At 50.1% G+C, this 68,217-nt stretch overlaps 4 protein-coding genes across 8 annotated transcripts; 1 reads left to right on the top strand and 3 right to left on the bottom strand.

Moving 5' to 3' along the window:
- The first annotated feature begins 18,784 nt into the window (after positions 1–18,784).
- Positions 18,785–33,399, top strand: RUSF1 (RUS family member 1). Of its 3 annotated transcripts, none has more exons than XM_046667167.1 (13): positions 18,787–19,188; positions 19,403–19,517; positions 23,970–24,015; positions 25,664–25,696; positions 25,786–25,891; positions 28,177–28,278; positions 30,550–30,620; positions 30,698–30,882; positions 30,964–31,021; positions 31,437–31,507; positions 32,173–32,316; positions 32,426–32,503; positions 32,934–33,398. In XM_046667167.1, exons 1-13 carry the CDS (start codon positions 18,889–18,891, stop codon positions 33,032–33,034), a joined length of 1,410 nt encoding a protein of 469 aa, XP_046523123.1. In that variant the 5' UTR covers positions 18,787–18,888; the 3' UTR covers positions 33,035–33,398. The 3 variants fall into 3 exon arrangements, with proteins under 3 accessions (XP_046523125.1, XP_046523123.1, XP_046523124.1); XM_046667168.1 differs by having other exon boundaries at positions 18,793–19,188; positions 32,993–33,396; XM_046667169.1 differs by lacking the exon at positions 25,664–25,696 and having other exon boundaries at positions 18,785–19,188; positions 32,934–33,399.
- A 9-nt stretch (positions 33,400–33,408) lies between these two features.
- On the bottom strand, positions 33,409–39,910 carry SLC5A2 (solute carrier family 5 member 2). The gene is made up of 14 exons (XM_046667166.1): positions 39,785–39,910; positions 39,151–39,222; positions 38,970–39,074; positions 37,910–38,074; positions 37,493–37,598; positions 36,711–36,791; positions 36,326–36,555; positions 35,878–36,013; positions 35,525–35,632; positions 35,229–35,379; positions 34,937–35,105; positions 34,647–34,862; positions 33,724–33,853; positions 33,409–33,637 (listed from the first exon to the last, which is right to left on the bottom strand). The coding sequence occupies exons 1-14, from the start codon at positions 39,908–39,910 to the stop codon at positions 33,411–33,413; spliced, it is 2,022 nt and encodes a 673-aa protein (XP_046523122.1). The 3' UTR covers positions 33,409–33,410.
- Positions 39,911–43,376: 3,466 nt separating this feature from the next.
- TGFB1I1 (transforming growth factor beta 1 induced transcript 1) lies at positions 43,377–49,059 on the bottom strand. 3 transcript variants are annotated; one of them, XM_046668716.1, is made up of 11 exons: positions 48,923–49,011; positions 47,608–47,723; positions 47,429–47,481; positions 47,188–47,330; positions 46,936–47,023; positions 46,713–46,818; positions 46,401–46,595; positions 45,325–45,498; positions 44,729–44,810; positions 44,278–44,426; positions 43,377–44,055 (listed from the first exon to the last, which is right to left on the bottom strand). In XM_046668716.1, exons 1-11 carry the CDS (start codon positions 48,933–48,935, stop codon positions 43,789–43,791), a joined length of 1,386 nt encoding a protein of 461 aa, XP_046524672.1. In that variant the 5' UTR covers positions 48,936–49,011; the 3' UTR covers positions 43,377–43,788. The 3 variants fall into 3 exon arrangements, with proteins under 3 accessions (XP_046524672.1, XP_046524674.1, XP_046524673.1); XM_046668718.1 differs by lacking the exon at positions 47,188–47,330 and having other exon boundaries at positions 48,923–48,989; XM_046668717.1 differs by lacking the exons at positions 47,188–47,330; positions 47,608–47,723 and having other exon boundaries at positions 48,923–49,059.
- Positions 49,060–50,823: 1,764 nt separating this feature from the next.
- Positions 50,824–58,714, bottom strand: ARMC5 (armadillo repeat containing 5). The gene is made up of 6 exons (XM_046668684.1): positions 56,780–58,714; positions 55,304–55,411; positions 54,413–55,199; positions 52,846–53,351; positions 52,007–52,139; positions 50,824–51,904 (listed from the first exon to the last, which is right to left on the bottom strand). The coding sequence occupies exons 1-6, from the start codon at positions 57,255–57,257 to the stop codon at positions 51,094–51,096; spliced, it is 2,823 nt and encodes a 940-aa protein (XP_046524640.1). The 5' UTR covers positions 57,258–58,714; the 3' UTR covers positions 50,824–51,093.
- Positions 58,715–68,217: the final 9,503 nt, after the last annotated feature.

Genomic DNA, 68,217 nt, shown 5'->3' with positions numbered 1-68,217 from the left:
TGGATCATTCTAACCTTTCCTCCTTGCTTATCTCTAAATTCACACTCCAACATTGAGAAACCCAACTCCCACCATCCACCATCTATTTACTTCAGTTCCAACATGCATGTGTAGCAGTATCAGAATCATTAACTCATACCTCTATGGGAAATAGTTTTATCCACTAGAGTATAGTGCTTATGTACGGTTACTTCTGCTGTAGTCTAAATAGACTCCATCATTTCCAGTCACTGAGGTTAGCACATTTCATTCCCCCATCTCCTTCAATGAGGTTCTTTTGTACATTTGTAATACAGTTTGATTCTCTTGTCACATTCTGCATTTCTTCTTAGGATCCCTCAAACTTATCCAAATGATTTTCTTTAATTTGCATACATTAAGTTTCACTCTTTGTGCTGTAAAGTTCTATGGGTTTTGAAAAATGCATAATGTCATGAATCTACTATAACAGTATCCCACAGAATATTTCCATCACCCTTAAAAAGTCCCCTGTGCTTCACCTAGTTAACTCTCTCTGCCTCCCGCTTCCTCCCTGACAACCACTGATCTTTTGACTCTCTCTGTAGTTTTACCTTCTCCAGAATGTCACATAATTAGAATCATGCAGTATGTAGCCTTTTCAGATTGGCTTCTTTCACTTAGCAATATATATTTTAGGTTCTGCCATGTATTTTCATGGCTTGACAGCTCCTCTCTTTTCATCACTAAATAATATTTCATTGTATGGATGTAACACAGCTTATTTATCCATTCACCTATTGAAGGATATCTTGGTTGCTTCCAGGTTTGGCAACTGTGAATGATGTGCTTGTTGCTATTGGGTGTCTTTGCTTTTAGGCCCTCTCAGTTAATAGAACAAGGAAATCTATGTTTGCATACCAACCCACGTGTATACACATATCTACAAATATTTCCATAAGTATCCACTTGTATGCAGTGCTGCGAGTTCCTGTTGTTCCACATCCTCACCAGCATCTAGCGCTGTCCGTGTTTTATATTTTAGCCACTCTAATAGGTGTGCAGTGGTATTAAATTGTTGTTTTAATATGCACTTCTGTGATGATAAATGATGTGAGGCATCTTTTTGTATGCTTATTTGCCATCTGAATACCTTCTTCAGTGAAGTGTCAGTTCATGTCTCTGCCTATTTTTTTAAATTGAGTTATTTGTTTTCTTGTTGAATTTTAAGAATTCTTCATATATCTTGGATACAACTCATTTATCAGATGTGTTTTACAAATATTTTCTTCCAAAAATTATAATAAAATCCAATTTCTCGTATTTTTCTTTCATGGATTATGTCTTTGGCATATATCTACAAACTCATCACCAGACCTGAGGTCACCTAGATTTTCTCCTATATTTGCTTGTAAAGTTTTATAGTTTCTTGTTTTACATTTATATATGTGATACATTTTGAATCAATTTTATTAAAAGTGTAAGATCTTGCATGTAAGAGAATGAGATGAGAAGCCACAAACTCAGAGAAAGTATTTGCAAAAGATATATCTGATAAAAAAATTGTTATCCAAAATGTACAAAGAACTCTTGAAACTCAACGATAACAAATCAGACAACCATATATATATGTATATGAGGAATATTGTCACTGAGCTAACATCTGTGTCAATCTTCTTTTACTTTATGTGGGATGCTGCCACAGCATGGCTTGATGAGTGGTGCTAGGTCCATGCCCAGGATCTGAACCCATGAACCCAAACCCTGGACTGCCAAAGCAGAGCACGTGAACTTAACCACTACGCCACCTGGCCAGTCCCATCAAACAACCCAATTTTTTTCTTTGAATGGGCCAAAGACTTTAACAAACACCTCACCAAAGAAGATGGCAAATAAGCATATGAAAAGATGCTTCACATCATATATCATCAAAGAAATGGAAATTAAAACAATTATATACCCCTACACACCTATTAGAATGGCCAAAATCCAGAACACTGACCACACCAAATGTTGATGAGGGTGTGGAGTAACAGGAAGTCTCATCCGTTGCTGGTGGGAATACAAAATGGAACAACCACTTGGTAAGATAGCTTGACAGTTTCCTACAAAACTAAACATATTCTTATCATAAGACTCAACAATCATGCTCCTTGGTGTTTACCCAAATGAGCTGAAAACTTACGTCCCCTCAAAAACCTATACATGGATGTTTATGGCAGCTTTATTCATAATTGCCAAAACTTGGAAACAACCAAAATGTCCTTAAGTAGGTGAATGGAAAAATAAACTGTAGCATATCCAAACAGTGGAATATTATTCAGCCCTAAAAAGAAATGAGTTATCAAACCATGAAAAGACATGGAGGAAACTTAAATGGATATTCCTAAGTGAAAGGAGCCAATCTGTGAAAAGGCTACATACTATATGACTCCAATTATATCACATTCTGGAAAAAGCAAAACTATAGAGATAGTAAAAGGATTCGTGGTTGCCAGGGATTGGGGAGATGGGGGACAAATAGATGGAGCACAGAGGATTTTTAGGACAGTGAAAATACTCTGGATGATACTATAATGATAGATACATGTTATTATACATTTGTCAAAACCTACAGAATATACAACACCAAGAGAGACCCCTAATGTAAACTGTGTACATATGTCCATGTAGGTTCATAGATTGTAACAAATGTACCAGTCTGATGCAGGATTTTGATAGTGGGGGAGGCTGTGCATATGTGGGTGAGGGGGTACGTGGGAAATCTCTGTACATTCCACTCAATTTTTCTGTGAACCTAAAACTGCACTAAAAAATAAAGTCTGGGGCTTTTTTAATGTAAGATGTGTCTTGATTCAGGTTGGGTTTTTTTTTTTTTAGCCTTTTGACATCCAATTTTTCCAGCAGATTGTTGAGAAGAATATCCTTTCTCCATTGAATTGTCTTTTTTCCTCTGTCAAAGATGAATTGACTACATTTGTGTAGTTTCTAGGCTCTGTATTCTGTTCCATTGTTCTATATATCTACTTCAACAATACCACACTATCTTGATTACTGTAGCTTTACACCAAGTCTTGAAGTCAAATAGTATGAATCATCCAACTTTTTTCTTTTTTAGTATTATATTGGCTATTCTAGGTCTTTTGCATTTCCACGTAAACTTTAGAATCAGTTTGTCAATATCAATAAAATAGCTTACTGGGATTTTGATTGGAATTGCAGTACATTTTTCAGAATCAGGGTCAGGGCTAGAGTCAGACTGAAGAACATGGTGAGAGTCAGAGCCAGTGTCAGCATGAGGATGAGAGTTAGAGTCAGCGTAGGGCACTTGCCTACATCATAGTGAGAGTGAGAGTGAGGGTTAGTGTTAGGGTCAGGCTGAAGGCCTGGTTTAGTTTCAGGGTAATTTTTAGATTCACAGTGAAGTTCAGAGTTGCAAGGATCAGGGTAAAGGTCATCACATGGTGAGGGCCAGGGTAAGGTAAGGTTTAGGGTAATGGTCAAGTCAGTAAATATGAGAGTGAGGGTCAGGATCATGGTTAGGTGAGGATCACATTGTAGTTGAGATTTAGAGTCAGCGTAAGGGGTCAATTTGATGTCACTACCAGAGTCAGCTTCAACATTAGAATCTGGGTAAGGGTGATAGTGAAGTTGAAGATAAATGTGAGGGTGAAGGTCATGGCCAAGCACAGACTCTGCATGATAGTCAGGGTCAGAGTGAACATGAGAATTAGTGTGTCTAAGTGAGGATCAACGTCAATGTCAGAATGAGCATCATGGTCAAAATCAGGCTGAAGGTCACGGTGAGGGTCAGAGACAGGTTAGGGGTCAGTGTCAGCAAAAGGGTGAAAATTGGAGTCAAGATGAGGATGAGTATATATTTCAAGATCAAAGACAGGGTGGTGATCATTGTGAGAGTCAGGTTGAGGGTTAAGGTCAGGGTCATGACAAAAGTGAGAATGAGGATCAGAGTTAGATGGAGCATCAAGTAAGGGTCAGGGTGAGGATGAGGCTCAGTGTCATGTTTACGTGAAAGTCTGGTCAAGGTAAAATCAGGTTCAGGATCTGTGTGGGTTCAATGTCCAGTAAATGGTTTGGGTAAAGTAAGTGTCACAGTGAGGATCAGGGTCATGGTCAGGTTCAGGGTCACAGTCAGTATCATAGTGAGTGTGAGGGTCAGGGACAGAGTAAGAGATAGCATCAAGTAAGGGTGAGGGTGAGAATGAGTTTCAGTGTCTGTTTCAGGGTCATGGGTGATGATTAGGGACAAGAGGAGTGTGAACATGAGGCTCAAATCGGGTTCAGGGGAGGGCTGGGGCAAGTGTCAGGGTCTTGATGAGGATCAGGGTCTGGTTAGCGTTAAGATAAAGGTCAGAGTAAGGGTCACGGTCAAGGTTAGGGTGAATGTGTCAGGGTCAGAGTAAGTATTAAGTAAAGGTCAAGATAAAGATGAGATTCATTGTAGAGTGAAGGTCACAGTCAGGGTGGTTGATTGTCAGCACCATAGTAAGGGCCAGGGTCAGTGTGGTGATCATGGTCAGGGTCAAGGACAGTGTGTGGGACCAGTTCAGGGTCATGTTGAGGGTGAGAATCAGAGTCAGTGTTTGTGTGAGCATCAGGGTCAGAGTCAGGCTGAACATCAGAATCACAGTCATGGTCAGTGTTAGAGTGAGGTTCAAGGTCATATTCTGTGTAAGGGTCAAGGTCGCCTTGAAGGTCAGAGTCAGGATAGGAGTTAAGGTGAGAGTCACAGGGAGATGGTGAAAGTAAGGTCAGAGTCAGGGTGATGATCAGAATTAGATTAAGGTGGAGGATCAGGGTCAGGATCATGGTAAGTTGACTGTGAGGATCAAGGTCAGAATGAGCATCAAGTAAAGGTCAAAATGAGCATAAGATTCAGCAACAGTTACAGTGTCAGGGTCAGGGTCAAGGTGAGAGTTAGAGTCAAGATGGATGTGAAAGTGAGGTTCAGGGTCAGGGTCAGTGTTCAGGGGAATGTTGAGGTGAGATCAGGGTCAGGGTCAGGGTTTGGGGGAGATAAGAGCCAAGTTAGGGAGCCGGCCCCATGGCTGAGTGGTAAGTTCCCGCACTCCGCTTCGGCGGCCGAGGGTTTTGTCGGTTCAGATCCTGGGGGCGAAAACGGCACCGCTCATCAGGCCATGTTGAGGTGGCGTCCCACATGCCACAACTAGAAGGACCCACAACTAAAATACACAACTATGTACTGGGGGGATTTGGGGAGAAAAAGCAGGAAAATAAAAAAAGATTGGCAACAGCTGGTAGCTCAGCGGCTGATCTTTAAAAAAAAAGAGTCAAGTTAAATGTCAGTGTGAAGGTTAGCATCATGGTGAGAGCAAGAGTCACAATGAAGATTACTATCAGCATAGGTTGTAGGTCAAGGTGAAGTCACAACTGATATCAGGGTCAGGTTGAGTGTCAGCATCAGGGTAATGCTCAAGGTCAGTGTACGGGACAGGTTCTAAGTTAGGGTGATGGTGAAAATCAAAATTTGTGATTGGGTTGCATCAGTGTCAGAGTGAGGGGGAGCTTTAGAGTAAGAGTCTTGCTCAGTGTCAGGGACAAAATTAGGTCTGTATCATGTTTGGTGTCAGGGTGAGAGTCAGGGTCAAAAGTCATCCTCGGGTCAGGGTCGGCATGAGGGTAACTAAGTCAAATTTAGGGTCAGGATGAGGGTGAGGATCGATATTAAGTTCAAGGTCAGGATAAGTGTCGAGTTCATGGTCAGCCTTAGAGTGAGGGTCATATCAAGGACTAGATAAGGCTAAGGGCAGGGTAAGGACCAGGATCAGGTTAAGTGTGAGAGTGAGGATCAGGTTCATGGTGAAAGTAAAGGCTAGGGTCAGGGTCAGGGTCAGTAAAGGTTCAGAGTTAATACGACTATAGTATCTGGGTCAGGGTCAGCTTCAGAAACAGGGTCAAGGTCAGGTTATTTTCAGTGTAGGGTGGTCATCAGGATCAGGTTCAGGGTAGGGTCAGGTTCAAGTTGAAGGTCAATTTCAGGTAAGGCTCAGGGGACAGAGGAGGTCAGAGTCAGTGTCAGGTGACATCCAAGTCACTTTTGAGAGATGGTCATGGACAGGATGAGGATGAGTGTGTTTTAAAATGTAGGTTTTCTTATTATTATTCAAGTATGATGAGGCCAACAGATCAGGAGATGATTACTATTGAAAATATAGTTTGTTACAGTTTCCAAGAGGAGGGTGGCATGCCATGCCACACAGGGCCACATGGGGAAACACCGGGGTTGGTCAGGAAGCAGAGGGAGTAAGGGGAAATCATAGGCTTTATTGTGGCTTTCGTGGTAAGGAATGGGCCAGGCAGGGTAAACAATCTAAGCACTGGCTAGTTTAAATAATTTCAGTAAGTTCTGGAGTATAAGAGCTGTCCCAAGTTGTCTGGGACCTGGCCTTGGGATGATTAGGGCAGAGGAATATTGGCCAAGAGTGTAAGAGCCTTGTGAAAGCCCAGTAAAGAAGGTAGCGGGGAGCTTTGGGCTTTGGATTGGTTGGTTTACATATGAAAGGTATGCTACAAAGGAAGTCACTTGCTATTTCTAGGAATTAGCTAGCCCGGGGAAGGGCAGTGCCCCACAGGTCAGCAAGGTTCCAAGATGTCAAAGTATCATAAAGTAGAGAAAATAAAAACCATGATGGTGAGGATTAGGTTCAGGACAAGGTTCTCAGGGTGATGGTCAAGGTCATGGTCAGGTTGAAGGTTGAACTTGAAACTGTTCAAGTTGAAGATGAGAATCAGAGTGTCTATGTGAGGACCACGTTTCAGAGCCAGTGTGGGCATTATGGTCAGAAGCAAGGTGGAGTGATAATCAGGGTCAGGATAGTGGTTATTGTCAGGGTCAGTATGAGGTATAGTTTCAAGGTCAGGGTGAGGATGAGAATTAGAATCAATGTCAGGATGAGCTTCAGGGTCAGGGTCAGAGTCAGGATGATGATGACACTGAGGGTCGAATTTGGATCATACTTAGGAGAGTGTGAGGGTCAAAGTGATTGTCAAGTACTAAAGGTTAGGGCAAGGAGGAAGGTCAGAATCAGGATCAGGGTCAGAGCCAGACAGATTGTCATTGGAAGGGTCAGTGTGAGGGTCACCATCAAGGTCATGGTCAGTGTGTGGGACATCCACATAAGCGAGGGTGAGCACCTGAGTTAGTGTCAGGGTGAGCATCAGGGTCCAGTCATGGTAAGTGTCAGTGTTAGAGACATGATGAGTGTCAGAGTCAGCTTGAGAGTCTAGGTGAAGGTAAGTGTCAGAATTGGGTGAGGGTGAGGGTCAGTTCAAGGTCAGGTTCATGATGAAGATCAGATCAGTGTCAGGATGACAGTGAAGATGAGGGTCAGGTTTACGGTGTGGTGAAAGTAAGCCTAAAGTTCATGGTTAAGATCAGGGTCAGAGTCAGGGTAAGGGTCAATGTTAATTGCAGGGTCTTGGTGAGGGTGAGGTTCACAATCAGGGTCAGAGTTATGTTCATGGACAAAGTGAGGATCAAGGTCAGTTTGAGTGTCAAAGTGAGGTTTTGGTTAGGTTGACAGTCAGGTTAGGTAAAGTTCAGAGTATGGGTCAGGGTCAAGGTAAGTGTGAGGGGGAGGATTATCTCAGGTCTAAGAACATGGTAAGGATTAGAGACAGTTATTTTTAGGGTAAGGGTCAGGGTGTGATTCAGAGTATGATGTCAGGTTCACTGTCAGGAGAAGGGTTAGAATCAGGATCAGTGTCAGGTTCAGGGTAAGGGCCAATGTGAATTGCTGGGTCTGGATGAAGCAAGAGTCATGCTCAAGGTCAGGTTGAGAGTCACTGTGAGGGTCAGAATGGGAGTCAGTGTCAGAGTCAGGATGGGGAGTCAGGAGTGTAAAGCAAATGTTCAGAGTCATACTCGGGATGAGGGTCAGGCTCAGTTTCAGCATGAGGATCAGGTTCAGGATCAAGGTAGGGTACCAACCTGGGCCAGGATAAGGGAGGGTTAGTGTCAGGGTCAGGGTGAGAATCTGGTTCCGGTTCAGCACAAGTCTCAGATTCAAGGCAGTTTCAAGGACGTAGTGAAGGTACATGTGAGGGTTATTGTAGAGTTAAAGTGAAGTCAGGGTCAGGGAGAAGGTAATGGTCAAGTCAGGGTAAGTGGAGAGTGAGCATCAGGGTCAGGATCAAGTAAGGGTCAAGTTTATATTCATGATGAAGGTTATGGTAAGGTTCAGATTCAGAGCCAGGGTGAGTGTCAAGTTGAGAGCTGGTATAGCATTCACTTCAACATTAGGGTCAGGGTCAAGGTAAGGATGCAACTGAAGATAAATAAAGGTGAAAGAGAGGGTCAGGGTCAGGTACAGAATGAGAGTCAGGGTGAGAATGAGAGTGTCTAACTGAGAATCAGGATCAGAGTCAAGGTTAGTGTCGTGGTCGGACACAAGGTGAGAGTGAGCATCAGGGTAATGTTCAGGTATAGAATAGAGGTAGTGTCAGAATGAGAGAGTCAGAGTCAAGGTAAGAGTGAGTATCTGCTTCAGGTTCAGAGTCATGGTCATGATCATGTCTAATCAAGCTGAGGGTCAAGGCTAGAGTCATGGAAAGGGTGAGTGTGAGAGTCAAGGTCAGTGTAAGTGAGCATCAGGCAAGAGTCAGAATAACATAGTGGTTCAGTGTCAGAGTGAAAGTCAGGGACACGATGAATGTCAGGGTAGGATCAGCATCAGAGTAGGGTGCAGGTCATAATGAAGTCACAATCAGGGTCAGTATCAGGTTGAGTGTCATGTAATAGTCAGGGTCAGTTTGAGGGTAAGGATCAGGGTCAGTGTGAGGAAGCAATTCAGGGTCAGGGTGAGGTTAAGAATCAGTCAGTGTCAGGATTAGCATCAAGGGGAGAGTCAGGGTGAGGATTAGGGTCAGAGTCCTTATAAGTTTCAGGGTCGGGGTGAGGTTCAGAGTCATGTGAGGTTAAGGGTAAGAATCTAAGTCAGACACAACATCAGGCATGAGGGTCAGAGTCAGGTTTAGGGTCAGGGTGCTTATGCACAGCAGGGTCAAGTCAACTTTGGAGTCACTGTCTAGGTCAGGATATCAGTCAGGGTCAAAGTAATGATCAGAATCAGGGTCAGGTTGAAGATCAAGTTCAGTTTAAATTTTGAGAGGTAGGAAGTTTAGAGTTACTGTTGGGGTCATTTCATGGTCAGAATCAGTTTGAGGGTCAGGGTCATTAAGAGGGTGAAGGTGAGGTTCAGGGACATAGTAAGGGTCAGATTCAGAGTCCAATTCAGGGTCAGGATCAGGTTGGTCACGTGCACCATAAGGTTCAGAGTAATGATCAGCTTGAGGGTCAGTATTAGGGTGAGCATGAAGGTCTTGGTCAGAGTAAACTTGAATATCAGTGTTGGGTTAGATTCAGGTTGAAGGTCATATAAGGGTCAGGGTATGGATCAGGTGTACAGTGAAGTTCAAGGTGAGGGTCTGAGACAGGTAAGCTTCAGGGTTGAGGCTAGGGTATGCGTGAGGGTCAGTTTATAAATGTCACATTCTTGGTAAGAGTCAGGGTTAGGTTGAGAATGAGTGTCATGGTCAAGATTAGAGCCGGAATTAGGGATAGAGTGGGGTTCAGAGTCTTCTTCATGTTCATAGTCAGTGTCTTGGTGAGAGGCAGGTTCAGGGTAAGGGTAAGGATCAGGTTGAAGGACAGGGTCACTGTTAGAGTGAAAGTCATTGTCAAGAAAGCTTGAGAGTTAAAGTTAGGATCAGCATGCCAGTGATAGTAGCGTCAGGAATAGCTGCAGGGTCAAAATCAGGGTGTTCGTCAGCGTCAGATTGATAATCCAGGTCAAGGTGAGGGTCAGGTTAAGTGTCGAATTCAGAATCAGAGTCAGTGTGAATGCCAGGGCCTGAGTGAGGGTCTTGATCGTGGTCAGTATGACGGTGAAGGTATACGTCATGGTCACAGTCAGAGTCAGGGACACGCTGAGAGTCAGAATCAATGTCATGGGTAGGGTAGGGTCAGAGTGAGGGTCAATTTCGGGGTAAGAGTCAAAACAAGATTCAGGCTGGGGGTCAGGGTCAGAATCCGGGTGAAAGTTAGGGTCAGGTAAGGTTCAAGGTTTGGTTCAGCATCAGGGTCAGTGGGAGGGTGAGAATGAGAGACAATGTCAGCATCAGGGTCAGGTCAAGGGTGTCTATCATGGACAAGATCAAGGTCAAGTGGGACTGGGTAGGTGGCAGGGTCAGAATGAGGTTAAAAGTGAGGTTCAAGTTCAGAGTCAGCCCTAGAGTCTGAGTCTCTGTCAGAGTGAGGATAAGGGCAGGGTTATGGCTGTAATACTTCACCGTTTGTTTACAATCTTATTTCTTAGAATTAATTCAGGTACTGCTGTCGAAGCAAAAGGAGCATTATTCTTCCTGATAGTTCTGGTTAATTTTTCTGCAGGAACAGTAATGGATTTGGGGTGCTCACTGTCCCAGTAATTTTAATTTTATTATTCAGACGATCAGATCCTGATGGTTCACACTACCAATCTCCAAAAAATCAAAATATTCCAAATTTTACTTCTTTGTAGATTTATGACCAGATGCTTGGGTGATAGGAACATACAGTGCAGTTTAACAGGTTTCTGTCCTAAAAAAATGTTTTGCAACTTCTCAGTTTCATACAGCTTATGGAATGGTTGGAATGCAATCTAGATGTTGAGGTTCCCATTCCACTGCAACGTATCTGATAACTGGCCGTCTTCCATCGTCTGAGCATTTGAGAAACGGTTAGCTCGCAGCTCCAGGGCTGGAGCGTTCCCAATTTATAGAAAGTTTATCTTTGCTAACTGAGTGAAAGTGGCTTCTGACCATTCTTTTCAGCCACACTTCATAGAGCAACAGAAGAAATCTAATACTTTCCTCTATGATTCCTCAGTCTCTCTGCTCCACCCACGCACAGCAGTCCGGGCCTTTTCGCAAATGTAAGGCTGTTTACTACTGTCCCACCTAAGCAAGCACTGGGTCCCCATTAACGGGCTAAGATTTCCTGAGGAGGCCCTAGCTTCTGCCTGGGCCACCAACCACACCTCAGAGGACCTTGGTGGCTGGTTCCTTGGGAGGCTGACACTCTCTTGCTGGTCTGGGGCCTCCTCAAGTTTGGAAGGATGGTCCGGGGCACTGAGTTCGTTCCCTTTGGACCCTGAACCAGACTACAGAGGCCCCAAAACCAAAAGTCGGAGGTGCGAGTGCACAGATCGGAAATGAAGGCTTGGTGGAGGTTGGAACGAGAAAACAACTTCTCTCAGCCCCAAACCTTTCCGGCTTAAGATGTAACAGAAAGTGACCAGAAGAGCGCCCTGCCACCTCCCTTCACGTGCTCCACCACCATTCACAGCATCCGATTGGCGCGCCCTGCCTCCTAGACCTGCCCCTCCAGCCCCGCCTGCGCCCACTTTCCGCCTCGAGGCTGTCCGTGGAGATAGCACAGCCAGAGGGCCTCTCCTGATTCTCCCTAACACCTTCATTTCATTTTTCATAAAGCTCATGAGCCTGACCTGGCCCTGGTTTCACCCTAGAGCCCTAAAATAAGGAGGCTTAGGGTCTAGAGGTCGAAGAGAAAGGAGGTCTCATCTGGGAATGACAGGAAAATGTTGGGGCAGCAGGGAAGGTGGGCAGGAGTCTCTGCTTCCCAATCCTGGGATCTGTGGATGAGGGATGATGGGGCCAAAGGTTTTCCCGTCTGAAAAATAAGGGATGTGCTGAGTGGTTCCAAAGATCCCTTCCAAGTCTAAATCACAGCGCTATTCCAGGGCGGGTATTCTGTGGTCGTCTTTAGAGTCAGAAGATGCTATAACTTTGTCCAAGCTGGGGCTAAGCGCAGGGGATTGTAAAATTGAGGTCAGTGGGCTCTTGATTCACCTAGTGTGGTATGAAGAAGACTGGGAGATTTGCATCAACTTTCTACAGACAAGCATGTCACAGGACCACAGTTTCAGAAGAGCCTCTATCTCCCTCTTTTTTCCTACCATCCCTCCCCCTAGCACTTTTTCTTTAGTCTCTGCCTGCTTGGCCCCTCCTTCAGCCTATTTTAGTACTGCTCAGTGTTACTGCTACCTCTTAAAGCTGCTAACCTCTGCTCTAAAGAATGAAATCTCCAAGATCACATCTAGGAAGCAGGGCTGAAGGAAAAGGGACCAACTGCCTCCACAAGTCAGGGACTGACAAGCAAAGAAGAGCCCAAGAGCCAGGAAGACCAGCAAAACCAATAGTCCTCTTTATTGAGTGTCAAGGTAGAGTAACACTATGAAAGGCAAAGCGCCCAAGGACTTGAAGAATCCAGAGGCAGGATTGAAGGTTTCTTGGAGATGCAAGCCTGGGTCTCTGAGCTAGGAGAAAGGCCGTGGGTGATCTGAGTGCTCACAAGGACTTCAGGAAGGCCCTATATTTGTCCAGGAAAGGGGCAGACAGGATATTCAGCTCTTGCCGAAGTTCCTGCAGAGCCCTGTCCTTCTCTTGCTGCTCCCCCACCACCTGCCGCCTGTAATAGTTGATGTAGAAGTTCACCCAGTCATTCACCACAGTCACCATGGCCTCTTCAGAGACAGGAGGATCAGAGAAGACCTGGGGGTAGGGGAGATTTGCCCAGGGAGAACGTGGTCAGCAATGTGATTCAGGAATAACCCATAAACTCTGACATCCTCTTTTCTCTGGTTTGTATTCCCTGTCTCTAATTATTTCCCTCAACTCCACCATTACTCTCCCAGCTCCAAATTTTTCTCCCTTCTCTGCCCTCACCCACCCCCAGTACTCCAGACTTGTCCTTTGAAATGGAGTACCTGGGCTTACCTGCTGATTTAGCAGAACATTAAATTCCTTAATTGCTGTGGAAATGAGATCCCTGTTAGCCTGAAGAAGGGCCATCTGCCTGGTTAAAGAAAGAGACAGAATTTAAGTATCCTTTTCCCTCATCCCTGGGTATTTCCCCCAATTCTCTTACTCCCCTTAAAGATCCCTGGTGCCCTGCAGGGCCACCTCCCCTCCAATACCTTTCAAATCCTGCCGTGCTCTGAGATGACGTTTCTCCCAGGTTGGCTCACCTTCAGGTCCAAGAGCACAATGTATGTCTCACTCACACTTTTCAGGATATGTCTGTCCCTCAGTGCCAAGCTAGATGTAGACAAGGAGACAAGTGCAGGCCTGAGAGGGAAACGCCCTGCATCTAGGACCTGAGGGAGGGTGATAGGTCAACCAGGGGAGGGGAAGGAGGGAGAGGCTTCCCCGAAGTTAGAAAGATAGCAAGGCCAAGAATAACAGATAAGTGGGCAGCCCCAGGAAACCTTGCCTTCTGCCCCACATCCCAGTATCCAGGCTCCAAATGATAACAAAACTGACTAACAGTATGATGATATATATCATCATAGATGATATATTAGTAGCAGCTTACATTACATTTATCATTTGTGCCAGGCACTGTTTCAAGCATTTTAAGCATCAAACACCTTAATAGGTATTTATCCTTATTAAAAAATCCTATTAGACAGGTGCTAATAATAGCTAGATTTTGTAGACGAGCCATCTGTAAGACGTGGGGACCAGACTCTACCAGGCTGCACGCCACAAGAACAGAGACACATCTGTCTGTTCTCTACCATATCATCAGGTACTCAACAAAGCAGAAATACTCTTTTTCTTCTTTTTAAATATTTTCCTAATGTTTTCTATTTTTGGTAGATGTTTTTCAAATTTCAAAATCACCACATACTAATTAAAATAAATGAAACAATACAAAAGTGTGCACTGAAAATGATCATTTTTGCTTCCTCCTCCAACAAAGTAACCAGTGTTAAAAATGTGTGAATTTCCTGTCACATCTTTCTGCATTCAAAAACCAATATTCATAGGTACCTATACACTCACAGAGGTTTCATTTGCTTTTTTGTTTATAGCATTTTCTTAATTAACATGCAGCAAAATTGATTCCCTTTTGGTATATAATCTATGAATTTTAATATATAGATTCACATAACTATTACCACAATCAGTATAAAGAACATATCCATCACCCCAAAAAACTCCTTTGTGCTACCCGTTTGTAGTCTTCCCCACTCCCATCCCTAAACCCTGCCAACCACTGACCTGTCCTCCATCACTGCAGTTCAGTGTTTCTGAAGATGTCCTATAATGAAATCGTACAGTCCTTTGAGACTAGCTTCTTCCACTCAGAATAATACACTTAGGGTTCAGCCAAGTTGTTGCAAGTAAAAGTAAGTTGTTTCTTTTCATTGCTGAGTGTGCATCATGCATGCATAACAGCTTGTTTATTCATTCACCCACTGAAGGACATCTGGATTGTTTGCAGATGTGGCAAGCATGAATAGAGCTGCTGTAAATATTTGTGTACAGACTTTTGAGTGAACATGTTTTCATTTATCTAGAATAGAAAATATTTGTTACCACTAGGAGAAATAATTGCAATACAACCTGACAAAGAACATGTATACAGAATTCATAACAAACGCTTATAGTTCAATAAGACAGCCCAGTTCTTTAAATGGCCAAAGGATTAGAAGAGGCACTTCACAAAGAAGATATACAAATAGCCAATCAGCACAGGAAAAGACATTCAACATTATTTCTCATCAGGGAAATACAAATTAAAGCTACAATGTGCTACCACTACAATGACTACAATTTTAAAAGACTAATTAAGTGTTGATAAGGAGATGGGACAACTAGAATTTTCATACATTGCCAGTGGGAGTGTAAAATGGTACAAACAATTTGGCAATTTTTTACAAAGTTCAACATACACTTACCACATGATCCAGCAATTCCTTTCCTAGATGTTCATGAGACATGAACATACATGTCTACAAAAATACTTCCATGCAAATGCATATGTTCACAGCAGCTTTATTGATAATAACCAAAAACTGGAAACAACCCAAATGTCCAATAACCAGTGAATGGATATACAAATTGTAGTATATTCATACATTGGAATACTACTCAGCAATAAAAAGGAATAGACTAATGGTACTCACGACAACATGAATGAATCTGAAAATCATGCTGAGCAAAAGGAGCCAGACATAAAAAACTATGTACAGTATAATTCCATTTCTATGAAATTCCAGAATAGGCAAAAATAATCTATAGTGACAGAAAGCAGATCAGTGGTTACCTGAGATCAGAATACAAAAGTGGAAGTTAAAATGCAAAGGTGCCCAAGGGAATTTTTTTGGATAATGAAAATATGTATCTTAATTACAACAAGTATTTTCATACACTGTTAGTAGGAGTGTAAAATGGCAAGGCGTTTTAGACGGATAATTTAACTATACTTGTTCAAATTAAAATACGCATAACTTTCAACCCAATAATTCTGCTTTGGACTCTATTTGAAAGAAATATTCATATTCAGTGCACAGAAAGGCCTGTACAAGGAATTTACCATACCCGTTTGTAACAATGAAAAGGCAGAAACAACCCAAAGTTCCATTAACATGGAGAATCTTTAAAGAAACTATGGCACATTCATACTATGGCATGACATGCAGCTATTAAAGTAAATGAGATAAATACATATGTGCTGATATGAAAAGATCTCTAAGACAATGTTAAATGAACTATAGTCAGAGCAGACTACCCCAGGCTGCAAGTATGGAGGATGGGAGTAGGGATTAAATATAAAACTATGTATTTCTCTGTGTGTGTGTATATGTGTACGATGGTAAACAATAGTTACTTCCGGGGATTGACTGGTATTTGATGGGAAATGGAAAGAGGGATAAATGTCAAGGGAGAATTTGACCTTATCTATCTATGCTATTGTTTAAATTATTTAACAACAAGAGTGTATCTTTCGGGCAGCCCCGTGGCCGAGTGGTTAAGTTCGCGGACTCGGCTGCGGCTGCCCAGGGTTTTTGCCGGTTTGGATCCGGGGCGCGCACATGGCACCATTCATCAGGCCACGCTGAGGTGGCATCCCACATGCCAAACTAGAAGGACCCACAACTAAAATATACAACTATGTACTGGGGGGACTTGGGGAGAAAAAGCAGGAAAAAAAAGAGTGTATCTTTCTATTATTTTTATAATTCTCAAAAAGAATACAAAAGAAAAAAGAAAGAAAAAAGATGGTGTAGTTCTAAAATCATCAGCCTCAAATATGAATCCTGCGTCAATGCCTAGAAGAGTAGCAGCTGCTCACTAAATATTTGTTGAATGAATGAATAAATGAATGAATGCTTTTGCCATTTTTCAGCTCTGTAACCTTGGTGAAGTCACTTCACATATATAAGCCTCAGTTTCCTCATCTGTAAAGGAGGAATAAAATGCCTACTTTACAAGAAGCTATTGAGAAAATAAATTCGTTCCCTCCACAAATAGGTACTTGGCACCTACCTTGTGCAAGGCACTGGCACAAGGCGCTGGGAATTTATCAGTGCCAAAGATGAAGCGCCTGTCCTCCTGGAGCTTATGTTCCAGTGGGGGTGGTGAGAGGATGATGAGGGACGAAGTCTGAGAGAGGGCAGGGCCCAATCTACAGAGCTTTGTGGGCCATGACAAGAAGTTTGTGTTTTCTTTTTTTTTTTTTTAAAGATTGGCACCTGAGCTAACAACTGTTGCCAATCTTCTTCGTTTTTTTTTTTTAATTGCTTTTTCTCCCCAAATCCCCCCAGTATGTAGTTGTATATTTTAGTTGTGGGTCCTTCTAATTGTGGCATGTGGGACGCCACCTCAACATGGCCTGATGAGCAGTGCCATGTCCGTGCCCAGGATCCAAACAGGCAAAACCCTGGGCCGCCGAAGTGGAGTGCGTGAGCTAAACCACTCGGCCACCAGACTGGCCTCTGTGTTTTATTTTCAAGCGTGAAGAAAAGCCATTGAAGGATTTGGAGGAGAATGTTCTTCCATAAAAGTAACAGGAAGCCACTGAAAGGTTTTAAGTGGGGGAGTTTTAGGCTGCATGGAGAGTGGACTGTAAGGGGGCAGGAGCAGAAGTGGGGAGACCAATGAGGATGAAGTCAAGGAGACGTGCAGCTGGGAGTATCCTGCCCAGTGTTTGGTATACCATCGAATGCAGGCTACCAAGAGGTCTCATAGGGTAGAAGAGGGACCATCACTCATCTCTTTGTCAAGCCACTGATCTGGACACTGAAGCCACAAAGAAGTGTATGATACGTCCTTGTCCTCAGGCACTTACAGTCCACTTGGGAAGATAGGAAAGAGGTACCTAGTAAAACCATATACAAACTGGGCTAAATAAGTCCTACAATGAACAAGGGTCTCTGAGCAGGGAGAGGTCAACTTGGACAATGGTGGTCAGTAAAGCCAAGAAGGTCCTTAAGTAGCATGACCATATCTCTCAGTTCACTCAGGACAGCTCTAATCTATTATCCCAATGTAATTATTAATAGTGCCTCCTTTAATGACACTCTCAAAAATCTTGATTTGGACAATAAATTATATGGTGATGCTAGTCATGAGGGCCATTTGACCTGCCTCATATGGAGCAAAGGGCCTCACATTTGAATACTTGACATTAACCCCAAATAATGGCCAACACTTAAATAGCATGTACTGTGTGCCAAACATAGTTTAAGAGTTTTCCACATATGACTCATGTAATCCTCATCTTGACACTATGCGTTAAGAATTAGTATTATTCTCATTTTACAGATGAAGAAAGTGAAGGACAGAGAGGCAAGAAACTTGCCCAAAGATCTCACAGATACTAAGTGACAGAACTAAGGCCCTCTGATGGAATTCATTCATAGAGGTGGGCCTCCGAGTTCAATACACTCACAGAAGCTAACATTTAAAATATTTCATGTTTCTGAACCCTTCAATTTTTCACTCTAACAGGAAACTCAAAATTTACCAAAAAAAAGAAAAGAAAAGAAAAAAGAAGTGCCCAGTGTCTATCTCAGCCTCAGAGAGACTCTACAGGTCTCAGATAAGATGAGGTGGAGTAGAAGGGTGTTCCAGGCTGAGGAACCAGGATATTTTATTTTCTGATAAAAAGAGGGCACTTTTAGCAAATTTCTACTTTGGAGTCAGTACATTGCACTGGATGGGAAGGAGAAAGGGAGAGAGGGAAAGAGAAGAAGGGGTGAGTTGGGAGGGAGAGAAACATTCTGACTTTAGACTCTCCCCCCAACTTCATGGACCATCTCCCCCACTAAACACACAAGAACTTCTTGCTTATTTCTCTTGTTTTCTGACGCTATTAACTGCAATCCCTTGATTTTCTCATCCTCAGATGTCTTTAGGTTCCTTTGAGAAATAATACTCTTTCAGTCTTGGGGAAGGCTGAAGGACAGAGAATCTCTAGTGGAGGGCCAGAGGCGCCCAGAAGAAAAACAAAAACAAACAAAAAGGGAAGCTTAACAGCGCCTCAGGGATCACCTGGTCCAACTTCTCCTCATGTGTTCGTTCGTTCATTCATGAATATCTTTTAAGCACCTACCATGTGTTACGTAGCGGAGATAAAATAAGGAGTAAAATATAGTCCCTGGCCTCACAATAAAGAAGGCATCTAAGAAGCAGAGAAGGACACTGACTTGACCAAAGTTACACAGCTAAAAATTCTGTGGCCGCACCGGGTCTCGAACACAACAGTTCCCTAGGGACGCCCTTTTTCCTTCTCCCCATAGCTGGAAGTTGTAGGTCCTAGGAGTCCAGGGCTAGGCGGGTCAAAGGGCCCCCATGACTCCCGCGGCGCAGCTACAAAATGCTACAAAGAACAAAGGCCAGGATCCGCCCCGAGGTGTCCGAGGCGAGGCCCGGAGGTCAGAGAGGAAGAATCTGGTTCCTGGGCTGGACAGACGAAGACAGAGGCTGGTAGCCCTTTCGCAAAGGAAGATTGCTCCTCTGCAGCCGCCGTAGTCGAGCCGGAAATGTCATTTGGCCACGTTTCCAGCTACACGGGGCTGAAGGGAGAGAGCCGCTATGGCTGACGGCGCGAGCCTGGAGGCCCGGCTGTGCTCGGAGCAGTACGGCTCCGGGGCCGCCCGGGGCTGCTGCGCCGCTGTCGACGGGAGCCTGCAGTGGGAGGCCTGGGGGTGGCGTTGGTGGGGCTTCTCTGGGGCTTTCACAGCAAAACCCGAAGGACCAGATGGGGGCGGAGAGGGGGCTCCCGCGACCGCCTCAGCACCTCTCTCCCGGCTCCTGGCCTTGTTCCTGCCACAGGGCTTCCCCGATAGCGTCAGCCCGGACTATCTGCCCTATCAGCTATGGGATTCTGTGCAGGTCAGCCCGGCCGACTCGGGTAGGGGGGCGGCATGTAGTCGGCGGTGAAGGAGGCAATGCGGGCCACCTCTCCTTGCCTGTTTATAGACTGGAGAAGGAGGCCCAGAGCAGAGCTGTAACGTGTTCCAGGTCACACACCAAGGAGAGCTGAGAATAGAACTTAGATTCCCCGTGCTCCTGCGCCCACTCCTCACCCCCTTCTTTTCTCCTGCAGGCCTTTGCTTCCAGCCTCTCGGGCTCCCTGGCCACCCACGCAGTCTTGCTAGGCTTAGGGGTAGGAGACGCAAAAGCCTCTGTTTCAGCTGCCACGGCCACCTGGCTCGTGAAAGGTGAGCTTGGACCATGGAGCCTCACCTATCACTGCTCTCAGCCCTCCCATCTCCCTGGCCCCTTTTTCTCCGACTGCACATACCCCTCCTTTCACCCCTGCCAGTGTTCTGGCTTCTAGCTTTGGGCTGTGATATTTATGGACTCGTGCCTGATTAGATGCGGAAGCCAAGTCTCCCCAGTGCCTAGAACAGTGCCTTGTACCCTGTTAAAAAACAAAATTTGACTGAGTAAATTTTAAAGATCTTGTTGGCTTTATTCAACAATTAATTAATCGCCCACCGCTACAATACTTTCATCCTGAGCACCAGCCTTGCAACCGCACTCTGTTCCCCACAAATACTGGTCAGAGTCCCTAAATCATCTGCAGCCCAGATCCGTAAGTTAACTGTCCCCTCTCCTTTATCCCTAGTCTCTTTGTGGAGGACTGCATAAAAGTGTGGTTATTGGATAAAACTACCAGCTGCCTAGTGTGGAGGAAATCGATTAGTTCCAGAAAAAAAATTGTGTAGTTGATCCTGAGTAGGGGGAGAGGAGGTTCTGGGAAAGATGAAAGGCATCTTAGATCCTCTGGGACACTAGATGATGCTGTAAATAGCAATTATAGTAACCATCTGTTGAATGTACAACTTTTTGAAAAACCACTAAAAAAAAGTTACATTTTGGTACCGTGGCACCTAGAGAGTGAAGTAGAAAAGAAAAGGGAAACTGTTCCACATCAGGAGAGCCCATAGCTCTCTCCACTGTCCTTTGTCTTTCACTACTGTTCCCACTGGAGGTTTAAATCAGACCCAAGGTAAGGCTCCTTCTATTCCTAGCATCAGCCTGGCCACACCTCTGGTGAGCCTCCCTGGATCTCTTAGAGAATCAAGAGGCTCCTGCTTACACCTTTACCATTAAGACTGAGCAAACTGGCCAAATGTGAGTCACCTTTGAAAAGAAACTTTTTCTCTAATGGTACGTTCAGTGGAGAAGTGGTGATCTGTGACTTGTCCTAACTGTCTCTTCTTTTAATAATCATAGTTCACACAAACAGTTCTTATTGTATGCCAGTCTTTAAATGTACTGTCTCAGTCTTCACAGTAGCTCTAAGATAGGTAGTATTGTCATTATCCCCATTTTATAGATGAGGAAACTGAGGCACAGAAAAGTAACTTGCCCAGGGTCACAGCCAGTAAGTGGTAGGGAATGGATTTGAACCCAGGAGGGTTAGTTCCAGAGTCCACATTTTCATACCACCACACTGAGCTTGGTTTGGATCTTTTCCGTTGCTCTCCTATTGGCTAAGTGTTTGAAATGCAGCAGGAGCTAGGGTCAGTAGCTGATGTTTTCATGTCATTTCTAAGCCTTATCACCAACATGTTGCCTATATATGTCCAACTCAGGCAGGTTATTAAGAAAAAAATAAGACCACTTAAGATATGAAAATATCCACTTACTTTAGAGCCTGTTGTTGACATTAGAAGAAGCCTTCTTAGGAGAGATTTTACAAACTTATTTGCATCAAACATGGGAAATTTGTATGCGGAGCTTTATACAAGAAACTCCCTTGGAATTTTTTGGTATGGTCATTTTCAGTTACAGATCTCTTAATGGAACATGATGTTAATTGTCGTAATTAACAATAGTAATACTACTGGCAGCTAATTTTTTTTTGAAGAAGAAGATTAGCCCTGAGCTAACATCTGCTGCCAATCCTCCTCTTTTTGCTGAGGAAGACTGGCCCTGAGTTAACATCCATGCCCATCTTCCTCTACTTTCTATGTGGGACGCCTGCCACAGCATGGCTTGCCAAGCGGTGCCATGTCCGCACCCAGGATGCAAACAGGGCAACTCCGGGCTGCTGAAGCGGAATGTGCAAACTTAACCGCTGTGCCACTGGCCCGGCCCCTGGCAGCTAATACTTTGACAGCCTACTGTATGCCAGACATTTTACACACTTAGGTGTAATATGTAATTTAATCTCTGCAGCAGCCATATTAGGTAGATGCCATTATTAATGGGCTTTTCAGAGGGGAAAGCTGAAGCTCAGATTTACTAACTTGCCTAAGGTAACATGGGGCCATGATTTGGATCCAAACTGACTGACTCCTGGGTGCCACTCACAACCACCACCCTCTTGCCAGTTGGGATTTTAGGGTGGAGCCAAGTACAATTTGTGGGCAAATGATCCCTTAGTAGGACTCAAAAGTTTCTAGATCCTACAGCTCAGCTAATTGTGAGGCAAAGAAGAGCAGGTGGGAATTAAGTTGACTAGTCTAGTGGATAGTGTTGACTGTCAGATAATAGGGAGAATGTGTGTCATTACCGCCTACTAGGGTCAACCTCCAGATTCTGCCAAGGTCCCTGCAGCCTGCTTCTAATACATGAATAGAGCCCCTTTCTGCCAAGTGGCCATTATATGTAGGACATACATCTGATTGGATATGAGTACAGTCAAAGGGAAGAAAAATAGAGTCTGGCCCAGTGAGCTCTCCCTCAACCAGTAAAAGTCATCTTGCCACGTTCAGAGTTACTAAGTTGATCCAATACAAGAATCTTAAACAGAACAAGGAAAATTTTGTGTAGAATAAAATGTACTTGAAGGGAAGAGGGTGAGGTGAGTGACAGAGGGAGGAGGCCTATAAAGCCACCCTGACGGGTGTTACTTCCAGGGACATATAAGGGACAGAAATGGAGAGACGGCAGGCTGGATGGGAGATGTGTTGTACACATGCCTTCTCTGAATGAGGCGGCTGCTCAGACTCAGCCAACTGCGGCAGTAAGGGAAGGCAGGCCCAGTGTTGCCATTCTTCAGGTTCTTCCAGAAAAGCTAGAAATCCAGATTTTCTTGTAAAAAGTCCCATTTTTGTCCACCTGTCTCCTGTGAGCTTCAGTTGCTTTGTGAAAAGGAATGCTCCCTCTCAAGTTCCTAGGATTTTTGTGAAGACTGAAAGACATAGGTATTTCAGGTGTCCACCAGAGTGCCTAGTGGTCCAGGGTTGGGTAAAGATGTCTACTTAGAAGGCCTGAATGCCCAAGGATGGAGATTGTGGCAAGGGGTGAGTACATCTCTTTCCAGTGGAGAATGGGGGAGACTAAACCCCTGTCCCCACCTTTATACGTTGTGGGAAGCTCCCAACCCTCCTTCCTACAACGTAGTTTCCCTTCTCTCTGCATCCCTCACTTAAAGGTCCATGCCCTCAAGCTCAAACAAGTTGGGAGTCCTCTGCCCACCATATCTGTCCTTTCCTGTATGAGGCCTTCCCAGTTGTTTGGTTCTAGAACAGTTCTTTGTGATCCCCCTGTTGAACTTAACGAGTGCTACTCTCAGTATGAGGTATAGTCTAAATCAAGGGTTGGCACACTTTGTGTAAAGGACCAGATGATGAATATCTTACACTTGGCAGACTATAGTTTCAGTCACAGCAACTTGATTCTGCCATTTTGTCATGACAACAGCCATAGACAATCTGTAAATGAATGGGCACAGCTGTATTCCAATAAAACTTTATTCTGTAGAAACAGGGAGTGGAAGCCCGCAGACCGCAGTTAATTGATCCTTAGTCTAAATCAATGTTTTTCACACTGATTGCTGTCTGCTTTTGCACTGGATTTTGAGCCTAGAAGCATGATTTTCTGGATCACCACTGTATCCCCCATGCCTCATGTAGTGCCTGGCACAGAGTAGGTAGCCAGCAAGCATTTGTTGTATAAATGAATGTCTAGCTGATTCTGGAGACTTCGCTGACTCTCACTACCCTAGGGAGGTCTCTCCCTCTGCCTCACATCCCCAGCTCTCTGTCACCAACCTGCAGTTCAAATCCTTTTTATTTATTTATACTCTGATGACCACCTGTGAATTCCCTACCCAACCTAAGAGCTAGAATATCAACAGTAACCTCTGAACTTTCCACACAGGATTTCCAGCCTTTTTTTTAATAGTTGTACCATATAGATATATATACCTAAACACTGCATTGTTTAGTTTTAGTTGTTTTAGAGCTTTATGAAAAGTACATTGTGTTTGAGTTGTCACGGCTTACTTTTTCATGCAAGATTATAATACTAGGATTCATCCATTTTGATGTAAGTAGTTGTAGTCCATTGGATTTTCACTGCTGTCTAATCTGCTGATTGAATGTACCAGAATTTATTTATGCATTCTCCTGTTGATGAGCATTTGCACTATTCCCAGTTTTTTGCTATTATGAACAATGCTGCAAAGAATATTTCTGGTCTACGTCTCCTGGTGTGCATGGGTACATAGTTCTCTTGGGTACATACTGAGGAATTGCTAAGTCTAGGTACTTCTGACCCGATTGTACAGCTATGTCTATCCAGAACTTACCGTACCAGACTGAGTCCCCATGAGCAGTGACCAAGGTGAATCAGCCATTTCAGTGCCAGGGTTTGCCAGGCCCCACAGCTCCCAAAGGTCTTCCTTGTTCTTTACCAGTGCCTCTCTCCCCCAGATTCAACCGGCATGCTGGGCCGCATCATCTTTGCCTGGTGGAAGGGGTGAGTTTGTCTTCCTGGTAAGCAGCCCTCTGGCTACTCTCCCCAGACAGGGATCATGTCTGTTTCAGTCCTGGCTTTATTTTCAGCTCCCTTCTCTCCTCCAAGTCTCCAGGGGAGGGGAGATTTAGCAATTAAGATTTTCACAGCTAAGGAGTCTTTAGTGAGTGTCCAGTCCCGGTGGCTTGCCCAGGATCACCTAGCAGTAAAGCCACAGAGCCATTGCTATGATCAGATCTGCCTTCAAGAGCACTGATTTGCCACTCTGATGCCCATCATGGAAAAACAGAGAGAGCCACAAGGCTTTATGTGTCTTCTGTTTCCACTTGAAAAAAGAAGCCTGAATGGGACAATGCTTAACCCAAAAGGAATGACTTTACTCCAGAGGCTACTTTGGTGGCTCAGACACTTGGTTGGACTTTGCTGAGCTGAGCAGGGAGTGGGCTTGGGCAGGTCATCAGGATGCTTGCTCTACATGGAATCAGTGTCATTATTTATCGAGAAGGGATTAAGGATCTTGTGCTGCCTGCTTCCTCAGGTCAGTACTGGGCAACCTCAGGAGTGATTTAGTATCTGCCATTGTGATTGTGAGGTTCAGTGACGCAGTTTATGCAAAGTGCTTAGCACATTACATGGCACATAATAAGTCAACACTAGGTGCTATTAACAGCTCTGTGCCTCACAAGCTCCCTATATGTATCAGCCTTAGAAACTTTGTAGAGTAGGATTAAATGTGTACATTTTACAGATGTGAAGCAGACCTAAAAGAGGGAGGTTACTCACCCAAGTCACGCAGCTTGTAACTAGTGAGATGGGATTTAAGCCTAAAACCTGTACTCTTTCTGTAGTGTCAGGCTGCTTTATGGGGCAGAGCCCTAGACCAGACCCATGTGTTCTAGTTCTCCTTCCAGAGCTCCCCATGTGTATCCCAGACCCCACCCAGGAATGCTCCCTTTCTCTCCAGGAGATTTGCAAATTAAGAGTTAGGGCTAATGCTGCAAATTCTGACCTGTGCTGGGAGCTGCAACATCTCCTGCCACTGGAATCTTGGAGAATTGGTTGCCAGGTGTTTGTGCATGGGCCAGGGAGTCGCTCTGCCTGGCAGAAGAGGCAGCCATCCTCTTGTGTAATAGAAATATCCTAGGCTTGTATGTCAGAGCCTGGCTCTTTCTCTTGGCCTTTCCCCCGACTCTGCATGTAAACCAAGGGAATTCATGTCCCCTCTCTGGGCTAGTTATTTGTAACATGTGGGGCTTACACTAAATGTATTGTTTACCAGTCCAAAATGTGTGGACTTCTTGCGGGGTACCATTGATGAGCAGGAGGAAGAAGAGGAGAGATGGCAGAGGAACCCAGGGGGAGCTTCTCTCAGAAGAGGGGCAAAGGGTGGGGAGCAGCCACAAGGCAATCAGGTTTTTCCTTTGGTGCATCATAGTTAGCAAGGGGGAAACACTAAGTGACCACTGAAAGTCCTCCCAGCTGATGATGGCATTTCAGGCAGCAGTGACAGTGTTGGGACAGATGTCTGGCTGGGGTGTGGGTTCTCCTGAGCCCTTTGGACCTTACCTTGGCCTAAGGATGGCCTGCACTGCCCACAGGATCCGTTTTCTCCTTAAATCCAAATTGTAAACCAACCTCTCCTCCCCAACAGGAGCAAACTGGACTGTAATGCCAAGCACTGGAGGTGAGGAGGGGCTGGGACAGAGGGGAGAGGCGTTTTCTATTATGAAGTTCTCTTACGTCTGACCTCTAACCTCTGATCCCTTCCTCCAGGCTTTTTGCTGACATCCTCAATGATGTAGCCATGTTCCTTGAGATTATGGCTCCTGTATACCCAATCTGTTTCACCATGATCGTCTGCATCAGCAACCTGGCCAAGGTACCTACCTCTGGAGCACCCCTATACCCAAGATACCTGCCTTGGTGGTGCTGTGGGTGGGCTCACTTGGGGCCCACAAGTAAGCCCAGCCTGGACCTTGTATTCCAGGCACTTCTAGAAGAGTAAAAATGTTCAGATGTTTCTACTTGGACCCAACTATATGATCCTCCTCCAGCCAGACAGACTCTGGTGCCTCAGATAGTCAGTCTAAGGCAGTGTCTGGAGCCACAGGACTGGCGAGGGAGATCTGAACTGAGATACAGAAGTGGTGGTCCAGTGTCAACATCTTGGTACCAACTCTGGCTACCTTTCATTCTTTCAGCAAAATATTTACTGAGTGCCTACTGCATATTTGCCACGGACTGTGGGCCCTCTCATCTTTGAAAGAAAGCCACACATAATTAAACAAATATTTACAGAATTATAGCTACAGGTATTCCAGATGAGAAGCGTAGGGGGCTGCAAGAGGGTTCAGCAGGGAACCTGGCCTAGTCAGGGGAGGCAGGAAGTCCTCCCCTGCAGCTGCATCTTGAATAGTAAGTTTAAGGTGCCAGGTGGGTGTTCTGAGCAAAAAGAACAGCATGGGTCAAGGTCCAGTGGCCAGACAGAGCACAGACTGGACAGTGAGGCTAGAGGGGCAAGTAGGGTGAATGCGAGCTCTTCTCTGCCAGGCTGCTCACCCTCACAGATCCTTCAGGTTGGCCTCATCCAGTGAGGAAACTGGGGCCTATCAAGGTTCAGCAAAGAGCTTAGCCTGTCTCACCACAGGGTTAAGTACCTGGCATAGAGAAAGACTCTTAAGAAGACAGGTAAGATCCATCTCCAAGGCCCATCTGCCTGTTCAGAATCACTTTAGAGCAGTGTGTCTCTACAGGGCACTACTGATGTTTCGGATGCAACAGTTACTTGTGGTGGTGGACATTTAGCTTCCCTGGCACAGGCACTAAATGTCATGTGCACCCCCTCCTTCTCTAGAGCAGGAAACCCCAGAAAAAACCAGTGCTAGAGCTGTGGACCAAGGATTGTGACCTCTGCCTAAATTCTGCACTAAACTCCACCTTTGAGGCCTCAGTCTCTTCATCTGTCAAATAAGGAAATGTAAGAGGGCTATAAACTTCCTTCCCCCTTCCCTCCCTACCCTCTCTGGAGTTCCAGTCTCCGTGACTGGCACCTCTGTCCCCCAGGTGCGCCAACCAGGAGCCTGGCTGTCATCCATGCCTTCTCCTCCCTCATCTGTCACCCTCAGCTAAACCTCCATTCAATTCTGTTATTTTTCCCTCCTAAATCTCTCCAGTCTATTCACTCCTTCATCTCCATGTCATCTGGTAATTCCTCATTGCTGAAAAAGTGCAGTTACTTCCTAGGTAGTCTCCCTGTTTCCAGTCTCACCCCTGTTCAGTCCTTCTCAGAGCAGCCTAATAATCCTTTTAAGAGTGGAAATCAAATCAGGTCACTTTCCTGCCCCCATTGCTCTTAGTATAAAGACCTTAACAAAGCTTGCAAGGTTCCATGTGAACAGGTCCAAGCCAGTCACTCCAGCCTCATTTTGCACCACTTTCATTTTACCTTTGAATAAACTCTGCCTACATAATAACTAGTTTATCATCTATTGATTTTTAAGCTTCATGAGGGCAGGGGTTGTGTCTGAATTATTTCACAGCACCTAAATCTGTGTCTGGCATCTAAAAGATTTGGTAAATATGAGATGAATGAAGGTGATCAATGATCCTCATCAATGAGCTTTACCGTCCTCGATCTCAGAGGGAGAGATCCAGGTGCCATGGGAGGTCAGGGCCACTGGGGTGGGTTTTGAACTGGCCTGGAAGGCTTGCTAGGCCTTCACTAGGGCAGGAAGAGAGTGGAGTTAGTTACAGGCAGGCAAAATTTAAGCATAAAGTTAGAAACCAGACTGGGCCTGGGAGCTCAGCAACAGGGAGGGTACAGCCAAAGTAGAAGTTGGAGGCTGGGGAAGTTGTGGGCTAAGAATGGTCTTTGGTCCTCCACCTTGGGGAAAGAAATTGAGTTTCCTTGGGGCCTTTTCCACAGGGTGGTATGGCAGGCAAACTTTAGTTTTCTCCTGGAACAAGACAGGGGAGGTGGGCCTAGTGGATATAGAGGGTGAGAACAAGATACCAAGGACAACATTCCGGGTTTTGCTGTGGGGTGGCCTAAGACCTGGTCTTCTCAAGCTAGTGTGAGCCATTTACTTGGCTCACCCACAGAAGCACCTATGTTGCCACAGCTCATGGCTTCTCTGACCTTCACTCTTCCCTTTCCCCACCCAGTGCATTGTAAGCGTGGCTGGTGGTGCCACTCGGGCTGCACTGACCATGCACCAGGCCCGGAGAAACAACATGGCTGATGTGTCAGCCAAGGATAGCAGTCAGGTGAGCGGCCGGAATTGGAAGGACGGTGCAGGGGAGGAGTGGGGGGTATCACGCCATGCCACAATTTGAGAGTATGGAGAGAAGCACCCGAGTGCTCCTGCGGGTAGGAGTGGGGGACACGCAGGAAGAAATGTAGGTGCCCCAGGCTCTGACTCTCAGGGTAGGTAGTCCAGTATGAGGGCACGGGCTTTGGTGGCAAGTCCAAGCCCCTGCCTGCTGCCTCTGTGGCCAAGAGTGAGCCCTTGCCCTGGCCCTTGCCCACTCTAGCCATAGCCACACACCGTGGGAGGTAGATGTCCTGATCACATGAGGCCCCACATGTTAAAGCACTTAGCAAGTCAAAAAGTGCTCAGCATGTGAGGTGGCTGGGGTCACTGGGCAAAGGCCTCCACTCAGCAGTTTAGCAGGCCCTTCTGGCCCAACACCTCGGCTGACCAAGGGAGCCTGCAGTAGGGGTAGGGATACCCCTAAGGCTGAATTCTACAGGTATTGGATCCCCCCAAACCCCGATGCTAAGTGCTTATGTGTACTGCATCATTTAACTCTCACACCAACCCTATGAGGCAGATAGTGTTGTTATCCCTGTGTTACAGATGGGGAAAGTGAGGCCCAGGGAGGTCAGAAGTGTGACATGGTTTTCTTTGACACTGAAGGAATTTAGAAACCTCTTTTCTATCCAGTCCTGCTTTCTGGCCTTCTCTTATATTGTTTTGTTCAGTTTCTGTTTTTTGGGTTTGGTTTTTTTTTTTGAGGAAGATTAGCCCTGAGCTAACTACTGACAATCCTCCTCTTTTTGCTGAGGAAGATTGGCCCTGAGCTAACTTCCATGCCCATCTTCCTCTACTTTATACATGGGATGCCTACCACAGCTTTTGCCAAGCGGTGCCATGTCCGCACATGGGATCCAAACCGGTGAACCTGGGCTGCCGAGAAGCGGAACGTGCAAACTTAACTGCTGTGCCACCAGGCCGGCCCTGTTCGGTTTCTAAATAGAACTTCATTTAAAAAAAAATTAAGACTAATTCCTTTCAATAATATTAACACAAACTAATATCTATTAAGCATTAACCATGTGCCAAGTATTTCATTTCTGTGAACTTATTAAATCCTTACAATTGTCTTGTGCAGGAGGTACTCATTGTTGCCATTCTACAGATGAGGAACTAAGGCATAGAGAGCTTCAGTCTCCCTGGCTACCCTTGCGCAAGTCCCTTCTTTCAGGAAATGGTTGGACTAGTTCTTCCCTGTTATCTCCCCCATAGGTGGTTAGGAAGGGAGAAATAAGTACAATCCAGGCCCTTCTCTTTAGGATCTCCCAGCTTCATGCCTGTTGTCTCCCACTTGCCCTCTTTCTAACTCCCAGCCCACCTCCGACCCTCAAGCTGTATTTTCCAAGGCCACAGGGCTTCCTCAGTCCATAGAGGCAGTAACACATCACCGGAGCAAGCTAGGACGTGTGCTCAGTCCTGCAGCAGGTCCCTGCTTTCTGCTGATGTTGCTTTGTTGCCACTTAATGTGGCTGCTGGAAATCACTATTCCCATCTAGGGGAGAGGAGGTCCCTCTGCTCCTGAGCTCCCAAGGCCACTGATCCCCAGTTTACTCTCACACCCACAGCCTTTATTTCCATGGCCCACCCCCTTGCCAAGATGGCTGAGTAAGAAGAGCTCTCCAGCCTCAGGCCCACTCTTTCCCAGCACCAACTCTCTTGGGGACCCCATAGTCAGGGGCATCAATCCAGACTCCTCCCTCATGATGAGTTGGGGACAGGTGGCCTGGGGTCTTTTACCCTAAGGTGTGCTCCGTCAGGCCATCTCTGGCCATCAGAGGGGTCTAATAACACTGATTCTCAAGGGAAGAGGTTTAGATCTTGTACTTTCTTCCTGGGCGATTCCTTGACCGCTTTGCAAAAGTGTCTGCCAATTACTGCATACCAAGGGGCTGGTGGGGGTCAGCCTTTTTAAACTACCAAATAAAAGTAGTTCCCCATGCTGCGGACATTTACTTGCCTGAGTGTAGGGCTACTCAGGTGACTCTTGCGAAACAAAGACAACATTCCAACGGCATTGCATCTACCTGGGCAGGGACACAGCTGGTATCTTAAATGACAGCTCACTCACCAAAGACGTTAAAAATTTACTAGGTGCCCTCATCAGTGTAGGGAGCCTTGGGAGGTTCCAGCGGAGGGGGGATTGTGATGAAAGGCACTCAAAGATATTCAGTCTAGCCTGGAGGGGAGCCCTCCAACTCCCAATCCCTCTGCCATTTTCCAGGAGACGCTGGTAAACCTGGCAGGGCTCCTGGTCAGCCTCTTGATGCTTCCCCTGGTGTCAGGTTGCCCTAGGTAAGCTGGGATCAAGGGCGGGGAGGAGGTGCCCAGCTAGGCCTCTGCCCACATTGACTACCTCACTCTCTCACCAGCTTCAGCCTTGGTTGTTTCTTCCTCTTCACTGCCCTCCACATCTATGCCAACTACCGGGCAGTCCGAGCCCTTGTCATAGAGACCTTGAACGAAGGCCGGCTCTGGCTGGTCCTGAAGCACTTCCTTCAGAGAGGAGAGGTTCTTGGCCCCACTTCAGCCAATAGGATGGAGCCACTGTGGACAGGTGACCCAACCTGTTTGTCTCAAGTCTTATGTCTCCCAGTCTCTCCCGGTGCCTGGGCATCCTGACTCCAGCTTCCCACAGGTTTCTGGCCATCTGTGTCTCTATCCCTGGGGGTCCCCCTACACTGCTTGATCTCCAGGTGAGTGGCCCAGTGTCTCCCACCTATCACTACTGCCACTCCCCACACATGCTCATTATTCCAATTACATACTGGCTTCCCCTGACCAGGCCCCACCTCTCTGCTCTAGGTTCTTTATCTCTGCTGAACAGACTGGGGGTCAGTATGAGTGCTTGAGGGGAGGAGAATGTGTAACATAGATATAAAGGATGTATTTGTTGGATGAGGAAAGAATGGATAGATGAGGAAAATGGAGGACAGAATGCAGGAAGAAAGGAAGGATGGATGTGGGGTGCATAGGTAATGAGAGAGAGCTGGGAAGCGGGTGAAGGACAGATGAAGTATGGACAGTTATGGTTAACAGGTAGCTGTTCAGTTGACTGGATGGTTGCTCCTACCTTTGCTTTCTCCTCCCCCACTGCACTCTCTCCTTCAGTGTCTCTGAGCTGCAGCAGCTGGTTGAGGGGCACCAAGAACCCTACCTCCTTCGCTGGAACCAGTCACAAAGTAAGTGTGCCACATTCTCCCAGCCGTAGACTCATCCTCCTGGGTTCAGCCTCTCATTCCTCCAGCTCCAAGGCCACAAGGCCTGGACAGTTTGGAGGCTGCCTGGTGTCCTGGAGTGAGCTCTGGACTAAGACTTGACACACGGAAATCATTGGTGCATGCCCCAATGAAATTCACCTTCTCTCTCTGTAAAATGGAGCTAACAATACCTGCCTTAATACCTGCAGTGTTTTTATGAGAATCAAATAAGGTGATTATTTACAAACACTCTATACATTGTAACACACTTACTCAAATAAGATTACGACCTTTGGTTATTTTCTCTCCCATCCGGGGTCACTACTTGAGGAAACAAGTACTAGAGTTTCCTGGTCTGCTAGTTGGGTGCTAAAAGGGGCTTATTCTCACTAGCCATTAAAGACATGCAAAATGAACCCACCTCAGTGAGCTGCCCTGAAATTGTATTTGGAAATTGGGCATTTCAGTTTGTCCAGAGCACTGGGGAGCAGCGGGAGATGAAGTTGGAAAGGAAAGCGTGAGAGATGGCCTTCCATGCCAGGCCAAGGCCTCTGGGGGCAGACAGGGATGAAGCAGCCGTAGCAGGGTTGAGCGTGTTTGGGGAGGTGGCACTTCCCTGGTACCAGTCTGTCCCTGGGTCTCTCCAGACCAGGTACAGGTAGTTCTGAGCCAAATGGCAGGCCCTGAGACCGTCCTGAGGGCCGCCACACACGGGCTGGTGCTTGGAGCCCTGCGGAGAGATGGGCCCCTCCCAAGAGAGCTGGAGGAACTGAGGAACCAAGTACAGGCAGGTAAGCACCTCAAAATCTAAACTGCAGGTGACTAGAAGTGGGGTGGAGAAAGGAAGCACTCCCTCTTCAGCTTGAGGACCTGAGAGCTGCTGGTTCTGCAACCCCCTAGGTCTCGCGAAAGAGAGTTGGGTCATCGTCAGGGAGACGCACCATGTGTTGGACAAGCTGTTCCCAAAGTTCTTGAAAGGTAAAAACATCCTTCAGCCCTATGGCTCCTTGGCCTCTGAGGCCTTCTCCCCAGGGGCCCTGCCTACCCCTATCCCCACCCCTCCACCTGGGAGGTGGAAGACCTGGGTTCTCTCTGTGAGCGTAAGTCTGGGCCTCAGGTTCCCTCTCTGCAGGATGGGGAGGTTAGGATGGTCTCCCTGAGGGCTAAGTTAGTGCTGACAGTCTGTGTAATCCCAGTTGGCATTGAAGAACTAGGGGCAAGGGGAGGCTCGCAAATTACTGATGATGGCCTTTTATTTAGCACCTACTCAGTTCCACCCTTTTCCATGTGCTAGGTCAATGAATTCTTGCTGCAACCAGATGAGGTTTTAGCCTTATTTTATGCCAGAGATTACCCAGCAGAAGCAAGGCCATGCCGAGCCTGTGCCACTCATTAACCCCCTCCCCAGGGTCAGCCCAGAGTCTCCTCCCCCAGGGTCCTGGCAGCACTCCCATAACCTCTCCCCAGGACTGCAGGATGCCGGTTGGAAGACTGAGAAGCACCAGCTAGAGGTGGATGAGTGGAGGGCCACATGGCTCCTGTCTCCAGAGAAGAAATTCTTGTGAGCAGCCCAGACAGAGGTCCAGGTCCCAGGACAGGAGCCTGGAGCAATGACACTTTGGCCATAGCGGAATGTGGGAAAAGCAGCTTTATTTTTGCTTAGGGGAACTGCTTGGCAGGTTGGCCAAGACCTCACAGGAAGTGACTGCCAGTCCGATGGAGTGGACCCCAGGCAGAGACAAGGTGGAGAGAAGGGAAACCAGGGCCTTCCTACTCCCCCTCCTGCCCCACTCCCCTCTCACCACTGCAGGCTCCCCACCCCCACTCATTGTAAGGCTGAGCCCTGTCCTGGCTGTGTGGCTCATGGTGTCCAACACAGTTGGCCTCAGGCATAAAAGCCCCAGAGGAATGTGGCCACTGCCATCATGAGCAGGGCATTGAGGTTGACCACACGGGCCCAGCTCGGGTCCTCACTGATGTCTTCTAGCCGCCTGGCTGCTGCAGCCACCTCCTCCTGGGTGGGAGCTGACAGACTACCTGCCCCAGCCCTGCTCACTCCACAGAACCAGAGCAGGCACTGGCGGAGCAAGCCTGGTGCCGAGGACCGGGACTCTGGGAAAAATTGAAGCCCGATAGTTAGTTTCAGGAAACTTGGTTCACCCAGTTCCCTAGCCCCACCTCCTTGGGCAGTGCCTTACCCTCCATTTCTACTACATGCTCGGGGCACCCGTTCTGTACAGGGGGTGAGATTGGACCTTCCAGCTCATCAGCATCCAGGTCCTCCCGCTTCTCCTTACTGTGCCGGAGACTGAAAACCAGGCGGTGAAGCTGGGGAAGGGTGGGAGCAGGGACCAAGTGGGAGTTCTGTTCCCCCACCCAAGACCCCGAGGTCTGTTGTCCACATTGGCACCCCTAACCTCCTCCCTATCCAGCCTGCACACCCAGCCCAGGCTCAGCTCACTCAGAGCCAACCTTCCATGGCTGTCCTCAAACTAAACCCAAGCTCCTCTTGGTCCTGCTACCCCCAACCCCTGCTTCATCACCCCAGGTTCCCTGTCTACGCTCACAGTTGTAGTACTGTACTTTAGACTCTAGTCTTCGAGTCCTTACAGTGTTCCTTCCTGTGGGTATTTGCTCAGTTTCCTCCTGCTGCCTTCCCCCTCTCTATGGAGGAATCCTGCCCATCGTTCCTGGCCCAGCTCTTTCGTCCTTCCCTCCAGTCAGCCCTGCCCTGGAGCACCTGCCCTGCAGCAGCACAAGACCAAACCCTTTTGTGGGCTTTCAAGATAGTCCTCCGTCTCTCAGCCACCAATCACATCCTGTGTGTTTTCAGTCCCAAAGGCCATGCCAAGGACTTTCAGGGGCTTTAATCACTTCCCTCACAATCTTCAAGCCACATCCCCCCAAACCACCTCAAATAAATGTCATTTAAATAAAACATTGTGCCTGCTTTGCAAACGGAACTTCAAATTGGACTCCCAGCCTGCCCTCACCAGCCCTCTATAGAAATTCAGTCCCCCCACTGGGCATTCCTGGAAGCGGACTGGCAGACTGCTGGTGGAGAGGGCTGCACTAGCCCACACGGTGCATGTTTAGTGCCCCTCCAGAGGCCAGCACTTACGTGCTTGTGCGGGATGGGTGCTGTGCACAGTGAGACTACGAGGGTGAGGAGGCCAGAACAGACGAAGAGCACAATGGCGAAGTAGAGGTAGTGCATGCTGCAGAGGAGCGCTGGGCACCCTGAGGGCCGCACGCAGCTGCCAGAGCCGAAGGAGAACTCCGGAATAAGGCGCGCCAGACCCATCAGCAGGCCCCCAATCAGTCCCCAGAAGGCACCCTGTAGGGGGAGAGAGCATCAGCCTCCTGGGAATGGCCTAGTCCCGCCCCAAGCTCACAACTATGCACACTCACCTTCTCATTGACGCGGGGCACAAAGAGCGCTAGCACGAAGACAGCGGACACAGGTGGCGCCAGGTAGCTGGAGACTGCCTGAATATAATCAAACAGCTGCCCGCCCTGTGCTGCCTGCACCACCGGTAGCCAGGCCACCGACACGGCGACGATGAACACCACCCAGAGCCTGCGGTGGGCGGCCATCAGATTTCACTCAGCACCCCCGCCTTCCCCCAACCGTAGGAGTGCTCCCTGTTCCCACACCAGGCTAATTTGTAGGTCAGGAGATGGGAGTAAACCCAGGCCGCACCGTCCTACTAGCAGCAGCTCGCGGTCGCCTGCGCGGGGTCGCAGGCGGGTGTAGATGTCCATGGTGAAAAGCGTGCTGCTGCTGTTGAAGATTGAAGCCAGCGAGGACATGAGCGCTGCCAGCATGACCGCCAGCATGAGTCCGCGCAGACCTGCGGGCCGATGGGAACTTCAGTCTAGGGCCACCAGGGTGTCCTGGGAGGGTGTGGGCTTGGCGAGGGGTGACTCGTCCCAGGGGCAGTCTCCGCAGTGTGCCTGCGCCTGTGAGCAGGGGAAAACCCAGGTGCTCGCCCTCACCATTGGGCATGAGCTTCACGACGAGCCGCGGGTAGGCAATGTTGGAGCAGCCCACCTCAGTGCCGCACACGCGCTTACACACCTCAGGCACCACACACGCCACCTCGTCTGCGGGAGAGAAGGCACGACACGGCTAGGACGGGACCTAGTCTGGGAATTCGGATCCCTGAAGTGGGGACGGGGAATCCTACTGGAAGAAAGATGGGACCCCTGGTGGGAGATGGGGCTGGGTGACCAGATTCCCAAATCTTAGCACGGTAACTGAAATGGGAGACAGGCACCTGAATCCTTGCACAAGAAAGGGGCTGGATAAGGCACAGGACTCTCGGTCGGGGCGGGGAGGAAGACGTTACCCGGGTAAAGAATACGGCTGATCATGCCGGGCATGACCATGAGGAACATGGGCATCAGCTTCAAGTAGCCACACAGGATGCAGCCCGCCTTGATGTGGGTCAGGTTTTTCCCGGCCAGGCAGCGCTGCACTATGACCTGCAACGAGGTGCGTTCAACTACCTGCATCCAGTACCGGATACCCCGTCCCTCGGGCCTTGCCTCAACTCGTCACTTTAATTCAGGGCTCGCCTCCGGCTCAGAGGCGCAAGCAATTCAGCTCAACACGCAGACCCTACCTCTTGGATCCGGCTCCATCGGGGTTATCTCCACCCTGGCCCCGTTCCCGCCCCCTCAGACCACGCCTTCGACCTAGCGCCCCGATGGGTTCAGGCTCCACCCATCTCAGCTCCGCCCACAGCGGTTCTGGCTCTGCGCCAGCCTTGCTCCCCACCCAAGCACTAACCGCACCTGGTCGCTGCACCAGTACCAGCCTGAGACGATGGTAAGCCCCAGGAGCAGCGCGGGCCACGGCAGGTCCCCCGTCACAGGGTCCCGGAGCAGATGGTAGGAGTCGGGCCGGGGTCGAAAGCAGGAGCTGGAGATGTTGCCCACAGCCGGATCCTCGGACACCGTCAGCGACGTCACTGCCCCCAAGTATTTGTCAAAAAGCCCTGAATACCCTCCTACCTCGTGGAAAGCTGAAACAGCAAGGTCGTCAGGGGACCTGGCGCCTGCGCCAAGGCCCTCCCTAGGACCCACGTGCCAGAGATGCGCAAAGTCCCTGCCCCCAAGTTGAGGGCTCTGCGACCCACGACCTTCGCGCCCCCCCACTCACCCCGGCTGAGAGCCATACCGTAACCCATGAGGATGAAGGCCCCCACGAGAATGACGAAGGTCTGCACGGTATCCGTGTACATCAGCGCTGCCAGCCCTCCTGCAACGGGCCTGGGTCAGCGGGGATAACCCAGTCAGGCTGCCCCCAGTACCCGCGGTGTCTGTGCAAATTTGGAAAAGGCGCCCCTTCCTGGAGAACAAATTTCAAAACGATGGCCCATTCTCGTGGCTCATGCACTCGGCGTTAGGAGTGTGGCTGAGTTTTAGGTTCCCCTGATGCCTCCTTGGCCAGGCTCCCACGTGAAGACCTCCACTAAAGGCCCCCTTCTAGGCCCCAGGTTTCTCATCTGTGTAATAGGAAGGGGTGATTCTCTAAGGTCCAACTCTCAGTTCCATCCCATCACGGAGACCAGGTCCGGTCCAGGGTCTGGCCTCGGGCCCCACCCCCAGACCCTCTGAACTGCACGGGTTTGGTGAGTGATCCTGGAGACTGGCCAAGTCCCCTCTCCCCTCCCAGGCGTTCAAGAAGAGTAAGAGCTGATAAGTAAAATCTTCCTTTTTGCCCAGGTCCAGCACGGGCTCAGCGCTCAGGACTTCCAGTCCAAATCCAGGGAACAGTGGGGAAAGAGGGAGCGTTTGCTTTCCAAAGATTTATGTCCTTCTCCTGCTTGGACCACATCACGCTTCAGAACCTCACCACCTCACTTTGCTCTGGTGACTCCCCTAAAACCCGCCCACACATCCACACTCCTAGCGCGGCTCCGGAGCCCGCTCCGTTCCCTAAGCCCCTGCCACGGCCACCTGTCACAGTGTAGATCATGGTGATGCCCAGGAGCGCGATGACAGAGGCATAGATGTTCCAGCCCAGAGCCTGCTGAATGAATACTGCCCCGGAGAACATGTCCACCTTGGGGTAAGCAGCAAGTGCGCAAGTCAGGACCCTGGGGCCAGGGCAGGGTCCCAGGTCCCCCTCCTGCCCAGACCACGACCCTATGTGGCCACGCCTCGAAGGTTCCCTCATTTTTCAATGGCCAGGCCTTCCCAAGTCCCACCCACTGTGGCCACGGCCCCAGAAACCTATCCCTTCCAGGCCCTGCCCCCCGCCATGATCCTTACAGTGATTTCTCTTTGATCCCGCTCCCTCCCGGGCTTTCTGGAGACCTCTACTCCGTGGTCCCGCCCTTCCAGGGTCCCGCCCCGCCCACCGCGCCTGCGCACCGAAATCTTGGTGAAGATGTACAGAAAAAGCGAGAGCAAGGACAGGTAGAGGCGGATACGACGGCCCCCGAAGCGCTTGCGCAGGTACTGCGGCATCGTAATGACGCCTGCGGTCAGGTACACCGGCACGAAGAGCCAACCGAGTAGCAGCACCACGAACAGCGCCTGTGGGCACAGCGCAACAGCTCAGGGTGAATCCCCGTCTGAGATCCTGCTGTAAGCGGGCCCTCGCCCCTGAATGGTCTGAGAAACTTCCTTCTCTTCGTGAATGTACTACTCCAAGAAAAGGTCGCACCTGGGGCCCAGAGGACACAACTGCAGACAATGTCCCTAGTCATTAAGGAACAGAGTCTTGACACCTTCTTGGGCCTTGAACTGGAGTCCACCTTGCCCTCCCAGACCATGACCCCTGGCCTGTCCCTCCCAAGATGGTCCCTATCTTCCTCCTCCATGCCCCCCCCACCTCCCAACTCCTTCCCCCAGTACATAAACCCAAGCACAGATCCCTCAGCCTGACCCCAGCCTCTGCCAAGCAGCGCTGCCTCCCCTCTCCTCTCCATCCACCCAGACCTTCTGTCCCTTAAGGCTCAGCTCAGAGGCCTCCTCCTCCAGGAAGCCCTGAGCTCAAAGGCTTGATCTCTCCAACCCTCCAAAGTGAGCCTCTGTCCCAGGGCTTCGTCTCCTTCCCATTTCTGCAAGGGCCTTTAATCCAGAGATCCTCACAGGCCACGACTTCAGAGACCATCAGAATAAGCACTTTACTATCTTTGAGGCTGTTCACCCACTTCAGAGGAGTAAATCAAGGCCACAGAGGGTAGTGGCTGGTCCAGGCTCACACAGAAAGTCAGGAGCAGGAACTACCCCTGCCCTGAAAGTGGTCATCTCCTACGTAACCCCTGCCCCAAAGCTGGGCATGTGACCCTCACTCAAAGCCCAACCCCACCCAATTGGGAAGTCCCACCTCCGGGCTCATATCCCCTCTGCCTGGAGCCTCCCCAGGTGTGACCCTTCCAGGGGTTCCCACTGAGGGTGGAGGTGATTGGCGCAAAGGGGGCCTCACATTCCACTCAAATCCAGCCACAGCCAAGCCGCTTGCAGCACCAGTCCCCGCCAGGCCCACGAAGTGGCCGCTGCCGATGTTGCTGGCAAAGAGAGAGGCCCCAACCTGGGTGGCCAGAGATAGGGGTGAGCCAAGCTGCTTCTCTAGACCTCCTCCCACTCCATAGCCCAGCCTCTCTCACCGGCCACCACACCATGCTTCGTCCCGCCAGGAAGTAGCCTCCGACAGTGCCTCTGTTGGTTCTGCACATGGACTGGGGGACAGGAGTTGGGGGAGACCTGGGTTTGGGGCACATCTTTGGACCTCATTAGCCTCCTCAACACATTCCTCAGCCTTGTTTCAGGCTGAAGATTAACCAATGCTCGGCTCCCCTAATGGTTCACACCCCACCCCACCCCCAACCTCTTCCCAAGCACCCATAGCAACCCAGGCCCTAACCTAATGTCCAACTACCCAAGCCTGAGTGTGGGGGGATTTGGCCTGACTTTTCTAGGGGCCTTGGATCAGGCCTATGGGCTTCATCTGGTAAGCCATAACATGGACAGAGGAACAGAGACCTCATTTAAAGTGTTGTCTCTGATGAAAATCCACTGAGCCTATCAAGCAGCCTAGTCCAAAGCTGAGAAGATGAGGAATGAGTATTGGCTAGGCCTCCCTGAGGCTATCAAAAGATTTTCTTGCCTCCCCCCCGCCACCCTGGGTTTATCCCTCAAATATCCAGACGTCCTGCCCCTGGAACTGCCTGGGTCTCCCTGAGACTTTCCCCCCAGGCCCGAAGAAGCCTGGTCTCTAGGAGCACCACCTCGACTTCTTACCCATAAGCCAACACCAACGACCAGCAGGAAATAAGCAGCAAGGACTAGAATATCAGCAGGGTTGTCAATTAGGACCTTCTGGTCCCCCAGCCCTACTGCTGAGCCTGCCTCTGTGTGTTCCTCCATTCTGCCCAGGATCTGCTCCTCAAGGGACCAGCTCTGAATTTCCCCAGGGGAGGGATTAATGGTTACCTCAGGGGCAGTGAGCTGACAAGTCCCCCAGGCCTTGTCGCCCCGCCCCAGCTTTGTTTAGCTGAATCAGTTCACATCAGGGCCAAAGGCTGATCCTGGGGAACTGGACCCTTTCAAGTTCAGGAGCACTCTTTCTTGGTGTTAGCCCCCACCCTTTCCCTGGTGCCCCAGCCTCAAAAATCACTTCTTTCATCCCCTTAAAATGCCTAAACTTCAGCCTTGACCTAGGGAGCCTGGCTGAGCCAGCCCCCTGGTTCTGACTAATCCAGAGCGATCATTTTCAACCTCAAATCTGACAGTGTCGCTCCCCTGCTCAGAAACCCTCCATAGCTCCCCATCACACTCAGGAGGAAGTAGAAGCTCCTCAGCCTGATGTTCAAGGCCTGCCAGGCCCCGACTCCTGCCCATCCTTCCCCTTGCTATTCCACACCAAACCCAGTGAAACCACATTTCCTTCCCATGTCCTTGCCCTGCCCATCCCATATATTTTCATACCCCCAAACTTTTGCATAAGCTGTGCCTTCTGCTTAGAGTGCCTCCCAAATGGCCCATTACTACTCAGCCTTCAATACCCAGCCCATGTCATCTCTTCAGGAAAGACTTCTCTGACTTTTCTGATACAGTTCTGAGCATATTGTGTGGTCCTTGCCTGGGTGCGGGTCATCTCCCCAGCAGACCAAAGACTCCTCAAGAGGAGGGAACGATCTAATTCATCCCTGGAGTTCCATTGCTCAGCACAGGGCTGGATACAAGAGCGAGGAGGTTGATGAATATCTGACCTCTGCCTTTCTAGAAGTATTCACCAGACTTGGATGTCTGATTATGGCAATTGGATTCATGTCCGAGATGGGGAACAGAGAACAGTGTCTTAGGAGAATATGATGAATCATGTTTAAGGAGAATTGGGGTATAAGTGTTTTACTGGGGAAGGTGATCCCAGTAATGACCATAAAGGAAGGGGGAAGTGGGACAAAGAAAGGAGAAAAGCCAATAAAGGGTGTGTTGATTAACAGGTTACCACTCTGAACAACTGGAACCCAATCCCCATGGGGACCCTCTGAAACACTGTGGAGAACCCACCTCAGAACTGACCTCCAAGGGGCAAGGAAGCTGGGGTATTTATTCACCACTTGCTGTCTCTAACTGGTTGGAGGTTACAGAACCTTTCCCACCCACTTCAGGCCTGCTGGGTACAGGGGCATACTCCTTCCTCCAGATACCACCCTCAGAAACTCAGGAAGCAGCTGGGGAGACTGGCTGTCTGGGAACTGTCTACACAAGATTTCCCAGGTGGGCTAAGCAGATATGGGCAGGGCATGCACAGTGTCTGCTTCAGGGGGTGACAAACTTGAAGTGCCTGAGAGAAATCTGGGGGCAAGTATCAGAGGACACATTAGGGTTATAGGCACTTATAATAAAATCTGTATGCCATCACCATGGCCTACAAAACGCTTCATGATGTGGCACCTGTTTCTTCTTCAACCTTATCTCCCACTATTCTCCCCCTTGCCACACTGGCCTTCTTTCCTTTCTTCCAATATGCCAAGCTCTTTCCTACTTCCTGGCCTTTGCATTTGCTGTTTCCTCTGCCTGGAATGCTCTCCTCAAGCTCTTTGCCTGGCTGGCTCTTTCTCTACCTTCAAGTCTCAGCTTAGACACTACATTTTCCCAGAGGCCTTCTCTGACTATCTGGTTAAAGTAACCCCTTCCTCACCTTCTCTAACTTATTAACTCTATTTTTTTCCTTCTTGCCTTCCCGTCTTTCCTTTCTTCCTCATTCCTTCCTTCATTAACAAACATTTATTAAGCACCTGCCACATGCTAGACACCACTCTAGACACTGGAGAGACAATGATCAGCAAAACAAGCATGTCATGGGACAAACTAGCACTCCGGAGCTTGCATTCCAGTTTCAGAAATAGACATAAACAAGCAACAAATAAACTGCCATTTGCAGTACTAATAAGTGCTATGAAGAGACAGGGGAGGTGTTGTGGGTGGAAACAAAGGGGAAGAGCCAGCTTTAGCTAGGCCATTACTTCATCACACGTCACTTCATCACATTTCGTCATCTGTTTCCCCTACTAGTCTTCAGCTCCATGAGGGAAAGAAGCATGTCTGCTTGGTTCCCTATGGTCTCCCCAGCACCTGGCATGGAGCCTGCCACAGTGCCTGCTCAAGAAACACTTGGTGGGGGGCTGGCCCCGTGGCCAAGTGGTTAAGTTCACGTGCGCCGCTTTGGCGGCCCAGTGTTTCGCCGGTTCGGATCCTGGGTGCGGACATGGCACCGCTCATCAGGCCACAGTGAGGCAGCATCCCACATGCCACAACCAGAAGGACCCACAACTAAAATATACAAGTATGTGCTGGAGGGATTTGGGGAGAAGAAGCAGGAAAAAAGAAAAAAAAAGATTGGCAACAGTTGTTAGCTCAGGTGCCAATCTTTAAAAAAAAAAGAAAGAAACACTTGGTGAATGAATGAACCAAGATTGGAGATGGCCAATTTGGGCATCCTCAAGACAGGGAGGTGGTTACAAGCAAGGGGATGGACAGCATTGCCCAGGGAGAATATGAGGAAGGGGAAGAGCAGGAGGCCTGGGAAGACCCAGGGGAAGGAGCCTCAGAGAGGAAAGGATCCGGGGGTCAGCCTGAGGCAAGGGCAGAGAACACCTCACCTTTGTCTCTTGCCCACATATGCTCTCCTTGGCTGCCAGCTCCTCCTCAGGCTGGAAGGGCCTCTGAGGTTCCATCATTTCCAGCCTCAAGAGCCCATATGTTTTGGATCCAGGAATCCAGGTCCCCTCCCTAGGGAACTGCACAGTCCAAGGTGAATGTTCTGGGACTCAGAAAGGCCCCTGGGGCTTGTGGATTCACACGGAGCCTGAATTTCTCCACACCTAAAACCTCCTGGTCCCACCCTTCTCTGCTAGGGCTTAGCTCAGGTGTCACATCCTCCAGAAAGGCTTCCTTGACTCCCAATCTGAGTTAGAAGCTTCTTTCTGGCTCCTACAGCCCCAGTGCTTCCCTCACTCACTCCCTTGACCACCCCGAGTGTCATCCTCTGCCTAGGGGAGATGTTATGAGTCAATACTAGTAAGAAGGAAGCTGTGCCTTAGTGCCCAGATGCAAAGTGAGGGGACTGGGGACAAGAAGGTTCAGAGGGGCCCAGCTTGAGTTCCTGTCCTGGCTCCCCACTATCTGTACAACCCTGTGCAGGTCGCTGCCCTTTCCAACCTCAGGCTCATCTGATATGTGAAGGACATCCTGCAAGGGCTGAGGCTGCAGGTCCGGTTCTGGCCACACAGTGGTGGCCCAGATCCCACCAAGGCCAGAGCCAGCACAAGGAGCAGGGAGTCCCGACGCAAGGCTGTCTCGCGCAGTCAAAGACACAGCACCAGTGTGACGTGGAATGTATTTTATGTAGGTAGAAAAAAGTGCAAAGAACAGTGAGGGAGTGGGGAGAGGGACGTCCTGGCCTGGCCTCTGATTGGTCGGAATTGCAAGGGTCCTCCTCCAGTAGGGAGGCTCCCTCAACAGGGGAATAAAGTGAAGAGCTCAGGCGGCATCGCTCGTCAGACTACGACCCACTTTGGGGGCATGTGGCCTTGGGATTGGCCTGGCCTTTTCTGAAGTTTCCCACGGAGAACGTATAGTACCGTACCTTAGGGGCGGGTCTCTCCAGTGGGTAGGGCCTTAAACAGCCCGGTCGGAGAGAATCCCAAGCTCAAAGAGCAAGGCCTCGGGGTCTGGAGAACAGGGTCTTTTCGGGAAGGGCGGGGCCTTTGGGGCCTTGGTCTCCCAAAGGGGCGTGGTCAGCCGAAGAGCTTGAGGAAGCAGGGCTGGCAGTAGGGCTTGCCGGCGCGCTCCTGGAAGGAGCCCTTGGTGAGCGGGCGCAGGCAAAAGGTGCAGGTGAAGTGGTCCGGGTGGAAGCGGCGGCCCAGGGCCGACACGCAACGGCCGGTCACCGGGAGGCCACACGTGGCGCACAGCGAACCGCGCCGCGCGTGGAAATGGTTCTCGCACAGCGGGCGGCCCTCGTGCTCGAAAAAGCTGCCTCCCGAGAAGGGCGCAAAGCATTCCTGGGGAAGGTCGGCCGCGAAAGGATGGGTCAGCGGCCAAACCCCGGACCAGATAACTAACTTTACGAGCTGAATAACCCACTGTGCCCCCCCGCAACCCCACCCGGACGCGAAGCCTCGCCTCCAGGAGCCCCCTACCCTGAATAATCGCCCCGCCCCAGCCTCCTACTTCCGCCCCCCGTTGGCCCACCCCTCCCAGGCTCCGCCCCCACCGCAGCGCACCCTGCAGACGAAACAGTCTGGGTGCCAGAGCGCGCTGAGAGCCGAGATGTAGTTATCCAGAATGGGGCTCTGGCAGCCCTGGCAGCGCGGGGCGAACAGCTGCAGGAAGTCCCGGCGGCAGTAGGGGCGGCCCTCGCGCTCGTGAAAACCTAGAGGCGGGAACCGAGTGGGCGGAAAGAAAAGAGTGCGAGGTCCCACCGAGGACCTACAAGAGCTGAGACTGTGGGGCCAGAGGAGGGGCAGTCAGCGTGAGCAGTAGGTAGTGAGGGACAGTGCCTGGAGTAGGGGCAGAGCGGGAGGGGATGGGATAGGAACCCATGACAGGGAGAGGGTGGGGCCCGAAGAAAGCAGGAGAAAATTCCCGGCCCAGAGGGCTTCGGAGGTCGTAGAGGGCTGGGCCAAAGGGGACGGGGCGGGATGTCGAGTAGACTGGCGGATTTCAAGCTCTCACCCTCATCTCCGAAGGGCTCCCCGCAACTGACGCAGCAGAAGTGCTCCGGGTGCCAGTGAGTGCCCAAGGCAGTAACCATCTTCTATGGAGAACGAAAGGAGACACTCAGTGTGGCCCTCCATCGCTTCTTCCCTCCCTCTCCCTCCCTGAACCTAGGTGAGTGGGTTGAAGTATGAGTTTAAGGCCCTGGAGATCTCACAAGGAACCTGGGAGTAAAAGAGAGAGGGTGGAGGGGCTGGCCCCGTGGCTGAGCGGTTAAGTTCGCGCGCTCCGCTGCAGGCGGCCCAGTGTTTCGTTGGTTCGAATCCTGGGCGCGGACATGACACTGCTCATCAGACCACGCTGAGGCAGCGTCCCACATGCCACAACTAGAAGGACCCACAACAAAGAATATACAACTATGTACCGGGGGGGCTTTGGGGAGAAAAAGGAAAAAATAAAATCTTTAAAAAAAAAAAAAAAAAAGAGAGAGGGTGGAGTCCAAAAGGCCACGGAGAGGCCAAGGGGCAAGGCTGGGGAGGGATGGGGGGCTGTGAGTGGATGAGGCCCATCCCACAGTGAGACAGAGGTGGGGCTTGTGGGCCGGCAGGGCTCACGTGTCTGATGGGTTGATTGCAGAGGCCACATCGTGGGGAGAAGCGCTCAAAGTAGCACTCGGGGCAGAAGGGGGCTCCATCCTTCTCGAAGAAGCTGCTGCCTCCCAGGGCCATGGAACAGCCACCGCAAACGAAGTGCTCAGGGTGCCAAGCGCGGCCCAGCGCCGTCACCACCTGCGAGTTGGGAGTGAGGCCCAGAGTCAGAGTGGCCCTCAAGCTGCCATGTGCCCAGTGACCTAAGGTTTACAAGGCACATTTCAAGTCTTTTTTTTTTCTTTTTACCTTTTGACCCTCTTCACCCATTTCTCCCACCTCCCTACCCAAGTCTTATCTCTGAGAGATCAGGATGAAGAATCTAATAATCAAGTCAGTGTGTAAGTGCCTAAGGCCCACAATACTTTTAGGAACCCAGGAAAATGTAATTTCTTTTAAAATCAGAAGGAAAAAATGAGCTAGAAGAAAATGATTTACTATTTAATAATATATTCATCTTTACACCAATACAGTCATAATTCACAATTTTTAGTATTTTTTTATAATGGAGGAAGGGATCCATGAAGGCAAAAGTACCTATAGCCCACAAAAGTCATAAGGCCACTCTGCTTTGATGAGGTTGGAAATTCTGGGATAGGAGCAGACACTTTATCTAGCAAGAGGATCTAGATCAACCACTGAGCATGCCTGTTGTCAATAACATCTGCTTAGTCAATAAGCCAAGAGCCAGAGCTCCCAGACCAGACTCTGGTGGAGGAGAAATGGTCTGTGTGGGTGCCTGAGAGATGGTGGGCAGCGCCAGTGAGGCTTTTGTGAAGATTAAATGAGATGGGGGTTTGTAAAGGAGCTAGCACAGTGCCTGCACACAGTAAGACCGCAATAAATGGGAACTGGGTTGGAATTCTCACCCTGCCACTTATTGCTGTGTAACTCAGAACTTCAGTTTCCCCATCCATAAACTATAAATAACAATAATACCCTCTTCCCAGAGTTATTTATTAAAAGGGAACAGCACAAAGGCTAGCTTTCAATAAAGATGGGTCCATGAGTCTCTACCTCCCTACTCTCAGGGCTCCACTTACTTGCCCAGCAATGGGTTTATTGCAGGAGCCACAGAGGCCCTTGGCCTGGGTGGGAACACCACGGCGGCTGAGGTCCGACTGCAGCAGCCCCAGCATGGTGTCTAGGCTGCCCTTGCTAGTTGGCCCTGGTGGGGATTGGGAGCCCTCATTCACGGAGCTTGGCACTGTTGGCTGGGTTGGCCCAGAGGCTGAAAGCTGCAGCAGGGAGGACATGAGAGTTGAATCAGCAAGGCAGCAGAGGTGGAAGGGTCTAAGATGGATTGGGAAGCCACAAATCCACACTTGCCCACCCCCCTGCCTGACTTGACTCACGTGGTTCTGGACCCGGAAGTCAGAGAGTGAGGCCATCAGTCTATCCAGCTCCAGAGTGGCCGAGGTAGCCGAAGCCTTTGGGAGAAGAGGGGATGGGCTGGGAGGGCTGTGAAGAATAAAACTCGTGTCAGCTCAGAGCCTCCTAGAGTAATACTCCCTCCAGTAACTCAGGCATCCAAGACTGATCGCCTCTCTCCCAGTGCTGCCACTATACTAAACTCACAGGCTGGGCCTTTTCTTGTCATCAGATTGGTCCTCCTTCTGCTCCTCTGCAGCCTCCTTGCTAGATGGGAACTGAGACATTATTTCATCTGCAGAGAGGAGAGAAGGGCACTGGATGTGAGGCCAGGCTCTACCCCTCCAGTTAAGGCTTGTGTCCCTTTAGCTGCTACTCTGCGAAGTCTATAGCCCTTAGTCTCTGCCCTGCCTTGCCCTGCCCCCATCCCATCAGGGCCCGTGTCAGTAACCCTGGTACCTGTGATGTTGAACTGAGTAGCATTAAGTTCCTGAAGCAGTCGGTCTAGCTCACAAAGCCCTGTGCCCAAGACACCGCTGGAAGAGGAGAACGGAGGGGCCGCAGGGGCTGCAGGCTTCGGGGACCGAGGCTTGCATACCGTACTGGGAAACAGGGTAGGAGCCTGGGTTCAGGGGTGGGGAATCCAAGCCTCCTCTGAGTTTCAGTTGGCTTTCCCATCCTCACTTCCCAGGCCCCTCACCTGTACAGATGGTCCTTGTCTCCAGAGGCTCCTGAAGACTCTCCAGACCCCATCTACAGAGAGAAGGACACATGTGTGGGATGATAGGCCTGTACTTTGCCCCACTCAGGCCCAGATCCCCCTAGCCCTGGCCCAGCCTGGCCTTCATGGTTGCCCCTGCCCTCAGCATCTGATCTCACCTGTGGCTGGTGGCCATAGGGCAAGGGAGACTTGAGGGGCTCTGGGGGCCGCTCTTTTGGAGCTCCTGACCTTGGCATGTGTGAGGTGGTAGTCTCCAGGTCAGAGAGCAGGGCATCTGCAGGGAGAGGCCGTCAGGGTGAGAGGTTGAGAGGTCAAGGTTAGGGCAGATACAGAGCCTTAAGAGATCAAAGGCTAAGGGTTCCAAGTGGGTGTATCTGAGGAGGACCAAAGCCAGAATTAAAAGTAGAGGTCAAGAATCAGAAGGAAACACAAGGCCTGACCAAGTCAGAGAAGTGGACGGGCAGCAACCAATATTTATGAACAGAACATCCCAAATGGCTCACCTCAGCCTCCTCTTTCTTTTATTCTCGGAATCTTCCCTAATGCAGTCAAAATTCTCTTTACTCCAGCCAAATTTGGCTCTACCCCAAATTGCTCAATTGGCTGTATGCCTGGCACCCAACCTAAATAGGCCGGCACAGTCCTGGCCCACCTCCAGGCCACACTTGGTCCCACCCTATGCACCTTATTGGTGAGTCTTCTGGGACCTGCTTTCTGATTGGCTTATTCTTCACAGTACCGGTGCCCGTTACCCCTACTGAGCAGCACCCCCTACTGAAGGGCGCTGGAACACCTTCTGTCCCATGGAGGCTCAGCCTTCTAGCCCCAGTCCCAACACACAGGGAAGATGTGATGAGTGGGTCCTCCTTCCTGCCGGAAGACACCCGCCCCGTCCCCAGATCTGGATCCGTTGAACCCTGTCCCTTCCAGAACCTAGAACTCCCTACCCCTTTACTCCTCATGTCTCAGCACCATGGTGGAACCTTAACTCCCCAGCATCTTGGCCCTCCTCACCTATTATTCCCTTTCTGCCCCAAAGACCTGACCCCTACCATACTTAGGAGCCCTTAACTCCTTCCCAAAACTCTGGGGCAGGCCTGTTTTCTTCTTCAGAACTTGATGTCACATTCTCCCTTCCCGTCTACTTTTCCAGTCCCTGAACCCAAGACCCCTTTAACCCCTCCCTTCCCAGAGCGGATGAGCCCAGGAGCCCACAGGCACTGCATCTCCCTGCCCATCCGTCCGCAGCCAGTGACGGAGGAGCGGAGTGAGGGAAGAAGGGAGGGAGCGGCCGGCCCGGGAAAGGCAGGAAGGGAGAGGCAGGAAGGGGGACGTGGAGTCGAAAAGGAGGCGCGGGCAGAGAAGCAAAGAGACAGGAGGCAGGGATGGGGAGTGTGAGGGGGCTCCAGGATGGGGAAGGGAGTTCAGGCGGTGATGAGGGGCTGGGGACAAGGGGACCCGGGCCCCACTCACCCAGGTCCTCCATGGCGGGGCGCGGGCGGATCGCGTGGGGCGAGCAGAGCAGGGCGGGGGCCGTGTCCGGTGGGGGCGGGGGGCGGGGGACGTCCGGGAGCTGGAGGCCTGGCCGTGACCATGTAAGGAAGCCGGGACCCGCTGGGATGGGGCTGGAGGGGGGGGGGGGGGGGGGGGGGGGGGGAGCAAAGAACGGGAGAACCCGGGGTGGGGGCGTGTAAGGAGGGAAGGCCACGGCCCAGCCTGCCTGCCTGCCGCGGAGGCGGCCACACCCCAGCCCTGGCTTCAGCTGCAGGGAGCCCCAGGCAGCCCGAGCCAGCCAGAGAAGTGGCTCTTCCAGACTAAGCCCAGGATCCTCTGCCCAGTGAGACTCTTAGACACAGACTGAGGCCCCCAAGCAGACACCTCCAAAATCTAGCACCCTGAGTTCTAGACAGAGCCCTCCTCCCACCCAGGCCCATCCTGAGAGACTTGCCCCAGGCAGAATTTTTGGGTTGGAGGCAGGAGTGATGTTCTAAAGATCAGTCAGACCCCAGGTTCAGAGAACTTCCCTTAAAGACCCTGACAGACAAGTACATGAACAGAGATCCCAAAAAACACAATACTAAAGAATCTCTGAGATGGAGACGGACACAATGAACCCTCCCACAGACTCTAAGCCAGGACGTTCTCTCCAGGACTTGGAAACAGACATACAGACACAGATAAACCGAAACCCAGGCCCAAGCCCTGTGCAGGCTCAGAAAACACTCCCAGGCAGCCAGACCCCAGCCAGCCTTCAAGACAAAACCCTTCCTCAACAGTAAGGCAACCCAGACCCATTCGAAAAGAGCATTGTCTCAAGATACTGATGAACACAGGGAAGGAAGCAAGACACAGACTCCAATCACAGAGGAACAAGAGGCCTGCCCTGGGCTGAGACACTGAGAAATCAACGTAGAAACAAGATACTCTAGAGATAGGTATGGACAGACACCATAGTGCTGCAGCCACTGGACTGAGTCTCAACCCACACCTGAGTCCAGATATGAGTACTGGAATGAGGGTCTCAACCCAACAGCAAGTCAGAACAATCTGGAGAGCTTTTTAAAAACACTGATGCAGGGTACCCTCCCCTCAGTTCACTTCAATCAGAAAGGGCCCAGGCATCAGTTTATTTTTTAAAAGCTCTCTAGGTGGTTCTAATACACAACCTAAGAACAGAGACCTGGACTCACAGAGGCACAGAGACAAGTGTCAACATTAGCGCCCTAGAAACTAACTGGCAGGCCCAGTCTAGGCACTCTCCTCAAAGTCAGCCTGCCACCTGAGTGGTCAGTGATCTGGGAGCCAGGTGATAGAGACCCTGCCTTGGAGACCAAAGCAAGATGAGCCCTTCCTTCACCTGAATGCCAGCCCAGGGCCTTCGCTCTGTCTGGGCAGAACTAAGATGGGCCTCAGGGACTCTAGGAACACAGCAGGTCTTCCCTCAGGAAAACAGCAGGACACTTGGTCCCAAGAGATGAAAAGTGAACCAGAGACTGAAGGCCCAAGATGGGTGAAGGGCACTCAGAAAACAGTAATGCCAAGGCCCTGGACATACATCTCCACACTCATAGCATCCTCTCAGCACATTCTTTCAGCCCTGACCAAGGTATATGTGTCCAGTGGGGTGGCTGTGTGAGCAATGAAGTTGTGTGGGCAGGAAGCAGGCTTCCCCTGGGGCCCAAAACCACATCCTAGGGAGAAGCCTGAGAACTCTACTCTACCCTAGGTCTCCAGGAAGCACTGCATAATTACTTATTAAACTCCTACATGCCAAGGGTGGCCTATATTGGGACACAGAGACCTGGATAAGACCTGCTTGATGGATGAAGGGGTGAGGGGACTTCCACAGGAAAGTAAGCAGAGACACCACACAATCCAACTCCAAAGTTTTTAATCCCAACTCCAGAAGGCTGGCCCAGGCCAGGTGCCTGGAGCCCTGGGCTGTTCTCCATCTCATGGCCCCAGACTCTGGCTTTGGCTTCTCACTCCTGAGTCTTCAGACCATCATCCTGGAGTCTAGTTCCATCCTCTCATCGGTCCTCGATGGTGACTCCTTCTGTTCAGCCTTCTCTCATGCTACTCTGAGGGAGGCCTCCTTCATAGCCAGCTCATCCTTGGGTCCCCTCCCGGTGAACATCAACAGCCTAGGGTGGGACCTTTGCCCCTAATTCAACCCCCATCACCACAGCCAGTAAAGCCTCAGTCAGGGGCCCTGCCTCCTCACCTGCTGCCTCCACAAGCCCCACTAGGGCCAGGGCCCTCTTCCGAGGGCACTGCCCCGGCCCCAGCGTCCAGCGGGCACAGTGGGCAGCCAGCCGGGGCCGGCCCAAGCGAAATACTTCACCCACTGACTCTGGTCCACCCTGGGGTCCTAAGTGGATACGGCCCACAGCCTCTTCCAGCTCCTCCTCCAGCCCAGGCAACAGGAAACGGCCAGCAGCCTCCAGTGCCTCCTCAGCCCCTGAGCCTAGCAGGGGCTGGCCCGGTGGGGGAATGGGCCCTAGGGCAGCTCCACAGCCCCGGCAGCCATGCAAGTGATGCAGGATAGGCCAGGCCGCGCTGGGTGACAGGCCTCGAAGTGGGACGAGGTCCATCTGGGCTTCTGCAAAACTGCCAGCTAGCAGCGCCCGGAAGAAAGGGGAGGCAGTAGCTGAGGCAGCTCGCTGGGCAGGGAGCTGTAGGCCTGAGTCCAGTAGGAAGTGTAGGTCAGGGGCTGGGATGGGGGCTGGGCCCAGCAAAGGTTCATAGAGGCAAGGGGAGGGTGGGCCTAGGTCTAAGGAGACTGCAGGAGGGAAGGCTGGGCTCACAGTGGGGGATACCAAGCCTTGGAGGCAGGAAAGGGAGTCCGCAGCAAAGAAGAGAAAGAGTGGATGCGGAGCTGGCCGAGTTAGTGCTGAGAGGAGGAGACGGAGGCCGCCCTGGTCCAGAAGTAGCCGGCGCCACAGAGAGGGCTTCCTTTGGGGAGAAAGAGAATCTTTGAGAAGGTAGAAAAGGGTAGGACCAGGAAACAGCAACCTTACTCCCCTGACCCCTGCAAGACACCCACATCCCCCTTACCGACAGATGAAGGGCAGGGTCAGTGCGCAGGCCACACGGTCCTCAGGGCTCCCAGAGAGCAGCAGGTGAGTGAGGGCACCCACTCCAAAGGGCGATTCGGCCTGAACGGTCAGGTTCTGCAGCAGCATCTCACCTGCAGGGATGGGCATAACAGGTCAGGTTGGGAGCTAGTGTCCAAGACTGGGGTTACATGAGCAAGACAGGCCTCTGGGCCCCTGAAAGGAAGGAGGGTAAAACCTCAGGGCAAGAAATCATGGTATGGAAGAAGGGGATGATTGCAGGCCCTTGGAGGGATGGAGTGTGGATGCTAGGAACTGGAGGTGAAGGGCAAGAACAGCAACTGGGATGGTCAGGGAGTGAGTCTGGGCCTTGAAGGACTGAAACAGGGCACAGAAAACAGGGCAGTCCCTAGCAGTGTTAGAAATGGTGGTGTCTTGGGAAGACATGGTACCTGAGCCTGAGTTTACAAGTCAGTGTGCCCAGTGGGGAAGTAGTCAGGAAAATGCAGAACCAAGAATCAATTGGGTAAGGAAATGCAGACAGGCATGATTCTAAGTTGTTGGGGCCAAGCTTAATGTCGGGGGTATCTGGACCCCAACTCTGGGGCAGGGGATGGAGCAGAACTCTGCATGCTGGGATGGTGGAACAAAAGGGAATCCCTATCCTCCCCGCCCCCCGCCCCCCCCCCCGCCCCGGTGGCTGAGGTTGCCTGGATGGTGGGACGGGGAGGGAAGTGAGAGAGCGGGTGGCAGTAAGCTGTAAGGCCAGGTTCTGAGCCCACTGGAGGCATGAGAATGGGATGGGGCCGTGCATGTGGGTGGAGAGGCATGGGGACACACCCAGCTCCCGATGCTGGCTGCTGCGATCAGGCCGGGTACCCAGCTCAGGCCAGTCGTCCGGGGCAACGCCAAGCACGAGCCAGGCGCGCAGTAGTGCTGCACCATAGCTGCGCACAAAGGCCTCGAGGCAGGCGGGGTTGCATGTGAGGCGTGCCAGGATGCGCAGTGCACGAGGGCTCGGTGGGCCCGGCGCACCCGTCACATAAGCCAGCAGGCCACACAGGGCCGGACCAGTCACCAGTGCCCCACTCGGGTCAGGAGCCTGGGAGAAGCGCGACAGCAGCAGGAGCGCTGGCCCCTCACGGCCCCAAGGTTCCTCAGCAGCGGCAGGGCTGCGGCCTGGTGTGCGCAGTGTGCGAGGTGTCCGCAGCAAGGTCGGGCCTGGGGCAGGGCTGGCTGGCTCAGCCGCTTCCGGTGGTGGTGGTGGCTGTGGACATCGCTCAGGGGACCAGTCAGGGGAGATGTCTCCTGGGCCTGCAGCGTAGCCCTCAGAGATCAGCCATGACCTGTGGGAGGGAAGAAAAGGAGACTGAACCCAGAGCCAAGGCAAGAGAGCAGGGCCAAAAGAATGGTCATGCAAAAGGAGATGACTGAAGGCAGGGAGAGGAGGTGGGCCGAAGGGGAGATGGGAGCAAAGAGAGGTGGAGGAAAACCCCAACTCAGTCAGCAATTACTGAACTTATTATGTGCCAACCCCCATTTTAGTTGCTGAGGAGAAGCAAAGAACAAAATAAAAATTCCCCTCCTCCTAGAGTTTATACTCTGGTGAGGGGAAACAGACAAAATCAATAAGGAAACCATAAGGTATGCTAGTGTGGAGTCAGTGAGGGGTGAAGTGGTACTAAGGAGAAAAGTAAAAGGGAACAGAAGAGAGCTGGGAGAGGCGAGATTTGCCATTTTAAATAGGGTAATGATGCTGGCCTCCAGCAAGAAGGTAAGATCTAATCAAGGCACACAGGAGGAAGAGCGCTCTAGGCAGAGGAACAGCAACCCAAGAGGCCCTGAGATGGTACTTACCTGTCATGTTCAAAAACTAGCTGGGAGGCCCACGTGCAAGAGTATAGTGGGCACCAGGGAGAGTGGTAGGAGATGAAGTCAGAGAGTTCACAGGAAGGCTGACATTTATTGAGCACTGCTTAGTGCCAAGGTGAGGTGTAAAGTACCCTCATTTAATCTTTACGACTCTATCGAGTAGGTATGTATTATTATCCTCCATTTTATATAGAAGGAATAAGAAGCTCAGAGAAGTTAATTAACTTTCCCATGATGACTCAGCTTGTAGGTGGTAGCAGAACAAGAACTGAGACTCCAGAGCATACCATCATAACTAGTGCCCATACCACATTCCAGTGAAGCTGTCTGGGTCTCAAAGCTCAGAGGTGCTGGGGTAGACCCAGGGGAGAGGAGGTGTGTTTAATGGGGACTACAAGATGGTCAGGTCTGGGGAGAACAAGAAATCAGGAGTCAGAGCCAATCAAAGTCTTACTGAGACAGAATGAGGGTGAGGGTAGTGAAGAGGGCTGGCGCAGACACAAACCCCAGCCCACAGCATCAGGTGGGGACGCACCTGAGGCTTCGGAAGCTTCCCGCCTCTGCCCGCTCAGGGGTCCGCTCCTCAGGAAAGTCCCAGGAAGCAGCTTCTCTTCCCTCTTCTTCCTCATCACCAGCCTCACCACAGAGCTGCCCAGCCAAGAGAGGTACAAGTCCCAGAGCCTGTAGCCGACCTAGGGCCCCAGTATCATAGAGGAAGCCCACGAGGGCGGCCACGACACGAGGGTGCCAGGCGCTGGCACGAGGGTCCCGCAGCAGGCCCATCAGCAGCTCCAAACCACCAGCGTCCCGCAGCCGGGCCCGGTTGATGGCCTCCCGGCACAGCAGACACACAGCCCGCACCAAGGGCTGCTGAGAGGCTGGGCTAGCCCCAGTGGAGCCCCGGCGCCGCCGGAGCTCACCCAGTAGCACTTCCACACCACCAGCATTGCCCAGTGCAGGCCGTACCAGGCCCTGGGCACACAGGTTGGCAAGGATCAGGATAGTTGCCTCCCGTACCGCCCTTTTGGGGTGGGAGGCCAGGCTGACCAGTGGGCCTAGTCCCCCACCCAGACTTAGCTGCTCAGCACAGGCCCGGGAGCAGCCTCGACTCAGCTCCAGGAGGGCACGGACTAGGGCCAAGGTCAGCGCAGGGTCTGGGGCAGCAGCCAGAAGCTCAGCCAGCGGGCGCACTGCTCCCTGCTGTGCCAGGGCCAGGCGGTGCTGGGGTGAGTCTGCCAGGTTGCGGAGGGCGCGAACCACACTCTGCAGGCACTGGGAGTCCTGGCAGGCTGTCAGGCTCTCAACGAGCAGGGGAACAGCACCTGGAGAGGGAAGGGGAAGACAGAGTGAGTGAGGACACACACCCAAGCCCCGCCCCCACCCCAAGACCTAGCTAACTCCACCCTCACCCTCATGGCCTTCTCACCAGCAGAATGAATGTCCCCACAGCTCTCAGGTTCCATGGCTAAGTTCCCCAGAGCACGAGCTGTTCGGTTCTGGATGCTGTCTGTCTTCACACACTGAAGAATAGTCACTGCAAGGAAGTTTGGCCTCTTGAGGATTCTACCCTTCTTGTCCCTCTCATTAATCACCTCAAGAATGTGGCCTGAGGGGGTCAGGCAAGGCCTCCAGAAGAGGCTTGCTGGGTCTGGAAGGCTAAATATGTGGGTATTTACTAGAAGGATGGTGGACGGAGGTACTACAGGGCATTTCAGGTTTGGTAGCAGCCTTTGAAAAGGCCCAGAGGTGAGATCCATTGTCTGTGCTATGACCTCATGAAGGGCCTCAAATGCTAGACCAAGGGGTCAGGACTTGAACGTGAAGGCACTGAGAGACACACAGGGTTTTAAGAATGGGAGTGACGTGATACAATCTGGCAGCTATGGAAAGCATGGATGATAGGGGAAAAGAATAAGGCAGGGGAAGCAGCAAGGAGGCTGTTGCAATAGTCCAGGTGAGAAAGGACAAGGGCTTGAACCAAGTCAGCTACCAGCACAGCTCAGCACATGGGTACCAGTCTCTGGGCACATGATGGAAGAAGGGATATAAGTGGATGGATTCAAGAGATATTTAAATTGCAGAATGGTGACTGAATGATAGAGGTTATAAACTAATAAGAAAACCTATAATTTACTAAGGACTTACTAATGTGCCAAGCCTTTTGTCAAAAACATTACGGTCCAGAGGCATTTTATGGAAATGAAAAATACATTAATGTTTGATTTTATCCAAAAGATTAAGATTTCGTCAAAACTGGCATAACTTCACAACTGGCAGGCAACGATGTGTAAACTGTGTTCACAACGTTGCCACTAGGAGGCGCCACTTTAGCTGGTAAACAGAAAAGCTCGCTATCTTTTGTTAGGATTTGTTCTTATGGTGCTAGTTTTAAATAATTCCAAGTGCCCAGTCCCTGCTTAGGTTGCGTCCTATATTTGTATTTTATTTTCTCCCTACTCCAACTTTGCGAGGTAGCTATTATTATCCGTTTTTACAAGATTCCTAGCCTCAGAGGGGTGTGACTGCACGGCCCACTTTCTGAACCTTCTCACTTCTGAACACCTTCTCACCTCCAGCTCATCAAATGGGAGCCCTGCACAGGACCGGACACACAGGTAAGAGTCATCTAAAAGTCACCAAATAACCCTTTGTGAGGGAGGTGCCCGACAAACAATACCCAAGAAATGACTAATTATCTGATCTGGGAAGGCTCGGGAATAATCTATAAAGAAAACAGCAACGTCACAGGTTGTGACGGCTCCAGAGGTGGCGGGGCGCTGTGCCGTCATAAAGCACAAGTTCTCCCAGGCTACGACACAAAGAACTCAAGACACCGCCCAAGCCAACACAAGCAGCGAGCACCGCGTGGGATCCTTCTAGGAAATGAGGGCGGAGCACTTACCCAAAGGGCCAATGCCTCCGAGTCTGCGCACTTCAGCCCGGCACGCCCCCTCCGTACAACAGTTGGCTAGGATGCTGAGCGCCAAGTCCAGGGTCTTGCGCAGGCGCGCTGGCGGCGAAGGCGTCGACGGCGACGCAGCGGAGGGGGCAGGGCCCGACGAGGGGGCGGGGGCAGCAGAAGCCGCTGACTCGACCGATGAGGGGGCGGAGCCGGGGCCGGCCTGGGACAGGGCGGGACCCGCGGCAGCCGCTCGCCGTAGCAGCGCGAGAAGGGGGCGGAGCCCGCCGCGTGCCCGGAAGCGCTCGATTCCCCCCGCTGCCTTGACGTGGCGCGTGCGGAGGGCTAAGAGCGCACGGCCCAAGGGTGTCTCGTTTGTAGCTGTGTCCTTTCCCCCACCTACGCCCTCCCCAGCGGCCGCCGTGAGCTGCGCGAGGCAGAACGAGAGCGAGTCCGTAGGGGTTGGTTTCGCAGCCGCCATCTTGGCTCAGGCCTAAGGCTCCGCCCCACTCCTCGCCGCTCATCCAGGGGAGCGGAACTGGAAGAGAGGGGCGTGGCCAGGCTCCTCCTCTCTGACGCATTTTGAATGGTGCCACCGCAGTTATTATGCAAGTCGGAAGTTGTAGTTCTCGATGCTGGTGCTCCGACTTTTGCATGGTTGCAAAAAGCACGTCATGAGTAGTGGTTATCTAATCGCTGTGCGAGCCCAGGAGGCGCGTGCGAAGCATGCTGGGATATATAGTCCACGCCAAGCCTAACACGCCTAGCTTAGGATGGGTCAGAAACTCCCAGGGTACTCGGAATGGGCTGGTGCCTCTGGAGAACACAGACATCCGACCATGAAGTCTCAGTACCGTGCTGCTCCTGGTAACTTGGGTACTCTGTCCCCAGCGTGTCCTCGGCAGCGACCGCCTTTTCCTTCAGGCTCGCTTCGCCGTCCCCCAGCGGTGGCCAGGTCACCGAAGACCGCGCTGACGGACTCAGAACCCGGAGCCAGGTCGAAAGTATCAAGTTCCTGACAATAGCCGCAGATGGGGAGCTCCTGCTGGCCAGGTGAATGAGAGGGTTAAACCTACCGAGACTGTTCGCTGCCACTTCCTAGAGGGGCACGGGCTAGTGGATATTTCCGTTTCCGGTGCTGGATGCTTGGGTCCCGAGTGTCTCCTGCTGTCCCTCGGCTTGTCAGCTAAGTGACTGGCGTCTAGGAAACCAGGCGCTTTTCACCGCGATTGAGTTGGCGGCGACAGCGCGGGAGTGCTCAGACCGGGCGGAGCCGTGGGGGAACGACGTCAGGATCCCAGGGATCCCCGAGGTCTGCCCTCGATTGTGGAGTTGTTCCACCTGAGCGGCCCTTCCTGGTGTGGCCGGGGCAGCCAGCCGACCGGGAAATGTTGCTGGGCCTGCAATCGCTATGTAGCTCAGGCTCTGGCCCTGGCCCTGGGGAGGAAGAATCTCCTGCCAGAATCATCTGTTCTGCAATTCCCAAAGCCCTCGAGTGCCGGGAGTGCGGACTGACTGCAGCCTACTTCCCTGACCTCATTCACCACCAAAGCAGCCACGCGGGTGACAAGCCCTATTGCTGTTGAAACGGAAGATGAGGGGGTTAAAATTTCCCCGGATTAGAGTGAAACTGTATTTTGTACCCGCAAGGTTAAGATGGAAAACAAAGAAACCAAAGTTTCTGAGCTTGCCTTACAGAACAGCAGAAGGACCACTGATAAGAGAGTAGCTTGCTGTCAGCCCCTGCCTGGCTAAGCATCTGGCAGGAGCATTGAGAAGCTAGAATGACCAATTGTAAACATTAGCCACATGCTCTCCCTCACCTACCTAAAACCCCAATAAGAAACCCTTGCTGGTAGCTTTTTGAGAAGTTCGGGATTGCAGCGTTAGCTGGCGGTTTTCCTTGCTCAGCGCTCGGCAATAAAATTCCTACTTTGTTCTGCTACACTTGGTGTCAGAGATTGGCTTGCTGTGTGATGGGTGAGCAAACTGACTTCAGGTTCTATATCATTATCCAGAGTATGGCAAAAGCGCCCGATGTGGCTCAAATTTGCTTAAGCACCAGGTACACGCTGGAGAGAAACCATACGCCTGCCCTGAGTGTGGCAGTTGCTTCAGCCTCAGCTCCAATCTCATCCAACACCCTGGCTCCCACTCAGGCCTCCAGCCCCACAAGTGCCTGGAGTGCAGGGAGGCTCTTGGCCACAGCTCAGACCTGGTTAAAGACCAACGGTACATACACCTGAGAAGCCCTACACCTGTGCTGAGTGTGGTAAGACTTTCAGTGTTAGCTCCAACCTGATCCAGCCAGCACACACACAGGTGGGAAGCCCTGCCACTGTGGGGACTGCAGCAAGAGCTTCTGCCTTAGCTCCAACCTGTTGCAGCACCAGTGCTAGCACGTGGGTGAGAAGCCCTTTAAGTGCCCCAGTTGCACCAAGTTTTGTAGACAGTTCAAATCTGCTGCGGCACCAACACACTCACATGGGCCAGAAGCCTTGCCCTTGCAGTGAGCTTGGCAAAAACTTCAGCTGGAGCTCCCCACCTGCTTGTCCACCAGGTGGCTCACAGCAGTGAGAAGCCCTATGTCTGCTTGCAGTGGGGCAAGGCCTTTGCCCACAACTCCAACCTGGGCCAGCAGGAGCAGACACACCAGAGTGGCAGCTCCTGCTTTCATCCCTGGCTTTCAGCCCAAACTTCAGCTCTGACTTTGGTCCAGTCCTCAAGGAGCCTGAGGGGACCAGCATCTCTAAGCAAACCTCTTTTCTGCTCCTCTAGCTGGGGCTGCTGATTTGTAGGCTGAATCGGGGAACTCCAGGCTGGAGGAATCAGAACAGTAGAGCTGAGATCACTGCCTTCAAAGAACCTTCCCACATAAGAGAGCTTATAGGCCTGTTCTCTGAGGCCCTAGAGACAGAACTCGGGCTGGAGGGAGAGTTTTTGGATGGCAGGCGCTGTCTAGCATTGGTCCAGCTGCTTCCAGTTGTAGGACACCTTTGGCAGCTGCTGAACAGATCTCTTCACAGGCCTAGGGAGTGATGGGTTAATCAAACCAAGAGCAACAACTACCTCATCCCAGGGGAATGGGACCAGACACCAGGCACATCCCTTTGTTGAATGCACTGGGGTGGGTAGGGTCCTAGCCTCCTGAGGAGACCATAAGGAAGGCTGTGTTCTGGCAGAAAGACCAGAGAATTTGTACTTGGGACTCTTATGTGAGCTCTAGGGTGTATGACCCCTTTAAAAGAGAACTGTCTTTACAGGGTGAAGCTAGGGCTGGTGGGGCCCAGGGCCAAAGCAAAGGACCAGGAGATCTGTCTGTTGAGTTCAGGGCGTGCTTTGTGGCATTCCTAGGCAGGGGAAAAAGGCCCAATATTTGTCATTTGCCCCTTCCTTCTTTAGCCGCTTCCCTCAGAGGTTCCCCAGGCTCATTCTCTGATCCCCCAAAGGAGGAAGAAATGATGAAGATTCACTTGTTCCTGGCCATTGGGGACTGAACGTGGCCCTTTTGCCTGGGCATTGGGGAGGGCTGCCCAAACAAATGTATTCCTGTTGGAAAAACTTTGAGTATATAGGAGCCAGAGGGATGCTTCCCAGAGCACTACATACTCTGTGCTCAGAGCCGCATCCAAGCTATGAGGGCCTTCTGTTTCCTCCCCATAGCTGTCTGTGTTCCTAGGGTGAGGCACAGACTGGAGCCCTTGTGAGGCTGAGGAGGCCTAGTGCCCACCTCTGTGGGACTGTCCCTTCCACCATTAACCCCGTGGATCTGGCACCCTGCCCCCAAATTTCGCCTTTTGTCAGGCTTGCTGTGTCTAGAAAGAACCATAACCACATAGAATAGGGCCTAAAGGGAAGAAATGTGAAGTAACCCCTCTCTCAGCTTCCGGCACAGAGTATCCAGGCTTGTCTCTTCCTAGCTGTATGACCTAGGACAGGTCTACCTCTTCCAAGCTTCAGTTTCTTCATCTGTAAAACAGGGATGGCAATGGCTCCCTCACAAAATTGTGAGGATTCCATGAGATCCCTTACATGACACATCTGGCTCAAGGGAGTGACTCTGTAAACCTCTGTTCCCCTCTCTTCCTCAAGTCTAGAGCCCTTTCACTGGTGGTGTCAGTCAGCAAGCACCGTGCAGCTCACATTCTAGATCCTCCCTAAGGTTCCAGAAGTGAGCGAGACAGCCCCAGTCCTGGGGCAGCCTGGTGTCATGAAGGAGCTGGACTCAGGACCAGTAACATAGAATGCATGATGCTGGCAGTGGAGAAAGGGCCTCACCTGGAGCAAGCCTGAAAGGCTTCACTGAGGTGATAGCTAACGAATAGCACTTGTCTCCTCAAGCTGGGAACAAGAAATGCCCCTGGGCAGGGTTCTTGCCGGGTTCCCCTCAACAGCACTTCAAAGAGGACAAGCCAGCGTCTCTGTTGGAGGCCTGAGCCCTGCACATGCGCAGTAGGCATTCAATAAATCGTTGCTTGATCAGGTCCTGTTTATACTGCTTACCGGTGTTGGGCCTCAGCTTCCTTAGAGCTGTATTGTGTACTCTGCAAAATCTGTAACTGCATACAGATGTCAAGTACATAAGGAAGGTGGCCTGGGAGGAGGATTTGTTTGCAAGATCCCATTCAGAGAACTGGCAACTAATTTCTCACATTAAGACCAGTATCCCCGGGCCCCATCTCCTCTCAAATTGCAGAAACGTGTCCTGCCCAGAGCAGAGGCAGGCCAGACCTTGGAAGCAGGAGGGATGGGCTTAATCCAACAGGTGTTTATCGGGCATTCGCTGTGCCCTGAGCCGGGAGGAGAAGCAGCCGCACTACCCAAGTGCACGACTAATGCTTAGGCCAGAGATGGCAAACATGCCTGTTTTGGCCTTCACTGTGTGTGTGTGTTTAAACGATCAAGCCACCAGTTAAATCAGGAGAATTCACATCACAATCTAGATTTCTAGTTTGGTGTTTTTTGGAGGTGAGGGGAGAGAGAAGATCAGAAAAGTCAGCAACACTGGATCGTTACAGCAACAACTCGTTGACAGGACTGGGCCAGTAGCTGGGCCACTTGTTGTATCCTTGACCTAGCATGTGTCATTTGTGTTCCTTGCCTAACCTCTACAGAAAAGCATTTAGGAGTTACGATCCCCATACTACACTATGGGTGAGAAAGACCCTTCCACGCTGTGGAACCAGTTTCTCTTTTAAGACACACCCTATGGGCCTTGGTCAGAGGTCAGAATATTGGGCCCCTGCCCTATGAGCCTTGAGGAGATAGTCCCTGGCAGACATTCCTCACAGGACTATTGTGGGAGGCAGACAAGCAAACATGTGTGGAGGCTCTCTGTAAATCTGTAAACACTAAAGTTTGGGGGGACTGTGGAGGGGGTGGGAGTCAGTAACAGTGTCTCCCCTGAGCTGGCTGAGCTTCTGCCTAGTTCTGGGTGTGAGATTGATTCCAATACAATCTAGTTCTGTCTCTGATCTCACCCAGTCCTGGGACCTAGGTTCCCCGTCTGGGCCTGGTGGGCCACACAGAGGCTGGTACTGTGGAATGTGGCCATTATCTGGCAGCTAGAGTCCTGCTCACCTCCAAGTTCAACCATGATGTGTCAGGTGCTTTGGGAGGGGCAATGGGAATTCTGGAACAGCACCCCCCAAGCCAAACTCCCTTCCTCCCTTCCCTATACGTGCTCCAGGAGGACAGGGACTCTGCATTATCCCTGCTGAGTCCCCAGCATCCCATGTAGGGCAGGCACAGAGGGCCTTGAGGAGGGTCTGATCACTGCCTGGGCGAGTTGCAGCTTCTCTTCCCTGGGATCCCGGTGCACTTCCCAAGGGTGTGGAGGAAAAGTAGGGAGACTATTCCAGGAAGGGCTGAGGAGGGTGAGCCGGCTCAGGGCAGACCTGCTCACTTCCTACCCTAGTTCAACTACAGGGCTGAAGGTCCCAGGGCTATTAACTTCAGGGCGTGAGGATGGGTGAATCCCCGGGCAGTGGCAGAGACTAGGGGGCCATTTGGGAGCAGGTTGGGGGGTAGGGGAGTGTGGGGAAGAGTGGCTGGCCAGATCCAAGACCTGCAAAAGCCGGGCTCTGGGATTCCCTGATCCCAGTTACCCATGGAGGGTGGGATGGGGAGAAGAGGCCAGAAGTCCAGGAACATGACAACCCCCTCTAGCATAGTAGGACACTCCCCTCTCCACCTTACCTCCTGGCTGATTTTGAACCCAGTGGTGTGAAGATCTCTGGGGATGTCTGAGGTAGGTTCTGGCTTCAGGGCTAGAACTCATGGCTTAAGAGTCTCTGATTCCTGGGAAATGCCCATGGAGCCTGTCTCCCCCACTCCCTCCTACCACTGCTTCCCCACACACGCTGTTCCAGGCCATGGACATGCTACCTCTCACCACCCTTGACCCAAGACCTGCTTCAGCCCTTGTGCTGCAGCTGTTCAGAGTTGGAAAGGAGGAGGGAGAGACAGAAGCTTCTTCTGGGGCCATGACTGTGAAGAACTTGGGGACGGAGAATTTTTCTTAATTATGAAGGAGCAGTAACCCCTACTCCAGTCATCATCTCTGAGTGAAATTTCTAACCCAGAGGCTCACTGTTTCTCCCTAGGATTGGCTGGAAGAAGCCACGATTGGAATTCCAGCATCTGTAGCTCAGGACACCCATCACTAGAGAGTCCCAGTCTCCTCCTCTCCTGGACCCCAGGGGTCCCACCCACACAATTCATCTACCTCTCTCCATCAGTGTCAGCTCTCTGAGCTAACCATACTCTCTGAGACAGATCCTAGGGATTCCATAAGTGATAAAAAAAAGAGGGACTAACATCCTGCTCACCATGTGCAACCTCTCCCAGGCTTGCCAACCTCCCCCATCCAGAATCCAGCTGAGCTCCAGGAGTGAAGTAAAGGGGGCCTCTGGAAGTTCAAAACAGACGTCTCCAAGTCCACACACCCAAGCTCTTGCACTTAACTCCCAGGAAAGGCCTCACTTGGAACCTAGGGCCCCTCGGTTTACTCAGTAATAAAAGACTTTGTATCATGAAAGAGTAAATGAATGAATTAGGCAATCTGGTTTCTAAGCTAATGGCTTTAAAAATTGCAAATTAGAAGAAGGAAAGAATGTTAGAATTAGGCAGACTAAAAGGACAAGCAAGAAAGAAAAGAGGAAAGAAAAAGAAAAATTCTTCAAAGGAGATCTGCTCTTCCCCCTTCCACTCCCCTCCCTTTCCTGAGCAATTAGGTCTTAAAGCCTTTAGAGGTGGACAGAGTGAGACAGGCTTCTGCTGAGGACTGGGGCAAGTCAGTGGGCCACTTCAGGTAGCAGAGCCCTAGGTGGGTGAAGAAGGCACCCACGAGAGATGGTGGCCTAGCACAGGTGTCAGAGCCTGACAGGGTTAGGAGGGCATCGTGGAAGGGAAGGAGCTAGCAGGAGAGATAGGAGACTGGGTACACTGGGTGTTGATCAAATAATTACATATTTAAGGATAATGAGAATCAAGTTTCTCAGTGCTGGAGAAGAAAAACACCAATAGGGAAAGTGAGAAAACTCAGGTGGCCCTTATGGTGCTGGGTTGGAATTGGAGGTATCAAAGTGGAATCATGATTTTCAATAAAGGCATAGATAGATAATAGAAATAAATATAGATTTGTATAAATATAGATAGATGGCCCTGGAGCAGTGCCATCCCACTAATAAAAAGTTTAAAGATAACATCAAGAAAAGGCTGAGGTACTGTTCTAGAATAATGAAGACTAAAGAGACATGACAACTGAATGCAGTGTGTGCTTCTGAAATGTGTCCTATTGCTGTAAAGGACATCTTGGGTTAACTGGCAAAACTTGAGCAGTGTCCGAGGTTCTGACGGTATAGGGGAGGAAGAGAATTCCTCTACCCTCTAAGTCCTTCTGGCTGGGCTACAAATTAAATTGACATAAGACAGAATAACAGGAGAAAATCAAACAAAGCTTTTAACGTGTATACATGGGAGAAACCCAGGAAAACCGAGCAACTTGCCAGAATGGCTGAGGTTGCCACCTTAAATACCATCTTCAGCTAAAGGCAAAGGAGGATGTTGGGGGTGGGGGGAGTCAGTTATTGGAGATTACCAGAAAAGCACAGTAAACGAGAGTAAGGTTATTATGCAGATTTAAGTCCTTGCCTTCTGCACTGATAAGAGTTTCTAGAGGTAAGTTCATCCTCCTCTTCCTGGTACAGAGAAGGAGATATCTTTACAAATAGAGATTTTGCTTACAGGAGTAAATGTCTCTTACAAAAGGTAACTTCTACTTGGTTTTCAGAGCTTTTTCCATGTCTGGAGTTTTTTAAAAAATAACCAGCCAAAAATAATCCTTATCCCAAAGAGACACATCTTGGGGTGGCCAATTCTGATGCCCCACAATGTCAATTTCCTGCTTTTGATGGTTGTTTTGTGGTTATATGGGAGAATGGCCTTGTAGATAGAAATACAAACTAAAGTATTCAGAGGTGATTAGGCATCAAGACAGCAATTTATTCTCAACTAGTTCCGGGAGGAAAAATTCCTTGTACTGGATTTGCAACTTTCTGCAAGTTTTCTGTTTCAAAAGGAAATTTAGAAAAATAAATCTAAACACTCAGAGTATGGTAGTACCGGAGTGTTTCATTTAGGGTGGTGGTAGCATTTTTCTGGGGGCTAAAATCCCCAAATAAGTTGCAAGGAAAGCCTTGGAAAGAGTGAGGAGTGTGGAAGAAGTCAGAAGAGACAAGGGCAGAGCACAGAGAACTGCTTCCAGAGATTTTAGCCTCGCACCTATTGGCAGCTCTGTGCCAGCAGTTGCTCACGTTTTCCAAGCAGTTGTGATGCCCAGCAATGGGCTCACTCTGCTCACCACGATCTGAGCCAATTAATCACGACGAGTTAGAGATCGAGAAAGGAAGTTTAATTAGATTAGCCGGCTAATTGGAAGACGGGTGACTAATGCCTCAAAAACCCATCTTCAAGGATTTCAGAATCTTGAGGCAGTCATATAGGGAAAATGGGCAGTAAGGAGGGGGTCCAGGGGTGTTGGTCTCCAGGCGTGACAGGCTCCAGGCATCACATTGTTCCATTCTTCTGTCAGCTGTGATGGATGCCTTGTAGGTGTGTTTCCTGCCTGTGGTCAGCCTGTTCCTGGAGAGAAACTCATAAAACAAAGTTTTAATTTATCAAGGTATGGGGGAATATATACGTAAGCAGAAGCCATAAATCAGGAGAGCACGTGAATTTTTTTTAAAGTACGTGCAGAGCAGTGAATAGTCACACAGAGGAGGGGCTGGAGCCATTTAGCAAAACAAGGTGGCCTCACTTTTGCTCACTTACAGTTGGGTACAAGTCACTAAATTCTCACACATAAGCAGATGTGAAAGTGTTTGCAACCTGGAGATTTTGAGCTTTATCAGTACCCTGGACAGATTTTTTTTTTTTTTTTTAGGTAAGAATATCACTGTTTTTATTTTCCTACAGGTAATTTTTCTATTGCTTCAACATTTCCCCCTCAAAATTAAAAAAGCAAAAAAATCCTGAAGCTTAGAATTAGATCACCTGGCCCTTTCTCTTCTTACCTCTTCCCACTTCAAAATGCTTACGTCTCCTAACGGCCAGCATCCTCTTGACGCTGAATTAGGCTCAACACATTCAATCTTTGTAAAGTCAGAAACACTTTGGACTTATCCTGCAGGTTTTTTTTCCAGCCCACCTGTCACCCAAGGGTTACCCCGAGGAACTCAAGGGTGGGTTTGGATATTTTGTTTTTCCAAATTATTCTTTTTCTTTTTGTTATGTTAAGGAGATGCAATCACCAACCACCCTAAACCAGATCCAGCCTCACCACAGAGGAGCTACGCCTACGACCTTTGCCTTATTTTTAATACTAAGATCTCTCTAGGAGGAGCTTCGGCCTTATTACCATAACCTGCAGTGTATGTGGAAGCCTGTTTTCCAGCTGAGCCTGTGCAAGAGAACACCCACCTCTCCCTTTTGAATATTCATTCCCCATCCAAAATAAATGTCCCTGCTTCCATTTGTTCAGTGATGCCATGACTCTGGAAATGATTCCTCATGGTCTCCTGTTTCCACAAATATACTTTACTTTGTGAGACAACTACTTCTGGTGGAGCGTCTGATTTAACTTTCCAGGAGGGAACCCACTTCAGTTTGGGTAACACACCTATACTAGCCTCTTTGTGCCACTCTTTACCCACCCCCCAATCACTTCTCTTCTCTGGGCCTCAGTTTCTTCATCTGTAAAATGAGCAGATAGGATGAGATGGACTTCAAGGCCCCTTCCAGAGCTACCCCTCAATGATTCTACTATGTGAGGGATGCATGGTTGTGAGCACGGGTTTTTACCTGCATTAAAACTTGGTTTGGCATGTCATTTGACACCCAGAATCTATCCTTACCTTCTTCTAATAAACCTCCCTGGACTATAGATGTTGGAAAATTAAATACTACATTTCCTAGATTCCCTTGAACATTAGGTTCATCCATTCAGACGCCCTTGCATGAGGTTTAGAAGGTGGAAATGAAACAGGGGCCATTTTCTTGCTGCTATTGGCTATTTTCTGATGACCAGTAAGATAGAGGAGACGTGGGTTTTCTGTAGCAGTGTTGCAGTGTCTAATGGCCAACCTTGTGGGTGTCAAGAGGCAGGTTAGAGGCAATGAAGTGGCTTCCTATTCCCTGGTTTGCAAATAAGATCCAAGTCTCCTCTAGCTTATATGGCACCACATGAAGAAAAAGGTGCCCCTTCTGGGAAGACACAGACTGTGAGTATGTCACTTAGGGAGTCAAAAATGCGTTTGTGCAAAGAAAAATCAGCACCTTCCTCTTGGTGGAGGCAGTCCTACATCAGGGTATGTGGCTTGGTGAGTAGAGCATGGGCTTGACTTCAATCTCCATTTATTCTTCATCAAGAAAACTTTGTATAGTGTACAACCTGTACAACTATACACAAGTGGCCTTGACTACAATTGTGTGGTTTTTCAACTTAGTAGTTCCAAGGGGAGCCTCCTGATTCCTCACTTTCATGGCTGCAGCAGAGGCTCCACTAGTGAGTTAATTTGGTAGTGTTAACAGAGCCATCCTTAGAGCTCTAGCCTAGCCAATAGTTTTGTACTCAACTAATTCACAGCTTAAAATACATAAAGTAGTTTTGGTTTCCCGCCCTGACACTGTCACTCATAGGGTATGCTAACTTATTTAAACTTCAGTGAACTAGCCTGTACGATGGGTAAGATAATGCCTACTGTGAATAATGAGATAATGCATATAAAGTACCCAGTACATACAGGGCCTCAGTGATGACATCTGTCACCATTATTATAATTCTAGGGACTATAAAGAGGTAAAATATGAAATACAGACTGGCCCTGCCCTCTAGAAGTGAAAACTTATTGGAAAGATAAGACTTTGCCATGAAACGATAA

This window comes from Equus quagga, chromosome 7 (genome assembly GCF_021613505.1).
Source record: "Equus quagga isolate Etosha38 chromosome 7, UCLA_HA_Equagga_1.0, whole genome shotgun sequence".
NCBI lineage: Eukaryota > Metazoa > Chordata > Mammalia > Perissodactyla > Equidae > Equus > Equus quagga.
The sequence above is the reverse complement of the archived record's forward strand: the minus strand, read 5'-3'. Positions and strand labels throughout refer to the sequence as shown.

What these genes read in the sequence shown, in the direction of transcription:
- SLC5A2 (XM_046667166.1), bottom strand. Translation starts at nt 39,910, where the DNA reads ATGGAGGAACACACAGAGGCAGGCTCAGCAGTAGGGCTGGGGGACCAG. An exon ending in CATGATCTACACTGTGACAG is followed by an intron (nt 36,792 to 37,492) that starts GTGGCCGTGGCA and finishes GGCCCGTTGCAG; the next exon opens with GAGGGCTGGCAGCGCTGATG. An exon ending in GAGCTGCTGCTAGTAGGACG is followed by an intron (nt 35,106 to 35,228) that starts GTGCGGCCTGGG and finishes CGCCCACCGCAG; the next exon opens with GCTCTGGGTGGTGTTCATCG.
- RUSF1 (XM_046667167.1), top strand. Translation starts at nt 18,889, where the DNA reads ATGGCTGACGGCGCGAGCCTGGAGGCCCGGCTGTGCTCGGAGCAGTAC. An exon ending in GCATCAGCAACCTGGCCAAG is followed by an intron (nt 25,892 to 28,176) that starts GTACCTACCTCT and finishes TTCCCCACCCAG; the next exon opens with TGCATTGTAAGCGTGGCTGG. An exon ending in CAGCCAAGGATAGCAGTCAG is followed by an intron (nt 28,279 to 30,549) that starts GTGAGCGGCCGG and finishes GCCATTTTCCAG; the next exon opens with GAGACGCTGGTAAACCTGGC.
- TGFB1I1 (XM_046668716.1), bottom strand. An exon ending in ACTTCCGGGTCCAGAACCAC is followed by an intron (nt 46,596 to 46,712) that starts GTGAGTCAAGTC and finishes TCCCTGCTGCAG; the next exon opens with CTTTCAGCCTCTGGGCCAAC. An exon ending in GCAATCAACCCATCAGACAC is followed by an intron (nt 44,811 to 45,324) that starts GTGAGCCCTGCC and finishes CGTTCTCCATAG; the next exon opens with AAGATGGTTACTGCCTTGGG.
- ARMC5 (XM_046668684.1), bottom strand. Translation starts at nt 57,257, where the DNA reads ATGGCGGCTGCGAAACCAACCCCTACGGACTCGCTCTCGTTCTGCCTC. An exon ending in GGAAGCTTCCGAAGCCTCAG is followed by an intron (nt 53,352 to 54,412) that starts GTGCGTCCCCAC and finishes TCCCTCCCACAG; the next exon opens with GTCATGGCTGATCTCTGAGG. An exon ending in CAGCCAGCATCGGGAGCTGG is followed by an intron (nt 52,140 to 52,845) that starts GTGTGTCCCCAT and finishes CCATCCCTGCAG; the next exon opens with GTGAGATGCTGCTGCAGAAC.